Source organism: Petaurus breviceps, unplaced genomic scaffold, assembly GCF_028583685.1.
Source record: "Petaurus breviceps papuanus isolate PSGF00001 unplaced genomic scaffold, PetGlider_PUasm1.0 90451, whole genome shotgun sequence".
Classification (NCBI taxonomy): Eukaryota; Metazoa; Chordata; class Mammalia; order Diprotodontia; family Petauridae; genus Petaurus; species Petaurus breviceps.
The window spans coordinates 1-61,531 of record NW_027187258.1 but is presented as its reverse complement, the minus strand read 5'-3'; the positions used below and the strand labels follow the sequence as shown (position 1 = coordinate 61,531).

Sequence of the window (61,531 nt, the reverse complement as noted above, 5' to 3'; positions counted from 1 at the left end):
GCAGTCAAGGAAGAAGGGTCTTTGGTGACAGTGGAACAATACTATAACGATTGGAGACCCAGGGGAGAGTGAGCCATGGCTTGTGGGGCAGAGAGGTCAGTGCCCTCAGGATGTTGTAGGAAGCTTGGGGTAGGGACTGGGGGTACCGCTTACCAGATCAGTAGGAAAGAGGGAGAGTGGGAAAGGTGTGGGAAATGGCTGGATTGGGAGTGTGGGGTCTGGTTACAATGTGGAAAACCCAGGGCCATGTACCTGGGGCCATTGGACACCATCATCCTCAGACTATTGCAAGTATACTTGTCTCAATTCTTTTCCCTCACTCCCAAAGTCCTCTTCTCCTAGGTCAGATCTGACCATGTCGCTTCCCCAAGCGGCTCCAGGTTCAGAGTTCCAACGCTTGCTCCTACCTTTCCTATCCTTTTCCTTCCTTCCATGTAATCCAGGATCTAGCTACACTTGGCTCCTGTTTGTTCGTTGTTCAAGAACCTCCATCTCGACTCCGAACATTTTCACAGGCTCGCCCGCATGCCTGGGATGCTCTGCCTCCTGCTTCCCTGGCTTTCTTCCAGTCCCTGCTAAAATACCATTTTCTGAAAAAATCCCCTCCCAGACCCCCTCGGTGCTACTGCCTCCCTCCTGCCACGTTCTCCACTTCCACTGGCTGAGATCTTCATTCATCGTTGGGGCATGTTTTCTTCCCCCACTGTGTGTGATCTTCACCAGCCATTCTCATTATGTAAATTAAGCTTTCTTTCATTACACTAAGTGGCACAAGGGATAGAGAGCCCAGAACTTGGTATCCTGAAAACCTTGGTTCAGAGCCCTGTGTTTAACCCTTCCTAGGTGTGTGGCCCTGGGAATATCTCTGAAACTCTCTTTATCTGGAAAATGGTGATAATAGTAGCATGTACCACACTGGACCACTCTGGGGAGTATAAGATAATATATGCAAGGTACTCTGCAAACCCCAAATCACTGTGTGAATGTGTGTGTGTGTGTATCTCAGATAGTATTGGTGAATTAACTTTATTCCTTATCAAATTCTCTATTTTTTTTGGAAGGAGGAAGGCTGGGAAATTAGGGTTAAGTGACTTGCCCAAGGTCACACGGCTAGCTTTTGTGTTAAGTGTCTAAGATTGGAATTGAACTCAGGTCCTCCTGACTCCAGGGCCGGTGCTCTATTCACTGCGCCACCTAGCCACCCCTAAATTTTCTATTTTTAATGTTCACTTCAAACACTTAACATGGCTGGGGAAGGTTTCCAAATTGCTTTTTTGGAGGAGTAGGCATTCTTCCCAAAGAAGATGGTGCCTGACCCGGGCGGGGCGGGGGGGAAGCCTGAAATCAGTATGACTATGGGATTATAATGTGACATAAAACCCAAAGAAACCCTGAGACCAGAAACGCCATGTAAAACTGCTCTGGCCACTATGGCGCCCACCTTGGGAAGCCTCCTGCTTCCCCTGGGATTGCCGCTAGAACCCTGGGCACACAGTGGGATGTCTCCACTGTCCTATAAGGAAAGAGCTCACTTTGGGGAGCAGTTGAAACATACTCAAGTCCCAAATGGTGTAACTGCCACCTAAGTGGATTGTGGAATGCCTGATTGGTACTGCTTTGGGGTCTAAACAGGCTGAGTGAATGAAGTAATCCAAAGAGGTTTCTGGTGAGGCTATAAATGGGCTCTAGGGGCCATTCCCAAAGAGGGTTTAGGACTCTTCTGAGCAAGAGCAAGCCTTGAAAAGTGTATCTGGACCCCTGAGCTAAGTGTTTTCAAGGACAGCAAGCACTCCCCTCTGCCTCGGCTCCTGGCCTCCTTTGGCCTCATGGCCAATATTCTTTAACGCCCACATCTAAAGCCCTCTTGGAGGTAGTCTTCAGCACAGCCCAAGGTTTCTATGGTATTCATTTAAGTTTCTTTTCTCCCTGTTCTATACTATCTTCCTTAGTGGTTTGGGGGGAGAAGAGGAGGCAGCAGTTTATGTAAGAAGGCCCTCAAGGTCTCTGTAGCTTTGACTAAGATTAATTCCAACTCTGGGTTTCTGCCGGCCTTTTGTGCCCCTGGGGCCCTTGGGCAGCCTGCTGAATACGGCCATGGATAGCTCAGAATGAGGCTTTGCAATTATTTGATGTTATTCAGCTTATCGGACCTCTTTCCAGGGAAGCATGAGAGCTCGTTTCCATGGTTACAGGAGACAAGAGAGCCCCAGAGCTTGGGCTTGCGTCTACAAAGAGGTTCTATAAACAAGGAATGGATTTTTCTGGGAAGCAGGAGCCAGAATCCCAGGGAGTGAAGCTCCAGCTATCCCTTCTTCTCCTGCTGCCAATGGATATGAGGCCTGGAAGTGTGAGCCATGGAGGGAAGGCCCCATGACCAAACTGCAGAGAACTAGGGTCCAATGGGGAAGGTCTTCTGGAAAGATGCAGGGATATGGCTGTTTGAGGTTTTCACAACTTTAGGCCCATAATCCCTTTCCATTTTCCTCTAGACAATTTGATCTTAAAATTGAGTGATCGATTGGACAAAGCCAGAAGGAGTGTGTGTGTGTGTGTGTGTGTGTGTGTGTGTGTGTGTGTGTGTGTGGTGTGTGATGTGTGAGTGACATTACGGACAGTCCTATATCCTTCAATAAAGAGTTCCATTTAATTTTCAGGTTCACAAAGAAGAAAGTTGTTCAGGAGTAGAAATCTGTCCAGGGAACAACGTGGCCATTATTATCACGGCTGCTGACTCCACCCCACCCCACGGTTTCACACTGGATTCATATTTTCTCTTCTTTTAGATCATTTGAGAGCTGAGATTCCCCTGGTAGTAATCTGTGTTGAGAGCATGGCCCTCTTTCCAGTGATACTGTCTGCCATGTTGATCTGATCTAATTTTTACCTGGAAAATTATCCCAATTTTTAGAAGAGAAGTCAGTGATGACCACAATTCCCTTACTAGAGGTGATCTCGCCCTCAGACTCTCAGGCTGGCCTCCATCAGTGCAATCTGAAGACAGAGCTAATAGAAAGGATGGATGATGGGGCATCAGAACACCTGGGTTTTAGTGCCAGCTGTGCCCCATATTGGCTACATACTGCACTGGGCCCAAGTGTCCTATGGATATCTTGGGGTCACTGTGAGCATGAAGTGGGATACGAGATGGGAAGGCTCCTTGTAGAGTTAAGCCCTGTAGGAAGGCCAGGTGGTATCATCACCATCCTCATTAATGAGGAGCCTATGCCAGCAGCAGGCACACATTAGATGCCCAAGAAATCGCATGATGATGTTGATAGTGACAGGGCTGATCCTGTGTTCTCCTAAAGGTCGACTGCTGCTCTAGCTTCTCTTTAGCTCTTTAAAGAGACTCCATAGAAATCCCCTTTGTTCCTAGACCAAGAGGACAAGTCTGGTTGGAGCCAAAAACATGTTTCGTGATTTTATATTTTTTTCTGAATGAAATATTTGTCGGAATTGGAATTGGAGTGTAATCTGTGACTGGATTTGGCCCAATGGCAGTTCCCAAGTCTGGGGCCTTTTTAGCTGGTTGGGGATAGAGAGGGCTCTTTGTCACCAGCCATGTCCTTGTCTTTAAAGTTCAGCGTATCTTCAAAAGAGAGCTGCTGGTGGGTCAGTTGGTCAGTCAACAAACATCTCCAATAAATAGACCAGGTATTTTTTTTATTACCACTGTTCACATCTGTTTTCATTCCCCCCATCACGTCTGTAGTCACCCTGATCAATATCCCCGACGCCAGGAAACGTTTCAAGGGCTTGGAGAGAGTGGATGGACCAAAGCACAACCTTCTCATGCTCTAAATGTCCTCGAGTGACCATTTGGGAAATGTCACAATTGCCTTTTTGGTTTGCTTGGTTGTTTTTGGAGATGGAGAATTTAGTATTGCCATTATATATTCTGACTGTGAAATAAATGGTCCTCATTACCAGTTCTCCTCCAATCCCTCCCACCCAAATACCTGCATTCCCATAGACAATCACACATGTATGCAGGACATTATTTGCATGTTCTCTGCTTACTCCGTAGAATCTTGGAAAGGGCTTCTCATAGAATCACTTAGTTATAATAATAACAGCAACTGAACCTTTGTAGAATTCTGTTTCTCACTGGATTTCAAGGATGGAATTCTGCTGTTTTATCAGCAAGATCCCACCAAGCATTCCAAAATTCCTCCTTGCTCTCAGCCATGGGATAAAATGGGGCTCTTTCAGGACCCTTCCTTCTCGCAGCTGCTAAGTGTTTGTCTCTTTATTCTTATTTCTTTCTTGTCCATTTGCTGTTGGCAAAGATCCATTGATTTTCAGTGTTCACCCCTCTTTTATTCTTGGGGAATTCCTCCATTAACAACTACATGACTGAGTGGTAGCAATCTTCTCTGATCTACATGCAGAGAAAGGGCATCTCCCAACATGTAGCAGGACATGCATCTTTAGCTTCATCTCCCCACTCTTCTCCAAAGGACACTTTATTTTCTGGTAGGAAGGAAAGCAGGAAGTTGGAGTCAAGGGGCACCAGGCTGGAATTACACCTATCTGCTCCCCTAAATATTATTAGTCTAGGGAATAGGATTTTCAGGTTTAAACTAGCTTCTGATTGCTTTTTCTTTATTGGGGAAAACAAGGCAGAAACCCAAGTTTTACATCTAAAACTTAACTCCCTTCCCATTAACTACCAGTTCAACAATGAACACACATATCAGGTAGCAAAGAAACCCATTTATCCAAGTGTAGCAAAAGAGAAATCAGAGAAAGTACGCTTAGGAGAATGTATACCAGACAATACAGAGGAAGAGTTCTTGTATTGGGAGTGAGGTAACCACCCAAGAGATAGAGAGAGAGGAAGACAGAGACAGAGACAGAGACAGAGAGAGTGAGAGAGAGAAAGGGAGAGAGAGAGAGAGAGAGAGAGAGAGAGAGAGAGAGAGAGAGCGAGAGAGCGGGAGAGAGGGAGAGGGAGAGACATGGAGAGAGAGAAAGGAGAGAGTCAGAGAGGGAAGACAGAGGAGGGGGAGAGAGAGAGAGAGGAGACAGAGAGAGGGGGAGAGAAAGTCCTAGATCTTGCCCAAGGGGAAGTTCCCCTAAGTCTCTGGTGTAGCAGACTGGGGGTAGGGGCATGATGGACACTGCCAGCTGCTCTCATGGCAGCTTCTTCCCAGAGGTTTTTTCAGCAACCTGAACTGGTTAGTATTGTCCACGTTTTCTCTCAAGTACAGGAGCCCAAAGTGCCATGCACAGCAGTGCCCAGAGGGACAATGGAAGCTCTCTTCTCCTCCCTACCCCCAATGCAGGTGCAAGGTGCTGATCTCCACCAATGATGAGAGAGTCCCATAGCAATGGGCTTTGAGACTTTGCTTATGTATATCCTACTTTGGACTAAAGTATTTGTGGCAAAGAAACAGAAGTGCTTCTGGCTTTCTGGGATTGATTTTGGGGTTACCTCCCAGCCCAGCAGCTCCCCAGGCCTGGCAGTCGCCTCTTGGCTGTGGTATCATGGGTCCTAAGCACATGCCGTGCCATAGGGCTCGCCACAGTGGGCATTGGGAGGCAAAGCTTCCAAAGGAGACTGTGGGGCACTTTGGAAGAAGGGGTGCGGCACCATAGCCACTCTTGGAAACCTTTTCACCTGTCCTCAAACCTCCCATGGCTCCCCTGGTCTCCCCCACTCAGTTGAGAACCTTGGCTTATATTTTAGTGAAAAAACTTCCATCCCTAAAGCCCCCTTGGGGCTCGTCTTGTGCAGGGCCCACACATCTTTTGGGTCTTCTTTCACACTTTTATTAATTTTTCTGTATTAACCCATCTTCCTTTGTGGTTTGGGGGAGAAGGAGATGCTGCAGGCTGTGCAAGATGGCCCCTGAGGTCCTTCTAGCTCTAACAGTAATTCCCAGCAGGGCTCCCATATCTCTTTGAAGATGCACACCCCCCCCCCCCCCCCCCGCAGCCTATTGGAGAAGCCTACGGATTCTTTCTCCAAATAAGGTTTTTAAATGATTAGATTTCATTCAGCTAGTGGAACCTCTCCCCTCACCAAAGCCAGAGGGCTCGTTTCCATGGTTACAGGAGACAATGCAGGCACACAGCTTGGTCTTCCATGTACAAAGAGGTTCCATAAACAAGGGATGGATTTTGTTGGGAAGCAGGAGCCAGAATCCTAGGTAAAGAAGCTACAACTGTCCCTGCATTCCACTTCCAGAGGCTGATACAGGGCCCAGATGTGTGAGCCGTGGAAAGAGGGACCCCCCCCCCCCGCTCCCCCCTCACGCCCCCTCCCCCGGCCCTGGCTACACTGCCAGGAACCCAGGGGCCTGAACAAAAGGGCTTTTGGAAAGACACAGGGATGTGGCTGTATGAGGTTATCACTACTTTAGACCCACAATCCTATTCCAACTTCCTCTAGACACTTTGATCTTAAAATTGAATGATGGAAGAAATAAAACTACAGGATGTGTGTGTGTGTGTGTGTGTGTGTGTGTGTGAGACAGAGACAGAGACAGAGGAGACAGAGACAGAGACAGGGAGATATTATGGACAATCCAATATCCTTTAATGGAGAGTTCCATTGGTTTTAGGTTCACCAGGGGGAAAGTTTCATGAGAGCAGAAAGACCTCTGGGGTCCAAGGGCATTATTACAATGGATGCTGCCCCCCACTGTTTCATGCCACATTCATATTTTCTTTGCTTTGAGATCATTTTGCAGGCTGAGATCTCCTGCTGGTAATTGGTGTTGAGCACTTGATGAAGAATGCCCTCCATTCCAATGATGCCATCTGCCATGCCCAGCAAACCTCGTATTCACCTGGAAACCTGTCCCAACTTTTAGAAGAGAAGTCAGTGATGACCACAATTCCCTTACTAGGGGTGAACTTACCCAGAGACTCTCAGGCTGGCCTCTGTCAGTGCAATCTGAAGACAGAGCTAATAGAAAGGATGGATGATGGGGCATCAGAACACCTGGGTTCTAGTGCCAGCTGTGCCCCATATTGGCTACATACTGCACTGGGCCCAAGTGTCCTATGGATATCTTGGGGTCACTGTGAGCATGAAGTGGGATAAGAGATGGGAAGGCTCCTTGTAGAGTTAAGCCCTGTAGGAAGGCCAGGTGGTATCATCACCATCCTCATTAATGAGGAGCCTATGCCAGCAGCAGGCACACATTAGATGCTCAAGAAATCGCATGATGATGTTGATAGTGACAGGGCTGATCCTGTGTTCTCCTAAAGGTAGACTGCTGCTCTAGCTTCTCTTTAGCTCTTTAAAGAGACTCCATAGAAATCCCCTTTGTTCCTAGACCAAGAGGACAAGTCTGGTTGGAGCCAAAAACATGTTTCGTGATTTGAGAGCCTTTTCATAACGAAATGCACTTAAAGAAATTTGTAGACTCTTTTAAATGTGTGGATCTATTTGTATTCAAATGACATTACTTATACCTTGAGCCTCTTAAGGTGACTTGGTTGAAGAGGAGCCCCTGGAAGCACAGGGTGGACAAGGCCAGGCCTCAGGCTGAGCAGGATGACCAGAGCCTTCAATGCCAGACTCAGGAGACTGGCTCACCAGCCCATCAAGATGAAATAGACTGAAGGTATTTGAGCAGGAGAGAGGGGACTGGTCATAGAGGTGAGGAAGGAGGGTTATTATCTTGGCAACTATTGGTCAAGGCTGAGTTGGAGAGGGCAGGCCCTGTATCCTGAGAGACCAAGTCAGGAGGCTTTTGGGATGGCCCAGATGCCAGGTGGTCAGGGTCTGTATGAGAAGGGTGGCCATGAGTATGGATAGAGCGTGCTGCCCACATGCTATCTCACTTGGCCTCATGATCCTGACAGGTGTTTGTTGATCATTTTAGGGCAAGACCCTCCAGGAGACTCCCATGCGTCCTGTCTTTTTTCCACTTTGTGACTTTAGTCCCTGATGTTTTAAAGGAAGGAGGGTGTCTGGTGATGCTGTAAAGATGAGAGATCCAAGTCAGAGTTAGCCAAGTGTGGCGTAGAGGGGTGAGTGTCTTCAGGACATTGTACAGAGCTTGGGGATAGGGACTGGGGGTACTGCTTACCAGACTAGTGGAAAATAGAAGGAAAGGAATGGGAAATGACTGGATTGGAAGAATGCTGTCTTATTACAATATGAAAAGTTCTGGACTGTGTACTTTAGACCACTGGATGCCATCATGTTCAGACTATTGCAATAGCCTGCTGGCTCGTTTCTCTGCTTTAAGCTTCTGGACTCGCTTCCTCTCCATTCCTGGACATTCTTCACTCACCTACTCAAATACTCTTCCTAGAGAACAAGTCTGGCATGTCACTCCACTATTCATTAATCTGTAGTGGCTCCCTATCACCTCTAGCTTCAAATGGAAAGTCCTCTTTTCAGTGATCAAAGCCCTTTCTAACAGGGCCCTTTCCTATCTATCCTGTCTTCTTATGCTTTACTCCCCCTCTCCCACCTAAACATAATTGATGATCAGCTACATTGGGCCCCTAACTGTTCTCCATACAAGAAAGACCATCTCCAGCTCTGCATTCTCACTGCTTATTCCCAGGCCTGGACTGTTCTCCCTCCTCACCTCCACCAGCCTTCCCTGGCTTCCTTCATGTCCCAGACAAATTCCCGCCTTCTACAAGAAATCCTCCCCAGTCCCCTCCATGCTGCCACCTTCCTTCTGACATGATCTTGTTCCTATGATTTCTCCCCCATTCGATTTTAAGTTCCTTGAGGGCAGGAGCTGGTTTTGCCTTTCTTAGTGCCCTAGGGCTTAACTCAGTGCCTGGCACACAGTAGGTATGCAATAAATGTTTCTTGACTCGACTTGATCCATATTCTCTCCCTTTACAGGAAGCTTCATAACCTTTCACAAGTCACTTGATCTGTCTGGGCATCAGTTTCCTTCTTTGTAAAATGAAGGTATTAGATGGTCTCTGGTGTGTTTTCTCTGTCTTGGAGTTTTAAGTTCTAGTTTGACATGTATCTACCGAATTCTTCTTTACAAAGATTGCTTGTTCATTTCCACAGGACTGGTCTCAGTATCTCAAAATAGAAATTAAGCTTTTTCTCATCATGTTGTATGACACAGTGGATAGAGAGCCTTGAACTCAGAATCAGGAAAACCTTGGTTCAAAGCTCTCCCTCTGACACCTTCTAGCTGCGTGATCCTAGGAAAGCCTCTCAAAATTTCATTGAGACTGTTTCCTCATCTGGAAAATGGGGATACTAATTGGCATGTACCTCACCAGGGTTACTGAGAGGTGTCAAAAAGGTGAAATCGATAGGTCTTGTAAACAAATTCAATATGAAGGGTCAGAGAGAGTGAAGAGCAAAGGAGGGTTCAGATTCTGAGCTTGAGGGACTGGGAGGGTGGGGAGGGCGGAAGGAGAAATGCGGACTTTGGTTTTGGACACATTATGTGTCAGATGTCTACTGGCCATCCAGTTCAAGCTCTCTGAAGGGCAGTTGGAGAAGCAGGACTGGAGGTCAACAGAGAGATTAGGACATGAGATAATCTATGCAAATATGAAATCAGTACAGATGGATCAGCTATTATTTAAAGGAGTCTCTTTTTCCTGCTCACTTTTCACCCTTGGCTTGGAATACTGCATGGTAGGGGAGGCTTCCCATGTGCCTGGTGAAGAGTACACATTGTTCCCAGGGAAGATGGCGCCTGACCTTCTGGGGCGCCAGATCTGATGGAGAGGAGATGAGATCAGTATGAGGATGGGATTAGAAGGCAGCCTCCAAAACGACAAAATATGGAAAGCAGAAGTACCACATGGAGTTGCTCAGCTGAGGAAGCCTTCTCCTGCTTCTGGCATTGCTGTTAGAACCTCGGACACCCAATGGGACATCTCCACTGTCCTAAAAGGATGGCTTTTATTTTTGCAAAGAACTGAAAGACATTGAAGCCCCAGACTATGTGCCTGGCCCCAAGTTGATTGCTTATTGATTGATACATATTATTTGGGGTCCAAACAGTCTTGGAGAGTAAGGTGATCCAAAGAGGTTTCTGGTGTGGATATTGGCTCTAAAGACAATTCTCAAAGAGGGTTCTAGAACTCTTCTGAGTGAGAGCAAGCCTTGAAATATGTGTATGGCCACTCAAGGGGAATATCTGAAGGTCAGAAAGCACTCTTCTCTGTCCTGGTTCTGTCCTGTTTAGGACCTGGATCTCATGATCAGCAGCAGGGGACATGCATCCCCTTGTTACCGCTTCAGGTCCTCTTTCACATTGTTGCTTCTTTGAGTGTTTTTACCCATTGCCTTAATGGTTTGGAGGGTGCAGGGGAGGCAACAGGTTGTATAAGATGATCCTTAAGGTCTCTCTAGCACTCTAGGACTCAGTGATATGAAGGCAGGCGTTCCACACCTCTTTTGTGTGTCATGGCCCCCTTGAGCAACCTGGTGCAGAAGCCCATGGACCCCTTCTCAGAACAAGGCTTTTAAATTATTAGATTTCATTCCGATTACGAAACCTTTTTCCCTGGGAAGCCAGAGAGCTTGTTTCCATGGTTACAGGAAACAGGCCAGCCACACAGCTCATGCGTCAGTGTGCATAGAGGTTCGAAACAGGTGATGGATTTTGCTGGGAAGCAGGAGCCGGAATCCCAGGTTAGTTTGAGGCAGTCTTTTTTATCTATTTGATTTCAATTTATTGGGATATTGGGACAATATTGGTCTCATAAAAAGAGTCTGTTAGGGTAACTCACTTTCTCTGCCAGGAGTTTCAAGGTCCTATTCTACGTTGGGTAATATTTTAAAATAAGTTTTTATTGATATTTTCTGTTTCTTATATCATGCTAGTTATTCCATGCATCCTTCACCATTCCTTCTTCCAGAGAGCCAACCTTTATATGAAACAGTATGTTTTTTGAGAGGAAAAAAAGTCAGAATGACTGCTCACTCCATGGAAAATGTCCAAAAACCTGCTCAGTGGGTGCCACCTGTGGTCCTCCCACCCCCAAAGGGCTGACGTGGGGCTCTCTTCTCATATCATTTCATTCAGATCCCATTTGATCTTTATTGTTTTGCTGCATTCACTTTTGATTTTTTGATATGTCGTTTTTCTTTCCATTGATATGGTTGTAGTTACTATGTAGATTGTTTTCTTGGCTCTACTAGCTTTACTTTGCATCAGTTCATGGAGATCTTTCCGTGCTTCTTTGTATGCATCACATACATCATTTTTTATAGTACAATAATATACCATGACGTTCATGTACCACAATCTGTTTAGCCATTCCCAATTGAAGGGCATCTATTTTGTTTCCAATTCTCTGCTCTCACAAAAAAATGCTTCTAGAAATATTTTGGTGTATATGGGGACTTTTTTCTTCTTCTTGGCTTCCTTGGGGTATAAGCCCCATAACTGAGTCTCTGGTCAAAGGGTCAGACATCTTAGTAAATAATGTAAATGTTTTTTATGATACCCCCAAATTGTCTCTCAGTGCCTGTACTCTATGGGGCTTTTAGCACAGAAGACTGCTGCATTTTTTTTCCAGAGGCTTTTCTGCCTCTAATGAAATGATCATGTGGTTTGGATATTTAGGTTTTTACTATGATTAATTATGTTGGTTGTTTTCCTAATATTGAACCATACTGGCATCCCTGGTATAAATTCTGTTTGGTCATATTGAATGCTTTTTTTTTTTTGATAAATTGCTGCAGTCTGTCAATATTTTATTTCAGATTTTTTAGTCAATATGCATTAATGATATTGGTCTATGCTTTCTTTTGTGTTTTTAATTTCCCTGGTTTAGCTATTTAGGACTATATTTGTCTCATAAAGGATTCTGGTTGGGTTCGTTTCTTTTTCAGTTTTTGAGAATAATTTGTGAACTATGGATACTAATTGTTCTTTAAAAGTTTGCTAGTATTCTCTCATGAATCCATGAGGAGCAGGACATTTTTCCTTTGGCAGTTTCTTTCCAGCTAGATCTATTACCTTTCCCGAGATGAGGTTATTTAAGATCTTTGGTCTCCTGAGAGTTTGGGGATTTTCAATTTTTGAAGGTCTCCTCTATTTTGTGAGCACAGTTTTGTTAGCATGTAGCTGTGCATAGTATGTTCTCATTGTCCTTTTTATTTCTTCTGGTTTCGTTGTAATGTTGCCTCATTCATTTGCTATTTTGTTGATTTGATTTTCTGTCATCTTTTAAATCAGATTAGCTAAGGGTTTATCAATTTTATCAGTCATTTCAAAGAACCAGCTTTTAGTTTCAGTTATCATTTCTAATTTATTTTTCCTCTCATTTTTAGTATTTCCTCTTTTATGCTTATTTGAGGTTTGTTTATTTGTTGGCTTTTGAATTTTTAAATGTGAACTCAGCCCATCAATCCTCTCTTATTCTATTAGGTTAATGCATGTTTGTAGGGATGTGACTGTGTCAGTCTTAACATAAGATGTTTTGAAAGACCTGAGTGTTTGAAATCTTGTTGATCTAGTGCAGTGATTGCCAGCCTTGTGTCCATGGACTCAGTCCAGTCTCACTGGTCCATCTGCAAATATTTCATACCAAAAGGCATTTATTTCTTACAACCCCTAATCTGCCTCTTGGCTCCCAAGGGGGTTGGCACTTCAGCTCTAGGTTGGCAGGGGAACGGCCCCTAATCGGGATTTGCTTCTTTGGTGGGAAAAGGTCACCTGGTCACCTCTGTGCACACGTCCCTCCCCACAGTTCTGTTCCTTGCCTAGTGGAATCATCTGCTTCTTATAATTCTGCATATGTTTTAGATGAACCAAAAATTCAAGCGAAGTACAATATTGCTGGGTATTGCTTGGTTTTGTCTGTAAAAATACCAGTGAGCCGGGCCCTGGAGATTCGCTTATTCCCGATGCCATTCCTGATGGAGCCGGTTCTGGCCAGCTGAGGGAGGTGAAAAGCTCAGGTTTTGTCTGGAGAGATAATGCCTGATAGGTTTAGATTGATTCCTGGTCTGGCAGGATCAGACAAGAGTTTCCCAATGCTGCAGCATAGGCTACACGGAGAAGCCCAGTTAAATGAATGAGTTCCCAGAACCAGACCAGCTTTCTCACACGTGAAGGCAAAACATTTTAGAATGAGAAATAAACTCATTAATATTCGGGGGTGAAAATTTCTTGAAATGAAACACCAGAGGAATTATTTTTAAGACTTGAAATGCCAGCTATGAAAGCCTCACATGGAAGTGCTTTCTGGAATTGCTGTGAGCAAGAAACCATTTGGACAATGATGAAGGCAGTGACAGAATGAGATGCTGTCTGGCCCCGCCACACCTTGATGTCACATCTAGAACTCCGGGATAAGAAAGAATAAAGATCTCAGCAATTAGCTGCCATTTTTACACTTTGCGTCACAATCCTAATGTTTGCAGAGCCATTTTTGAAAACTTTCATGACCAACTAATAATCCCTAATACCAGCAATCAAATGAGAAAACAAGAATCAAAATCCCAAAGCATTAAGCTCCAAAATATTTATCTACCTTTTCATTTTAAAATAAACCTTTGGGCAAAAAGCACCCTATTGTGGCTATGTATCGCCTTCTGCTCTCTCCCCGACAAAGACCATAAGCAAATGATTTTTTAAAAAGAAGTTTATATTGATATTTTATGTTCCTTACATTATAGTTATTGCAAGCATCCCTCTCTCCCATCTGCAGTGTGTGCCACCTGTGGGCTGCCTGCCTAGCTCCAAGGAGGAGGAGGGGGCTGGGGGTGTCCTCTCATATCTCTCTATTTGACCTTATAATTTTGTGCCATTTACGATTTTCTGAAATGAGTTTTTAATTTAACACCTTCATAGTTATCCCGTGTGACCCCCCCACCAACTTATCCCCTCCCAAAAAGCTATCTCATATAACAAATAGTATTTTTTTAAGAGGAAAAAAAAATCAGCATTAGTGATCAGTATATAGGAAAAAAATCACTAATCAGTGTACAGGAAAGGTTCAAAATCATTTGCAATGTGTAACACCTGTGAACTTCCTGCCCATCTCCACGAATGGGTAGATTGATGGTGTCCTCTCATTGATTGTTGTCGGACACAAAAAATCTATGTGAACATGTGAGTCTTCTTATATCTTTTCATTGGAGTACTGTTTGAACTTTATAATTTTGTTACATTTACTTTTGATATTTTGATGTGTGGTTTTTTTCCCATTTACATTGTAGTTACCATATACATTGTTTTCTTGGCTCTATTGACTTGACTGCATCAGTTCATATAGATCTTTCCATGCTTCTCTGTATTCCTCACACACATCATATCTTACAGCACATTCCATTACATTCATATATCACAGTTTGTTTAGCCATTACCCAACTGATGGGCATCTACTTTGTTTTGAATTCTTAGCCAATCAGAAAAAGTGCTGCTATAAATAATTTTGTAGTATATGGGGACTTTCCTTGGGGTATAAACCCAATAATAATACCTCTGGTTCAAAGGTTGTGGACATTTTAGTCATTTTATTTGCTTAATTCCAAATGGCTTTCCAAAATGGGTATACCATTTCACAGCTCCATCAACAATGTAAGAGTGTGCTTATCATTCTACAATCCCTCTAATGTCAACTTTTGTCATTTTTTGTCTTTTTTGCCAATTTGCAGGGTGTGAGGTCAAATCTCAGGGTTGTTTTGATTTGTGTTTTTCTTATTTATTAGTGATTCGGAGCATTCTTTCATATGGTTGTGAATATTTTGCAATTCTTTTGTGAACTGTTTGTTTGTATCTTTAACCACTTATCTGCTGGGAACTGGCTCTTTGATCCTGTCTGAAAATGTGTGATTCACTTGGCAATTGATACCATTACCTCTCTTGTAGGAAGGTAGATGGTAAGCTTCATGGTTGATCCTCTGCCATAGACCTTAGTCATTACATTGATCAATGTCCTTAAGTCTCTCAAAACTGTAGGTACCCCACAATGTTGTTACCACTGTATAGATTTTTCTCCTGGCTCCACTCAACTCCCTCTGAATCAGTTCCCACAAGTCTTCCTGGTTTTCTCTGAAATCATGCCCCTCATCACTTGCCACAGTGCAACAACACTCCTTTACATTCATATAACATAATCCTTGGAGCCATTCACCAATTGATGAGCACCCTTTTAAGTCCTAGCTCTTTTTCATAACATTCTTGTGCACATATATTCCTTCCCACTCTATTTGATTTCTCTGGGAATTGGCTAGCTCAAAAGACATATTGTACAGTTTAGTGGCTTCTGAGTTATACCTCCAAATTGCTTTCCATAATGGGAAGGGGGAGGGGCAATAATTCACAGCTCTAGCAGCAGTACACCAATGTGCCTGTTCTCCCACAGCACTTCCTACAACTGTCACCTAGCTTCTCTAGCATTTTTTGCCAATCTGGTGGAGCGTGAGGTGCAATGTCAGAGCTACTCAATGGATGCACAATCCATTTTCAACTAATTTCTTCATTGTGTGATCTTTTATATATGACCTCATCCATACGTAGAGGCATTATGACATAATAGCTGGAGAGCCAGACTTGAATGCGTCAAGAGTTGGGTTTAAACAAACCTCATAACAGATGTATAATAACTGTGTTAAATCCTGACTTTGAGACTGGCAAGTCATTTAGCCACTAAGTGTTCTAGGTTACTATAAAACTATGAGTTCCAGAGAAAGTGCTGACTTGTATTGTTAGACTTCTCTCACCTAGATGTTTCCTAGGTGCAGTGTATTTGTAAAATTATCGTGGTCCATAGTATAAAGTGCTGGTACAATCCTATTTTTCGCTAAAATGGCTTCTAGAATTCCCAGAAGTTCCTATCTTCTCACTCATTTCTTTCTTTCAAAAAGTAAGTTTTTATTTATGTATTTTATTTCTTTACATCACCATAGTTTTCCCCAGTATCCCTCCCCATCTCAGAGAGCCATCTCATATAACAACTAGTATTTTTTAAGACAAAATAACACAGAAGTAGAAGAAATCAGCATAGCTGATCAACATATCAGAACAGTCTGAAAATATGTGCAATGTATACTGTATACTACATGTGGACCTCCCACCTCTGCAAAGGGGGGGATGGGAGGATGAGGGTGTCTTCTCATGTCTTGTCTTTCGGGCAGTGCTCATTCTTTATAATTCTGCAAGTTTCACTTTAGATGATTTTATCATTGCTTTTCCTATTTACATTATTGGAATCATTGTTTTTATTGTTTTCTTGGCTCTGCTTAGTTCACTCTGCATCAATACATAGAGACTTTTCCATGGTTTTCTGTGTTCATCACATTCATCATTTCCTATAGCACAGTAAGTAATATTCCATTACATTTATGTACTACAATTGGTTTAGCCACCCCCCAGTTGATGGGCATGTACTTTGTTTCCAATTCTTTACTCTCACAAAAAGTCTTCCTTATATTCTGATGTATTTGGGGACTTTCTTTTTATCAATGGCCTCCTTGGGTTATAAGCCTAATAATGGAATTGCTAGATCAAAGTGTTTGGACATTTTAGTGACTTTATTTTCGGGGTTCCAAATTCCTTTTCAAAGTGGTTATACCAAATCACAGTTCCACCCACAATGCACTAGTGTGCCAGTCATTCCACAAGCCCTTCAACATGGACTATTTCCATCTTTTGTCATCTTTGCTTTTTTCTGGGTACTAGGTCAAACTTTCAGATTGTTTTGATTTTCCTTTCTTTTGTTATTAGTGGTTTGAACCCTTTTTATGTGGTGGTTAATAGTTTTCAAATCTTTTGAAAGTTGTTTCTATCCTTTGAGTACTTATCTATCGGAGAATGACTTTTGTTCATATATGTATACAGGTGTGTATGAATATGTGTGTGTATGTATGCGTACACACTCTCTATATATCTTGTGTACTACACTGTCATCAGAGAAATTTGATACAAATATTTTTTGTTTTTCTTATTTTAAAATTTAATATACTCTTTTATTTTTATTTTTTACTTTAAAGTTCCAAGTTCTCTAGCCCTCCTCCCACTCAGTGAGTTGTGTTCATTGAGTTTGGAGTTGTGGTGAATTGATGTATTGATCAGAATAGCTAATCATTCACAGCTGATCATCACTGGTATATAATGTTTTCCTGGTTCTGCTCACTTCCCTTTGCATCAGTGCACATAAGCCTTCCCAGGTATTTCTTCATCATTTCTTACAGCATAAGAACTGTTTTTCTTCTTGTCATAGGTGCATTAATTTTGTTTGTGGAAAAGCTCTACAGTTTCACATACTCTGAGTTATCTATTTCATCTTTTGTGATTGCCTCTATCTCTTATTTGGTTAAGAATCCATCTCCTGCTCATAGATGTGAGAGGTCTATGGTCTGCTTCTCCGAATTTTTGTTACAGTAAAATCACGTACACATTTTGACTGTATCGTGGAACATAATGTCAGGTATTTGTCTGAGTCTCATTTCTGCCAGTCTGCTTTCCACTTTTCCCATGAGTTTTTATCAAAAATTAAGTTCTTTCCTAAGTAATTTATGTTTGTCTATTTATCAAACACTGGGTCATTGAGTTCTGTTGTTATTCTTCTATCTCTAGTCTGTTCCATTGATCTACTTCTCTATTCTTTAACCAATGTCAGATGGTTTTGATGCTTGCTGCTTTATATGTAGTTTTTATATAGTTTGATCTCTTGAAGCATTATTTCCCCCTTGCCCATCCCTCTATTCCTCATTTCTCTTGATATTCTGTATCTTTTGTTTTTCCAAATGAATGTTGTTATTTTCTCAAGTTTGATGAAGTATATTATTGAAGATTTGATTGTATAGCATTAAAAGCATAAACTACCTTTGGTGATATTGTCATTTTTATTATATTGTCACACACCCATTATGAGCATGGAATATTCCTCCAATGATTTAAGTCGTTCTTGATTTCTTTAAGAAGCGGTTCGTAATTAGATCTATGCTAGTCTTTTGTGTGAATTGGTAGATTGACCCCCAGATATTTTATGCATTTTGGGTTAGGGTTATTTGTTATTTTGAAGTGGGATTTCTCTTCCTATTATTGCTTCTTGGATTTGAAGAAATGTAATTGATTTTTGATTGTTCTTTAAAAGTCTGATAAAATTCTTCTGTGAATCCAGCTGGACCAAGAATTTTTCTTTTTGGTAGTTACTTTGCAGTTAGTTCTATTTTCTTCTCCGAGACTGGGTTACTTGTGATCTCTATGTGGTCTTCTGTTAGTCTGGGTATTTCATATTTTTGAAGGTATCCTTCTTTTTCTTTGTTATCATGTAACTACAGGGTGGATCTGATAGTTCTTTTTATTCTGGTTTTGTTGTGATTTCACCTTGTTGGTTTGCTATTTTGTTGATTTTAATTTCTGTCCTCCTTTTACTCATATTGATAAAGGTTTGTCAGTTTTTTAGTTTCTTCAAACAACTAAATTTTAGTTTTAGTTATCATTTCTATAGGTTTTTTTTTTGTTTTCAGGTTGTTTATATCTCCTCTAATTTTTAATATCTCCTTTCTTGTGTTTATTTTAGGCTTGTTTATTTATTGGCTTTCTAGTTTTTAAATGCATATTCAGTTCATTAATCCTCTCTTTTTCTATTTTGTTAATGTATGCTCATAGGGATATTATTTTTTCCTGAGGACTGCTTTATCTGAATGTCAGAAATTTTGATATCATTATGATTTTCTTTCACATAATTATATTGCTTTTATGGTTTATTCTTTGACTCACTCATTATTTAAGATTTTGTTGTTGAGTCCCCGTTTGTGTCTGTGTGTTTTGTTTATGGTCCCTGAACCAATTACTGTTTTTATTGTATTATGGTCTGTAAGGTATATATTTACAACTACTGCCTTTCTGCATTTGTTTCAGTATCTCTGTATCCTAGAACATGATCAGTTTTGTAAAAATTCCATATGTTACTGTAGCAGCAAGTACCCCAGCGTTCCCAGGGTAGCTGCCAACACAGGTTCTTAGATCTGCTTTTCTAAAGGAAAGCAACTCAAAATGGGTTAATGATCTTGCTTTAATCAATCAATCATATCATTTACCTAGTTCAGGGGAAAAGGGTCAGTACCCCAAACTTCAGAGTATATAGACAGAAACATTTCAAGTAGACAGGCCTCCAACTGTTCAACTATTACATCCATACCAAATCACAGTTACCAGACAGAGAAGCATCAACATCTGGGTTTTTCAAAGGTGGCGGGGGGAGGCTCTCAATGGCTGCCCAGAATCTCATCTGGTCAAATCACACAACACTGCTCAAAGTGAGCCCCAAAACAAAGTTTCACATCAGGGATTATATAGCCTTCTCCTGGCTCAGAGAATGTAACAACCCTCTCCAATCACAAAGCACCAAGGTATGGGTGTTCCTGAAAAACAAACCTCCTACCACAGGCTCCAGGTGCACTTAACCTAGGGGCAGGGAAGATCTTAAAAATTTACATTCCTATAACAATTACTGAGAAATACACATATCCTTTAGTGGTTCCATTTAGAAGATGCCATAAGTCTTTTAGATCTAATTTTCCCAATAATTTGTTCAGGTCTTTATTTTTATTATTGTTTATCTTTCTATTAGACTTATCTATAACCGAGAAAGGGATATTGAAATCTCTGTCACTATTGTGTTACTGTCTATGTCTTCTCGTAGTTCAGTTAATGTTTCCTTTATGAATTTCAGTGCTAAGTCATTTGGAGCATGGGCATTTAATTTTGATTTTCATTTGTTGTCTATGTTTTCTTTCTGCATAATGTAGTTTCTTTATCCCTTTTTATGTTGTAAATATTTCTGTTTTTTATGTTGTAAATATTTGTTTTTGTTTTGTCTGATAGCATGATTGTAACTCTTAGATTTTTTTAGTTTCATCCGATGCAGTCAATTTTTTTCTCCTGGCCTTCCGTTTTTGTTGTGTGTGTGTCTTTGCTTTTTAAAAGTACCTCCTGTAAACATTTTGTGGAACATTGTTTTCCTTTTTTATCTATCTTTTTTTTGGAGGGGGAAAGGCAGGGCAACTGGGGCTAAGTGACTTGCCCAGAGTCACACAGCTAGTAAGTGTTAAGTTTCTGAGGCAGTTGAGGATATGAACTCAGGTTCTCTTGATTCCAGGACTGGTGCTCGATTCACTGCATCACTTAGTTACCCCCAGGACATTGTTTTCTTACCCAATCTATTTTATTTTAATTTTATTGAATTGTTAATCTACTCACCAAATTGTCCGAGTTAGGTTTATCTCTAATATATATTTTTTTCCAGATTAAGATTTTTTCCCCCTTATTCTTTTGTAAGCACCTATAGGGAAGGTGTCATGTGGTTTGGTCCACAATGCTTCAGAACTATTTCTCCACCTTTTTTTCCTTTTCTTTTTTTTTTATTTTTTTTTTATTAATTCTTTAATTTATTAATTTGTTTGTTTCCTTTTAGTTTACAGGATTCAATTCCACAATTCCTTGAATTTCACATTTTGTCCCCCTCCCTCCCTTCCCCCCCATGGCGTCTTATAATCAAGTATAGGATCTGTAGATACTTTCACATTATACGATGGTCAGGTTATAAGGATGGATTGTACCCGCTGGGATGAAAAATGGTATAGAGGACATAAAATCAAATAAGAGAACGAAAAAGATCAGGTATTTTGCTTCCACCTGGATATAAATTTAGTTCTTTCTAGTTCTTTCTCTGGATGCACGTTTTTCTCTCCATCATGCGTCTTTTGGGATCCACCTTTTTTTTCTATTTGACTTCTGCCTTCACCTTTGTCTTGTGGTATGCAAGAAAGTCTCCTAATCATCTTTCTGTTATCTTGTTGTTGTTGTCCTTAGTTGCTGTATTTGTTCATCCTTCTTTTATTTCTATTGTCCGGAATGTTTGCACATCATTTCTTTTAGGAATGTTTCAAACAGCTCTTTTTTATTGAATGTCTTTCTTTTCATTAATGGTTAGGCTAAATTTGCAGGGTAGGTCTCTTTGGAGTATGTTATTCAATTTCCTCCTGCAGGTTCTTGTAGGTACAGAATAATCTTGTGTTATTTGAAGTTCCTTTGCTTTAGATTTGAAGGTCTTTCTCCTGGTCACTTGCAGAATCTGTTGTTTCTTAGTGGACGCTACCTCTCTCAGAGTTTGTAACCAAGGTTTTGCTTTTGGTTTGTAGCCAGGGTTTTGTTTTTTTCTGAAGGCAATCTATGGATTCTTTCCATTGGCACTTTGTTTTCTGTGTTCGGAAGTTCTGGACAGTTTTTTTTCTGGGAGACCTAGAATCCTTAAATTGTCTTTACACATCTTGTCTTTTATATCAATATGCTTTGTTTGTATGGAGATCATGCCTTCCTTTATTATTACTGCTTTTTGCATCTCTTCCTCCAGATTGTACTTGACTTTCATGTAGCCACATTCCCAATCACTTAGTCCCTCTTTGATTTCTTTGTTGAGACTTGCCACCAGGGATTTGAGTTTTTCCATTCTGCTTTCACAGTTTTGATTTCTCTTTCAAACTATTCAGGAATAACATGGTGTCTCTCTTCCAAATCTACAGGGTCCTCTGTCTCATCTGGTGTTGGATCATTTTCCTTTCTCATGCAGTATTTATTCGCGGATTCCTGAACTTTTTTGGTTGGTTTTTTGCTGGATCTGGAAGTCACATTTCTTGTGGGTTTATCTGCTTATGTTCAAAGTCTTTCATTTAGTTTTCTTTTCCCTTTCAGTTCTCTTAGAGTCTCTTGTAGTTTCTTATAGTCCTATATTCCCTGTCACTCACTTTCTGACTTCTTCCCTTCTGAGCTGGGTTTCCTTGGGGGATGGACTTCAAAGTCATTTCAGTTTCCTCTCAGACGGGCAATTCATGGTTTACCAGCCTTGGTCTCTGCCTCAAGTGACTTCTGGGGGTGACAGAATTAGTTACTTGCCTTGGAGTCGGCAAGACCTAAATTCAAATCCTCCCTCAGACACTTATTAACTGAGTGACCCTGGACAAGTAACTTAATCTCTCTCAGCCTTAGTTTCTGTATTTCCTGTAAAACAAGAGGGCAAAATTCACTCAGTGTCCCCTAATATCCTTTCGGCTCTAAATCTATACTATGATCTTTTTATATTTATTTATATATTTTTTTCAGTGTGCTAGAATATGTTCTATTTTTTTTGGTAAAGATCCTATGTTATGTGATTCTCATGAATCTTCTTGTTCTTTAATATTTCAATTCAAAAGATGCCATAAGTCTTTTAGTTTATTTCTCTGATAGCTTGTTCACTTCTGTAGTTTGTTTTTTGTTTATCTTTGTTAGACTTATTCAGCTCTGAGACAAGAATATTAAAGTCTGCTTACAAATATCATGTTACCATCAATGTCTCTTTGCAATTTAGTTTACTTTTCCTTAATGGAATTATTTCAGGGGTGGGGAACCTGTGGGCTTGAGGCCACATGTGGTCCTCTAGGTCCTCAAGTACAGCCCTTTGACTGAGTCCAAACTTCACAGAACAAATGCCCTTAAGTATTTGTTCTGTAGAACTTGGACTCAGTCAAAAGGCCACACCCAAGGACCTAGAAGGCCTTCTGGCCTTGAGGCTGTAGTTTTCCCACCCCTGATTTAGATCCTTTGCCATTTGGTGCATGAATGTTTATGTTTAATGCTGATATTGTTTTATTGTCTAACTCTATGATATATTTAAGCATGTCATTTCCCTATTTCTTTTGACATTGCAAATTTTTATTTTTGCTTTTTTTGTTTGGTAGTATGATTACAACTTCTGCTTTTTGAAAATCAACTGGTGTAAGAACTATAACTCCCATGGTCTTGGTGAGGGCTGCTGCATATAGCCAATGTTCTTTTCACTTCTAATTTTCATTCTAAATCTATCTGTTTTTTAGATGTATTTCTTCTATTCAATAAATTACTTGGCTGTGTTCTGTTAGACATTTTGCCATTCTTTTGTTTTTGATTTTGTATTCTTTAATCCATTCTCAATTAAAGTTACAATTATTGGACCTGCATTTTCTTCTATTTACTTATTTTGCATTGGATTTTATCCCCTTTGTTCTTTTTTTTAGATTTTTATTACTTGATTTTATTTTACACCAGGTGGTAGATGCAAAGCATTCCTTTTTAATAAAGTATATATAGACAATTAGCTTCACTCAGAATACACTTTTAATGCACATTTAAAAAAAAGGATTCATCTTATAAATTGTTTTGCAATCCAAATATACAATAGTCTTGGAAAACAAATAGTTTAGAAAACAAAAGCCAATGTAAAAAGACTGATTAAAACAACCAAAACAGTACAGGTTTCATATGGCTCTGACTTTACAGTTTTCTTACCGCATCATCAATATCAGAAATCTGTTCCTTCAGTTGGCTCCATTGTTCTGGATTTAATGAAATACCTTTTCTACCAGGTTTCATTTCACCTTCCTGACCCATCCAGTATTCTCTAATATCAATTAGGACTTTTCCTTCAAAGTCTCGAACACTGGCATATCTCATTTTTCCAATCTGAAACATATGATCATCTGGGCTGCTGCTTTGCTTGGATGAAGCTGGTGCTTTAGGACTTTCTCCTGTCTTTTGCTTCTTTATCGGTTTTTCTGGAAGGGCTTGTTTTTTCCTCTTTGCCTTTTTGTTGATTTCACTGTCAGAATCACTCCCAGATGAGCTTGAAGAAACAAGTTCCTTTGATTTGGGCATCGCTCAGCTCTGTTCCTGCAGCCGCACCCTCTGGTTACCTCAGGAGTGACCCCCTTTGTTCTTTAAGTCAATTCTTTGTCATTGATTTTGCTTGCACAATTTATAGCTCATCTGTACCCACACTCCTCTCCTCTCACTCTCATTTGCATCCCAAGTTCTCTGACTTTACTTAAATTGTAAATGTCTTTACTTTCTTTTTTTTTTTCCTTTTTGGAGGGCAATTAGGGTTAAGTAACTTGCCCCAGGTTACATGGCTAGTTTTTTTGTGTGGGTGTTAAGTGTCTGAGGCCCAAACCGATCTGGGGTCCTCCCAACTCAGTCTGGTGCTTTACTCACTGCGCCACCTAGCCACCCATGTCTTTACTTTCTTTTTCCTTTTTCCTTTAGCTGTGGAAAAGGTGGAAATCTTTTTTGAATCTTTTCTTCCCCAACCCAACTATTCTCTGCCCATCTGTTCTATGGGACCAAGAAGTTTAGCAGTGAAAAAGAGGAATAAGATGGATGGGCTAAAAGCAGGGGTGTAATGGAAAGTGCTCTCTCCCAAAAGATGTACTAGCACACTTTTCAGTTTAATCTGCATCATTAACATTTTCCTCCCTGTTTTCTTGGGTCTAGAGTGACAATCAGGAAAACAATCAAGCCCCCAGTTTGTAGCCTTTGCTCAGATTCACACTGAAAAGTTTTCAGTTGACTCTCTTGGGTAGGTTTGGGCTGGCCCTAGCATGTCACTGCCCAGAAGGACCAAATGAAACCTTTTTGCATGGATATAATGTTAAAAGTTGCTTTCTCTATAATACTTTAAGGTTTGAAAAATGCATCACATTCATTATTTCATTTGGTTTTCACTATAACCTTAGGAGATAGGCATTTATTGACAAGGAAACTGAGGCCTAGAGTGGTTGCATGGCCGTCAGTATCAATGGGGGGATTTCACCCTGCATCTCTCTGCTTGGCAATCCTGATGCTTTCTCCACTACAACACACCACAGAGAAGAGCCCCATGGTGTAGCAGCAAGCACCCCAAGCACATCCTCAGGGTTTGCTGCCCATACAGGTTCTTGGATCTGCTTTGTTAAAGGAAAGCAACTCAAAAAGGGTTAACAAGCTTACTCCAATCAGTCAGACATATATCGTTTACCCTGTTCAGGGGAAAAGGTCAGCACCCCGAACTTCAGAATATATAGGCAGAATTATCAAGACAGAAACAGATCAAGTAGACAGATTTCCAAACTGTCCAACCATTACATCCATACCCAGTCAACATCTGGGTTTTTCAAAGGGGGGGGCGGGGGGGTGCCTCTGGACATACAGATCAAATCACAGAACACTTCTCAAAGTGAGCCCCCAAAACAAAGCCTCACATCAGGGCTTATATAGCCTTCTCCTGGCTCAGAGAATGTAACAACCTTATTGACCCACTGGCCAATCAAAAAGTATTTACTGAAAAACAAGCCTCCCACCCCAGGCTTCAGGTGCACTTTAGCCTAGGGGCAGGGAAGATCTTCCAAATTTGCATTCCCATTACACATGGCAAGGGAGGGGCTGAAGATGTTCCTGGAGAAGGGGAGGGAATAGGAGTAAGGGAGCAGTTGCAGAGTCCTTTTTTTCTGGGAGGAGAGACTGAAAATGCTGAGGAGGATTGAGGAATGGAGGAGGGGGCCTGGGGCAGCTCCCAACTGACCACTTCAATCTTCCCTGTGGGCTCTTCTTGCTCAGAGAGTGAAGTGAATGAATTGAATACAGAGGTTTGCTTTCTGGACCTTTTCTTCATCTGACCCACCTAGTTTTCGAAAGGAAAAATACAATTGGTTTTTTACATGCAACTGGGAAATAAGATATACAGGCACCAGGGTATAGAAATCCATCTTGCCCTACTAGAAAGTTAGGGGGTGATGGGGGGAGGATACAAGAGAGAGCAGATTGTGGGAAAGGGTATTCAGTGGGCTTGCTATTTTGGGGTGGGGGTAGGGGAAAGATGGGGAGAAAAAATTGTAACTCAAAATCTTATGGAAATGAATGTTGAAAACTAAAAATAAATTTAAAAAATGAAAAAAAAAGAAAAAATACATAAGGAGGCAGCTTTTCACTACACTGATTTTTATTTATTTGCCATTCTTGTTGTCATTAACTAAAAATCTTGGGGGAGGGATGGATAGGAGAGATGAAAATACAAAAGAACATGGCTTCCCCCTTCACTGTGTGGATGAAGGACTGCAGTGAAGATCAAGTCTCCTGGAAATCAGGACTTCTAAAGGGAAATGGTGAGAGTGCCTCTACTTCTGTGAGATATCTGGTAACTATGGCTCTAAAGACAACTTAAGAGAGAAGGTCAATTAAAAATACCTAGTGATTCCATTTCATTCAATTCAAATTCATGTTAGTTGTTTCATACAAAGAAATAACATCATGTTGCATTCACACACTACAGCTAGTCTGGCCATTCCCCCAAGTGATGGGCATCTACCCTGTTTCCAATTTTGTGCTACCACAAAAGATGTTACTATAAATATTTTGATGTGTTCAGGACATTTTCCTCAGTCTTTGACCTTGTCGTAAATGCCTGGCAAAATCATATCACTCTGTCAAAAGATCTAAACAATTAGATATCTTTATAGCAAAGTTCCAAGTTGTTTTCCTGAACAACTGGCCCAAGTTGTAGCTCTACTAATAGCGTATTTTGGGGCTTTTCTGCCCTAATAGCCCCTCCAACATTAAATATTTCCATCTTTCATCATCTTTGACAGTCTTCTGGGTATGATATAAAATGGCAGAGTTGTTTTGATTTGTGCCACTCTTATTATTGGTAATATGGAACAGTTTTTCATATAGTCATTGATCATTTACATTTCATCTTCTGAAAGCTTTGTTCTTATTCTTTGCCTACTTATCTATCAGGGAATGGTTCTTGGTCTCAGATATTTGTAACAATTCTATATAAATCTAAGCTATCAGACTTTTATCAGAGATATATGCTATGAAGATTTATTTTCCCCAATCAGTAGTTTCTCTTTTTAATGTGCTTATGTTGATTTTTGTTAGTGCAAAAGCTCTTAAGTTTCATATAATCCACAAAAATCTATTTTGTCTATTGTGGTCTCCTCTATGCCTGTCTTAGTTATGAATTCTCCCCAAAACTATAGATTCAAATGGTACTACCTTCCATTCTCTGCTGATATATTTTTCTATGGTGTGGCCACATATCCACTCCCTATTGACTCTTCTGCAGTTGGAGCCCCATGGCACCTGGAAGCCAAATGCTGTTTACAGCAGGCTTTCCTGTCACAGAGTGCAATGCTAATAGACTTAAGCTAGAAGGTGCGTTCTTAGCCTTTGGGTGGGGAGAAGGTGAGTTCAAGTGTAACTCATGGCTTGAATGAGATGACTCAAATGTGGTCAGTGGCTTTGCTTGTATAGCTTGTCCCACTCCAGTCACTCTTAGCCTTGGCCCAGTCTGACCATGCATGGCCCAAGCTAGGACAGAGTTGACCTCTAGAAACGTTAGCACTTCCTACAGGGAGTGTGGGAGCTTGAAAGACAATGCTCCATGGTCAAGGACATGTTGCTCAGTATATAGATGTTTGCCTTAGCTTTCAGGAAAATGACTGGGGCAGGTGGCTGAGCTCCCTGGAGGGCTTGCCCACTCCAACTTCCTAAAAGTCTCGGGCTCCTGCTTCAGAGAGTATTTTATGCCTTCGCTGCAGTGCTTGCTGCCTGGCCTCGGCCTGGCAGATGTGGGTAAGGCAGAAGCATAAAGTTTCTCCTTGCTATTGCCCTCACAGGCCCCAGGGATAACGCTTGCTCAGGAGCCGTTGGAAGACCTGCTTGTCAGAGCTCTCCTTCCTAAAGTCATCTTCAAAGATCTTGAGCTACAGAGGAAACAAAGGAGTGAATGGAAGGGGTGGACATGGGCTAGAATGGTAGTCAGGCCTGAGACCCTACAGAGCACTGGCACAGAAACTGATGCCTGGACACGTGAAATGACTTGCCTAAAGTCACATAGCTAGCCATATCTGATTTCCCACTATGAATACCCCTACCAAAAAGCCTTTGCTAAGAGCTAGTTTTGCATTTAGAATCAGGGCACCTGACTCCCCTCCCCCTAATCTCTCTCTCCCTCCCCCTCTCTCTCCCCCTCTGTCTCCCCCCCTCATCTCTTTCTCTCTCTCCCTCTCCATCCCTCCCTCTCTCTCTCTCTCTCTGTCTCTCTCTCTCACTGTCTCTCTCCCTCTCATTTAGTGCCTAGACAGAGAGGAAACCTTTTTCTATTTGTGAATTGTAGAAAGTGATTCTTACCCCTCACCCCTCACTCTCAATTGAATTTGATTCGGTCCAATAAAGGGTTCTTAAGAGGCGCCATTGCTAGGAAGTAGAAAGGGCAATAGGAAGATGTACACAAAGCCAGTGCCTCACAGCGCCCTATCTAACTGGATCCTGGGGATGGCCTCTGAGGACCGTCTTGACTAAGGAAGGGGAGGTGGTGGGAATGCCCAGTCTGGCTGCTAGCTCCTCTTTTGCTCAGTGTCCAGGCTATTGAGATGGACTTGCCCTGGATTTCTGGGCAGGGGACCCTCCCTGCTAATAGTCAGAATGACTCTGGGGTCTCAGTTTCTTGGGGGAGGCTCAGCAGGGAATCCTCGCAATGTGGGGCCTGTTCTTGCCAAAGCGCCATTTCCTGCCTCATCTGCCCTTCCTTCTTGCGTAGGTTTTCATTTTCTGCTTTCATGTGCTCTGTTAGGGTATCAGCTTCAAACATTTCAGTGTTTTGGAAAACAGAAGCAGAGAGGTCACACAGGAAGGCTGGGAAAGGAGGCCCTAAAAGTAGGGACCCCCATTCCTCAAAGTGCCCAAGCAGTGCCCAGCAACCAGGCCAGCTGGAGAGAGAATTTGCCAGTGGGTAGGGCCTGCCAGAGCAGCTGGAAAGGGTGGGGCATGGGATTGGAGTCCCTCCGACTGGGTGAGAAGTGTCTGAAGCAGAATACACTGCATCAGCTTCCCCCTCCCCCCCCCAGGCTTGAAACCTTGGAATCTCCTGCCACTCCAGAGTCTTCCTCCTCTCCACCACCCAATCAGTTGCTCAGTCCTATTGACTCTGCCGGTGCACTGGCTCTCAAATCCAGCCCCTCCTCTGGACTCTAGATGACAGCACTCTAGGCTGGGTCTTGGTTACTTGCACCTGAACTAGTGCAATGGCCCCCTACTAGACTTCTCCCTTTCACCACATCCTACACACAAAATAGCAACCAGAATGACTAGCAACAGGCAGGGCTCATTACTCTCCATGGCTCCCTGTTACCTCTCAGAGAAAGTCCAAAAGGATTGTACAGCATGTGACAGTCCTTGGAAAGAATGATGGATTTGGAGTCTGAGGACCTGGCTTGGAATTCCAGCTGTGTGAGCCTGAGTGAGTGATGACCTTTGTGATCTGCTCCAGCTGACTTTCTAATTAGAAATCTCCAATCAGAGCTCTGGCTCCTAAGCTTGTGGGCAGTCTGGGGAATAAGCCTCTGGACTCCTCCAAATTGTGCACATCAAATAAAATATATGGGATTGTGAAGGAAATTGGCTATATTGAAAAACAGCGATCAAAATACCAAATTTGAAAACCAAATAAGTCTGTGGGCCCTGAGTTAAGATCTCCCAGACTATGGGGGAAGCAAAAATCTAGAGAAAATGCTCTGAGCATCTCAGCAGGCACAAGGCTCAGCTCAGGAAGCTAGAAGTGGGCTTTTCTTAGACGCCACCTGCTTTGGGATCTTCACCTGGGATGAGAGGAACAGGACAGGGAGGAGTGAAGAACTTAGAAGAAAAATAATCTTGCTGTTGGAACATGTGAAGTTAGTCCCAAGATGAAGTGTGAGACAGTCAAGCATTTCCCGGGGCACGCCCTGGCTCTGGCAGGCTCTTGAATGGACAAGGATTCCTTTTTCATGAAGGAAGCCCTCAGGGATCACAGTACCTGGCATTTCAAGGCCTCTAACTCATCCTATCAGGTCAATCAGCTCCTTCTCTGAGTTGGGGATGTGCAGTCAGTGCTTCTGGCCCCTGGTGTTGCCTTGCCCATGCCTGCACTGAGCACTGTCCTTTAAGCTCCTGTTCAGCAGGATTGGAGAGCTACCATAGCGTTCCAAGAAATTCTAAGAAAGCCAGAGGGATTTCAGCTTAGCCATCAAAGGCTGTGAAGTAACCGCGGGGTCAGTTCCTGCCCCTGTGACCCTGGGACTTCACATATGCCATCAAATAAAGAGAGACCTGTTTTATCCTCGTGAAAGATCCATACTAACCAACATGCTGTGCTGTGGTTACTGGGCTGACGCCTTCCCCCTCTCAGCAGCAATCGTCAAGACAGGGGTGGCTTTAGAACTATTGAATCCCGCAGTTGGAAGGGACACCTTGGGGCTGTCTAGTTCAACACCACATGAGCAGAAACGCTTTTTACAAGATCCTTGCCAGATACTTGTCTGACCTCTACTTCCAATTCTGCAATCAGAGGCAGAATTATAGAGTGCAGTTAGGAAGGCATGGGTACGAATCCCACCTTGGATACTTACTAGCCATATGACCCCAGGCAAGTCACTTAACCTCTTCGGGTCTCAGTTGCTAACATAGGTAAAAGGCTTTGCAGAGACTCTGAGCTTCCCTGCTCTTTTCAACCTCTGGCCCCCTCGCACATTGACAGGCAAGCCGGTTGATCACTCACCACCAGGGTCCACCTCTCATTCTTCTGCCGCGCTTTACTCTCCACGTACCTCGTGTATTCCTGGAGTTGCTGGCTCTTTTTAAACTCCTGGACAAAGGCTTGCTCATGGTACTCCTTCTTGTTCTGAAGAAGGATGCCCAACAGGCTGGGGTCCCTTTGAAGCACCCCTCTCGGTGCCTCCTGTTCCTTTTGGGTCCCCCTGGCCCTTGGGCCACATTCCTGAGAACCCTGAAATCCCAAGGTTGGCCTTTGGGAAATGCCACACATACTGTGGACTGTGTTCGAGCTTTACAGTCAGGGGCTCCATCCACTGCCTGAGGCTGGCCACCTCCATTTGCAGGGTGCCTATTTTTTGCTGCATTTGCAAGGTAGTCATGGTAGATGTGGTCCCACTCCTGATTCAACTTCATAAGCTATAAGGAAAAGATCAAAGTGATGCTGGGGGATGGGGGATCCTCCAGGCCATGGAATACAGCAGGACCATCCCCCAGAGGCTACCTGGGAAATACTGATAGTAATAGTAACTGTGATTTGGAACCCTGCTTGTCATTATTTAAACCATACCCCTCTCAACCCAACCCAACCCTGCCCCCTTCCCTAAGTCCCACTCTGAGGCTACCCACACCTTCCATGAACTTCTCCTTTCCCACTCCTTCCATCTTTTAGCTCTCTCCTGATGACTTAGCCTCCCTGACCTCCCTTTCTAGCACTGGCTACACTTTCACTCATTCCATTCCTTGTTCCCCATCACTACTTCCAGACTATCCCCCTACCACCATCACTCAGGAACCTCTCCTCCCTTGAGCTTCAATCAATACATATCTACCACCCAATCAGGAGAAATGTCATAGCAAATCCAAAAGTGGACTGGGGTGAGTTCTTCCTTCTTTGGAGGCCCTCAACAATTTCAGCCTGAGACTGAACTTTGACTTTGGTATTTTTTTTCCCCACAGGTCACACTGGGGTCACAGGGCTTTTTTTGGGGGGGGTGGGCAGAGGCAGCAGTTAAAGCCTTATCTTTATTTTTAATTAATTAATTAGTGTATTTACATATTGCCACTTAATAGTATTTTGGTTTTTCCAATTACATGTAAAGATACATTCACTTTTATAAGATTTTGAGTTCCAAATTTTTTCTCTCTGCCTCCCTCTTCTCCCCTCTCCCCAAGACAGTAAGTAATCTGATATAGGTTATATATACACAATCATATTAAACATATTTCCACATTAGTCATGTTGTAAAAGAAGAAACAGAACACAAGGGAAAAACCATGAGAAAGAAAAACTAAGTGAAAATGGTCTGCTTCGATCTGCATTCAGACTCCATAGTTCTCTCTCTGGATGTGGACAGCATTTTCCATCATGAGTCTTTTGGAATTGTCTTAGATCATTTTATTGCTGAGAAGAGCTAAGTGTGTCAAAGTGGATCATAGCACAATGTTGCTGTTACTGTGTACAATGTTCTCCTGGTTCTGCTCACTTCATTCAGCATCAGTTCATGAAAGTCTTTCTAGGATTTTCTTAAATCTGCCTGTTCATCATTCTTTATAAAACAATTATATTCCATCACATTCATATACCACAAATTGTTCAGCCATTCCCTAATGGATGGCTATCCCCTCGATTTCCAATTCTTTGCCATCACAAAGAGAGCTGCTAGAAATATTTTTGTACATGTGGGGCCTTTTACATTTTTTATGATCTCTCTGGAAGCCCTATCTTTGAAATATGTGTATGAAGTCCAACTTTGGTGACATCCTCATTTTCAAGATTATCACTGAGAAATTCCGTGGTACCTCTTATATAATGAGTAAAGCTGCTTTCATTGCTATTGATTAATATTGCTTTTTATGCAATATATCCATCTTTTGAAAGATTGGGGGTTTTTGCTTTTTGGACAGGAGAAGGCAGGGCAATTGGGGTTAAGTGACTTGCCCAAGGTCACACAGCTAGTAAATGTTAAGTGTCTGAGGTTGGATTTGAACTCAGGTATTCCTGACTCCAGGGCTAGTGCTCTATTCACTGTGCCCTTGAAAGATGGTTTTTTTTAACTTATTTTTTTTAATGAAGAGTACTCTGGAGCATTTATTGTAAAATGATTGTGATGCAAACTTCTCCCACCCTTGCAAATGTAGTGACAACACACACACACACACACACAAATGATAGGCAGTGTAAATCCATCATAAAGAGTGTAACAAACTAGAAAATACCAGTCTCATGCTGAAATATTGGCATATATTCCTTTAAATCAGTAATAGAAAGGGCTCTGTAGACAGCTACAGGCTGGACTAGAGGCCTAGGGGTTGCCTGTGCTTCTGCAGTTGGCATGCACACACTGGCATATCCTCAAGCCCTTCCTTCAGCCTCTTTTCATGTCTTGCATTCCCCTCACCCCCCCAGTATCACAGGGGCCCTTGGGACTCCTCAGCTGCTTGGTGAACCTCCAGAGCTCTGTAATCTTGTTCAACAGAAAAACCTCCTCATCGGCTGAAGTTGCCACGTTCTCAGGGACATAAGTGATCCCCTCCTCTGAGTCATTCTTCTCTGAACCTCTGGGCTCAGGACAGGCATGGAGTTTGTTCTCCCTAGAATGGAAAAAGAGGGGGCGTGGAAATCAAGTTGGGGAAATGCCTCCAAATTAGGGTTTGATGAGCAAGATGTTACAGGACAGGTGCTGGACAGAAAAGAGCATAAGCAAGTAATTCCACATCCAGACGGAGGTGTGGATCCAGGGTGTGAGCTTTCTGGGCCCAAAATAAGCCTCCAGTTGGTAGAATGTGGAAGGGGAGATATTTTTAAGCCAAGATTCCTTGTCAATTTAAGTCTACCTACACACACACACATGCGCACACGTGCACAGACATGCACACATGCATGTAAACACATGCATACACACACATACCACCACCACCAAAAATATGGCATAGTAAAAATAATTTTGGATTTGGTGTCATGGCTTTGAATCTTAGCTTTGCTCCTTCCTAGTTGTGTGACCCTGGGTGGTCATGTCTCTCTGGGCCTTAGTCTCCTCATCTGTAAAGTGAAGGGTTTGAACTAGAGAATCTCTAAGGCATTTTCCAGCTCCTGATTCTATGATGGTAATTCTCAAGCCGAGGGGGAAGAGAGCTGCTATTTGTTGACTTGCTGTTGTCACTAGGGAGGTCTGCTATCTTTCTAGGATGTAGACTCCCATGACTTGTCAAACCAGATGACTTCAGTGGAAAGAGCGCTGGAGTTAGAGGGTCTGAGTTCAAATTTTACCCTGTGTGGCCTTGGACAAGTCCTTTAACCTCCCTCGATTTCCTCATCTGTAAAAGGAGGTAGTTAGACTAGGGGTGGGGAGGAAGGGAGAGAATTTGGAACTCAATTTTTAAAATAAATGTTGAAAATTGTTTTTATACATAATTGGGGAAAAATAAAATATTAAAATATTAAATTAATAATAAAAAAAGAAATGTAAGGGTTAGTCATTTGGTACATGTTACCCACAGCCTTGTGATATCACCTGTGTCTCCTTGTGTTTGGGTGGGGGTAAGGTTCTTGTCTTCCCATCTAGCCTGGAAGCCCCTTCTGGGCAGGGCAATATCTTTTCTTGGCCCCACAGAGCTAGGCAGTAAGTCAGCCACTAAGCATTTATTAGGTGCCCTGTATGTGTCAGACATTGTGTTAAGGGCTGGGGATACAGAGAAAGGCAGCCCTGTTCTCAAGGAGCTTAGATCCTGAGGTGTCAACTACTCTGTATAAATAAGCCATACACAGGAGAGACTGAGGGTAAGCACCAGAGGGGAGATGCTGGAACAGAGGGGGATCGAACTGAAAAGGCTTCCTGTAGTGGCTGGGATTTTAGCTGGGAGGTGGAGAGGAGGAGGGAGAGCATTCCAGGCACAGGGGACAGCCAGGTGTAATACCAGCTGGCTCCCGATATAGATGCCAGACGAAGATGCTTCCTACCCCCTCATCCCCCATCCCCCTCACACCCCACCTGAGGACAGAGTTTGTTTCATTCTTGTCTCTCTATCCTTGTTAACCAGCACACAGTAGGTGCGTAATGAATGCTTGATGAATGAATGAATCAGTGAGTGCAGGAGGCTTGGAGGAAGCAGCCATGCTTAGTAACCATGGTAAGTAAATGTGAACTTTGGTATGTAAAATAATCCTTTTGATTCCATTCAAGTGGAACATTCAGCTCCAGGTAAAATGAGGTAAGTAAATGAAGACTGAATTCCTGGGCAACCAAGGGCATCTTTTTGAGGCTTTCCCAAAGCCAAAGCTGGCACTTTCAGCACATGACCCCCACAGAGCAGTTGGCCCTGGAAAAGCCTCAAAGAAAGAAAGGGTTGGGAATTATCCTTCAGTAAGAATGTCTGACTCATCACCAGTTCCAAAGGGGTCGCTTCTAAAGGCTCCCCAACACCCCCAGAGACAGGGAAGAGGAACTTCCATGGAATTACTTTGAGGCACACAGAGGTTACTAGGAAGTAGAGGAAAGCTGTGGCAATGAAAGAGGAACCTGGCATGGGTGATGCCAACCATGGCATATGCCAGGAGAGGTGCTCTCCTCAGAGAGAGGCTGGCTGGCTGCCTTTGATTCCCTCAAAACCACTATGTGAAGTAGTTCGTTCATGTAGTATTATAACCCTTTTACAGAAGACACTGAGGCCATACAGGGAGTAAATGTTCACATCCCACTTCGTACCTGTGAGACTGTGGGCAAGTCACAACATCTGAGAGCTCTGTTTGCTCCTCTCTAAAATGGGGGAGTAATTCCTATACCATATATCTCAGAGGTTGGGGGTTTCTTTTCCCGCTGCCCATGTCTTCCTGAGGGCAAGGATTATGGGATTATGGGAGCCTTTTGAATGACACATGTTCCATCAGAGCTTCTTACATTGAATTCTGATCAAGGTAACAGACTTTACTTAACACATACTGAGCAAGGCCCTGCCCACAAATCTACAGGCACACACAGGATATATGGTTTAGGCCAAGGGGAGAGCCAGATCAGGTACTCTAGGGTAGACTCGTACAACATATAGCCCAAGAGGCCTGCAGGCAGTGGGTCCTCTACATCCCCTCCCCACCCCCCACCCCCAAATCCTTGGCTGCATCATGTGCAGCCACTGGCCAGAGAGGAGAGTGTTCTTTTGTGTCAGTCAGGGGGACCTGGAAAGGCCTCTTGGACAATGTGGCCCCTGAGCTGGGCCTTTATAAGAGTTTTACAGATGAGAGAGCCCAGAGAGGGGAAGAAATGAGGACTTTTGTCACCACGTAGAGATGAGCATGGAGGCCATTCCAGGCAGGGTCAGTTTTGTGACTGAAGAAGAAAGAGATTGATTGCAGGCTGAGATTGTGTGTACAGCTACCTATGCAGTTTAGCTGTTACACAGAGGATGTGAAATGAGCCGGACAGTGGAAGGCCTTCAATGACAAGCTGAGGAGCTGATGTGGAGCCATTAATGGGGCCTGTGTCTCAGGAAGGGTACAGAGGCTGGAGGCAGGGAGGCCAGTTAGGAGGCTATTACAGCTAGGCAAGAAGTGATAGGGGCCTGAACTAGGATGGCGGTAGAGGGAAGGGGATGGAAGTAAAAGCTGTTATGGAGGGAGGCCTCAACCACATGTGGGATATCCATGTTGAGAGAGCAGAGCAGACTGACCTCAGCCTTGAATGAGCAGGCCTCCACCTCTCCCGGTGCCTAGGGGACTGCTTTGCCAAGTGTGTTGATTGTGGCTCTTCTTGGCTCTTGCCATTTGAAGGTTCCCCTAGTCATGGCATTACATCCTTCCCCCAAGCCCCCTAGGGACCCACCTTGTCAGAGGCTATGAAAGCAGACAGGCTGGGAGCTGAGCTCTCTTTCCTCAAAAGTTGCCCAAGAGGTTGGTAGTCAACAAACCCTTTTAGGCTCTGCCTGAGACCAGCCAAAAGAAGCGACTGGCCCAAAAGGAGGAGCTCTGTCTTCAGAGAGCTGTGTGCCAAGGCTAGTGATGGTGCCAGGGTCCAAGTAAGAATGGAGTAAGCAGCCCTTTGTGCCTTTGGGATAAGCAGGCAGGCTGGGGCAGAGCTTGGTGATTTGGGAGCTCAGCCTTGCTGGGAAGAGCAAACAGTGGATGGCCAGGCTACAAAAACCAGGTCTGGGTGGTGTTTGCAGGAGCCCACTGAGTGAGAGTCATGCCCCGCAGGATTTGAGAGCCGAGGGTAAGTGTGAGCCCCCTAAGAGGTCAAGCAGCTGCCCTGAGTTTGGGGAGGGGCATGAGAGGGAGACTAGAATGAGCTAAAGAGTGGAAAGTGGGTGTATACATATATATATATACCGGGACAGAGCAAGAGTTAGTGCCAGACGTTGGAGAATTGATGCCCTGCTCTACAGCTGCTCTTATCTCTCTTAAGACGCCCAGACCCCCTCCCTTCGATTCTCCATTACCGCTCTACCCACCTGGAGAGAGGACAAGAGTGCAGAGGCACAGGGCGGCTTTTCTGGGTTTGGACCAGGCTAGCTCCATCTGCAAACCTTTCTTGACCTGTCCAGAAGCCTGAGCTGTCCTGCTGAGGGGCAGGCAGGAAAATAGAGGAACTGTTCATGCTTCTCCACAGGAACAGGAGAGTCCCCAAAGCCCCAGGTTTTGGTGAGGTGGCAGGTAAGTTCAGCAGTTAGAGTGACCAAAGGGCTGAGGTTATGGTACAAGGCAAGATGCCCTCCTTTTCCTCTAGTCCAAGTGCAGCGAAGCTATAAGTCAGTTCTGTTCTGTCTTTCTCCTATCAGAGGAGCAGAATGGAGATGTTCCTGTGTCAGTAGTGGTGACAAGTTTCAGAGACAAGGAGGGAGAGTGAATGAGCATGTGCCTGTGTCAAATGAAGAGCCCCTCATGTCTAGGACTTCACCTGGTCCTTAAGGCTATGCCCCTCCTCCTATGAGGAATCCGTGGAATGTTTCAGCACTTAAGACCCTCTTTCCACACCCCCACCACCATCACTGCTCTATCCATCCCCAGGCATTCTCAACCAAAACATCTGTTGAACCATCTTGGTTTGGGGTCAAGTTTAGAGAGAAAAGGGTCCTTGGTAGTTTGTTAAGGACATGCCTTCTTCCAAGGACAGATTTCCTAACCACTCCAAGAAAAGAGACAACGTGGTATGGGAGGGACTAGGTGCTGAGAAACTTCATCTCTTGTCTCAGTTCTACCACTAGCTGTGTGACCTTGGGTTGCTCATGTCCTCCCTGACTCAGTTTCCTCATTGGTAATTCCCTAAGGTCCCTTCTAAAACTTCTGAAATTCTGTTATTATTTTGAGCCATCCTGGAGAGTGGTTTTAGGTTGGAGGACAATGAGCCAAAAATTTAAGAAAATCATGTAGCTCCTTTGTGGGTTTCTCTGTAAAAGTTTCACCTTCAAAATCAACTCTAGACTCTTGAAGGTGCTTTCTTTGGCTTCTGTCCATGTTCATTGGGCTCCAGGTATAGAAATAGTTACCAGAAAGTGAAAGGCTCGGCCACCTACTCCTTGTGTGACCTTAGGCAGATCACTCAACCTCTTTGAACTCAGTTTCCCCATCTGAGGTGGTTGGGCTAAATGACTTTTGAGGTCCCTTCCAGCTCTCAAGCTATGAAAGACCTGGGTTACTTCTGGTGGGGTAGGTATCACATTTCTCTTGGATTGGAATCCCACCCAGAACTTTGAGGAGAATCTCTCAACTGAAAGCTGGTACCAGTTCCCTATTTCCAAACTCACACTGTTAGACTGAGCTGGGGCCTTCCAGGAAAGATGGGAAGTCTAAGGCTCCTCAAGGGTACCTCCAGCCATTAGGTGAGCTTTGCTTTCAGGAGGTATTTGGTGATGGACCTTCTCCAACACCTCTTTACTCCATGGCACCTCACCAAGGCCTTTCCATTTCCTGATTGGATTTCTTCTTAGGGATATTATACACAATCACTTCCTAAGATCCTCCCACCTAGACCCTGGATTCATATAGAAATCCCCAGGCAACCAGGGTCATTTTTCTCCAAACCTTTCCAAATACTGACCTGAGCCAAGCTCTGTGCCCCAAGGAGTTGGTCTGTGTGCTGATCTGCTCAGGTCACATATACTACAGCCTTCACTGAAGTTCCCAAGCTCCCACTGCTTATGCTAACATGGCCTCAATGGAGTCTTTATATTCCCTCTTCTGAGGATGGCCATAATTAGGACGCCTCTCCCTGTGCTCACTTGTTCTTTCTGTTAGTCAGGAACAATATGTCCATGTCATTATGTTTGTGTCCCGGAGACTGCACGGTATATGCTGATAACCATGTTGCCATGGCTTGGACAAGTCCCAATGGTGGATATTTTGTTGTACCTCATGTTGGGGGAGGGAGGGTCATAGATCAAGAGCTAGATGGGAAAGGAACTGAAAGGCCCACTGGTCCAAGCCCTTCATTTTACAGAAAAGGAAGCCAAGACCAAGGGGGTAAGTTGGCAAGCCCAGAGTTATGGAAATAACGATTATCTGAGGTGGAATTTGAAGTTGGGATCCTCTGGTTCCATAGTCCATGCCCCTTCCATTGGACTACACTCCCATTACTCAGATCAGCTATTTTCTAGCTAAGTGGTCCTGACTGAGTGAGGCTCAGCTTCAGTTTCCTTATCTACAAAATGAAAGTGAAGGAAAAAAAAGAAAAGAAAATGGGAGTGATTATCCATGTACCCCCTACCTCACAGTGGATAGAGCACTGGGCCCAGAGTCAGGAAGACCAGAGTTCAAATCCAGTCTCAGACACCTACTAGGTATGTGACCCTGGGCAAGTCAATTCACTTGTTTGCCTCAGTTTCCTCAACTGTAAAATGGGGATCACAATAGCACCCACCTCTCAGGGTCCTTGGGAGGATCAAATGAAATATTTGTAAAGCACTCGGCAGTGTCTGGCACAAAGTAGGCATCTCTCTCAGGTTTGTTGTAAGCCTTAAAGCCCTCTCAAAGTAGGAGTTACTGCTCTAAGTAAGCTCCTGAAGATACTATAAAGAGGGCCCTTGCTTCCCACTCTCCAGGGAGGGCTAGGGGTGGGAGGGTATATGGGTAATACAGAGGACTCCAATATTGGAAAGGAAGAGGAAGAAAGCCAATGGTTCGATAACACCGTGAGCCAGGTAGGTAGCACCAGTGCTGCTAGCCCCATTTTAGAGGGGAAGAAACTGAGGTTTAGGGAGGTCAGGATCCCACAGCTAGACAGTGGCAAACTTGGCCCTTTCTGGTCAGTCTCCAAGCACAGTGTTTTCTGGAGGTCTCGGAGCAGAGGCTAGCTGAGAAGTTCCCCAGAAGAGGTACAGGTTGCACTAGATGCTCTCTGGGCTTCTTCCTTAATGCCCTGTTTTCTATGCACAAAATTACCTCCCCCTCACCTCCCTGGGCTCTCTGCTGCTGTTCCTAGCTGGAGGTCCACTGAGGCTCCCCACCCCACCCCCATCCTTGAGGACTCTCCAGATCTCCCAAGTCTAGCAAAGGACCGCCTCCCCGCCTCCCCTGTCCCTCCCATTGTCTTCTGACCTCCACCAGGGAGAGGGTTCTCCGAAGGAGCTCTAACACCAGTGGGGGGAGGAAGGCCATCGGAGAGCTCAGCCTACGGTAAGTAATGTGTGACCATTAATGTCCTGGGAGATAAGGCTGAAAGGGACCTTCAAATCAGAGTATGAAGAACCTTGAAAGCCTGACTTGGAATCTGGGAGTTTTTACTGTAAGCCTGGGGAGTTAAGAAAGCTTTCGGAAAAGGGGAATGAGACGATCCAAGACCTTTCGGAAGATGAAGCAGTTTTGTCGCCTCATACCTTTGGTCTCAGACCAAGTCAGTTGACATTGATTGTTGTGAGCAGATTACAGGAGCAGTGCTGGCCTGGGAGAAGGGATGAGGGGTGTTGTGGTAGGTGGGGAGCTAGGAACATTAGCGTGGCCCGGACTTGGTGGCCTCCAGTATAAAATGGGAGATAATAAGACCTATAGTGTCTACTCCAGCACTGAAGAAATGCCTGCTGTTGCTGTTGGCTTCCTGGTTCTGATTCCTCCACCCTCTGTGTCACTAACCCTGTTACAGAAAGGTCCCTTTTCATTCCTACACATTGTCTTCTTTTTAACATTAAAAAAATGAGCTGTATTTTAGGAGGCTTTTTCTGCATCTATGGAAGTTGTGGTTGTTCTGTTAAAAATGTGATTTATTGTGCTAGTTGTTTTCTGATAACGGACCTACCCTTGGGTTCCCAGCATAAATTGGACTTGGTTGTAATGAAAAGATGTGTTGCACATGTTACGAGCATCTCTTTGCCAGGGTTTTATTGAATAGTTTGCATTGGCAACATAGGTGATGGTGTTCGATGGGGTCTTTTCTCTGCTTCATCATTCTTTGGGAATCAGGGCTACAGAGGTCTCAGAAAGGGACTTTAGGAGAGGGCCTTCTCCCTTCTGGTTGGAAAATCCAGCAGTAACATAATGGGTATTTGTTCTTTCTATGCTTGTTACAATTCATTTGCAAATCTGTCTGCACACAAAATGTTTGCCTTTCCAAATGCCTTGGACTCCTCCTTTGCTACTTGGTCCTTTTCTCTTTCTGAGATCAGGCTGAAGTCCCAAGGACCTGAACCAGGCTTCATGCCCCTGGGCAAGTCTCCACCTCTGAATGCTTCAGTTCCCCCTATGTAAAAGGGGAGGAGAATACACGTTGGGATGTTTAAATGAGCTAGTGCAGGTGCTTTTTTCCAAGCCTTAAAGGGCTCTCTCAGTGGGAGCTACTATCATTTTTATGGCTGTTATTTTGTTAATTTCCATATTTTCGATTTCTATAGACATTCACCCATTTTGTTTAGGTATTTAGTTTTGTCGCCATACAATTTAGGACAGTTTCTTTCCAATATGTTTCTTTAATTCTTTTCCACTTGTTGAGAATTCCCCTTTTCACTTCTGATTCTGCTATCTTTTAAAAAGGATCCTGTTAGCATGTAGTTGACCGATGCTGAAGGCTTTCCAAAACAGGTTCTGTTTTTGTTAGTTTAATTTAAAAAAAAATTATTCCTGCTTTGATTTTCAAAATCTCTTGTGCGCTGTTTTTCTATTAATTTCCTTCTTTGACAAAACTGCACACTAAATTCATCAGTCCTTTTCCAGTTGCACCCCATATCTTTGGACATGTCTTATTACTAGGATTCACCTTAATAGACTTTTAAAATTGTTTCGAATGATTTGGTTTTTGTCCCCTTCATTATTGTTCATCTTTGTTTTATGATTTTTTATTTTACATCATTATCACCTCCAAATACTTTCTTCCTTGTCTCGCTCCCTCTTTAGGAAGCCTTCCCTTATAATAACGATAAAAAAGACAACAGAGAAAACTCTCGCAGAGGTTTGATAAGAATTCTAGGTGAAACTCCCACAATCCCACAAAAAAGAGAAGAACAATTCAGCCCAACTCCATTAGATGTGGCCCATGTTGGACATGGGCCCCCTCCTCTCCACTGAAAGAAGGAAAGTGCATGTCTCCTCTCTTTTGGGGTGAGCTGAGCTCCACTTTATTGTTCTTTCAGTCTGTATTTTGGGAATCACTATGCAGACTTTTTTAGTTCGATTTCCACCATCCTGCAGCAATGCATATGTGTCTTCTCAGGTTCCCCTGAATTCCCCATTCTTTGTTCATTCCATCGTCATACTGATGAAGGATGGCTCCCTTTAGGTTCAGCAGGAATTCTGATCTCACCTAAGACCAGAAAACCTGCAATAGCGTCTGGAAAGAATTCAAGGTCTCAGGCTTAATTGGAGTGAGAGTTGTAGAAGTTTATTGTTAGGCTTCTATAAGAAGCGGGCAAGAGTCCTTTAGGGGACCTGCAAGTGAGAGGGGTACATGCTTTTACTTTTAAAGGGTAGGGCTGCCATTGTCAGGGCTGACCGGACAGAAGGGACCTCAGTGCATAGATAAAGGTTAGAGCTGACCATGTTATGATCCCTTTTTGTTATTTGTACACTGAAATATAGAGAGGAACTTGTGACTTTAGTGCATAGGTAGTTTAGATGAGACTTGGGCCAGACCGGAGGAGACATGAGGCAAGGACAAAGGAGTGTTTTGGGCCAGGCTGGAGGAGACATGAAGAGATTAAGTAAGAACAAAGGAGTCACAAGGTGTTGCCTAGGCCCAGTTCTGATAGGGGGAAGGGGCAGAGCCCGATGTTGGGAAAGGGATTTCACAGATTACAATTTTACAATACAAATTGCAGTTATAACTGTACAGACTGGTTTTGCAAATTGGTCCCACAAATTGACCTAGACCCCAGGTACCCCATCATTTCCCCCTTAAACAGATGGGGCCCAAATTCATTTGGGGCAGGGGCGATGGTCTCATCTTCTTGAGCTGTTTCCAGCTGGGAAGGGATGTAGAGCTGTCCCTGCCTCTCAGGGTCCCATCTTCAAGGGGTGGGGTTGGTGGCCAATGTCTGGAATTTGGCTGATGCCAGATCCAAGGGGTGAGGGGTAGCAACTTCGGGTAACAGTTGATATCCAGCCTGTGCAATCAACTGCAAATGGAAAGCACTGAGTCTAGAAGAGACAAACTTAGCAAGGAGGTTAAGCAGACAAGGACTATGATTAGGAGTGGGACCAGGAAAGGGGCCAGTATAGGGAAAAGCCAGGACCACCATGAGGAAGAGGGGGAACCTGGTGCTCTAAGGGCTTCATGAATTTCTTCCATCCAGTTGGCATTTTCCAGTATATTTTTGGTGTGGAGTTCTACCTGTCGAGAATTGATATACATGCAGCAGGAGGTGTTAGTTAGGGCACAAACACCCCCACTAGAGGCCAGCAGATGATCTAAGGCTATGCGATTGTCCAGGACCACACTGGCCAGGGAATCCAGAGACTGCTGGATTTCCCGAAGGCTAAATGCAGTCTTGGTTGCCAAGGCATGAGATATTTTGATCCCTTTTGAAGATACCAAAGAACATTGTCCCCAGAACCCTGTTTAACTCGTTTTAAAGGAGAAGTGCTGGGCTTAGTGATGTTATAAATAGTCAGAGAGGGTGCGAGAAATCCCAGGGAGCACATACCTCATCCCCAGAATTCACACCCTCTGACCCACCCATCCCACAAAGAAAGGAATATCCTTGGGGAGCACAAATGGGGCCCGTTCATAGTAGGCCTTGAACATAGAGGCTCCATGAGTTAGTTAGATCGCATGACAATGTTCCTGGCAGACTAGTCACCTGCCAGTGAAGGGTGCTGAGCCTAAAAGACTCAAATCTAGCAAAAAGATTAAACAAACAAGGGCCAAAAAGGAGTAAGAGAAAATCAACCAGAAGTGGGGTGAGTTTGGGCTAGTATAACCCATTACTCAGACTATTTCACTGTCCTTTATATTTTCCCATAGACAAGATATAATAGACCTTTTAAAATCCCACTAGAGATTTAAAATTTCTTCTAAAATTATTTTCCTTTCTTTTAAAACAGTTCAAGATTAAAATGATCTTAATCAGTTTGTATAACTTTCAGCACATGTTCTAATTCTAGATTTTCCAGTAAGCTAAGATGAAAGAGCTCACATCTTTTACTGACTCTTTGCTCTGATCATAGAAACCTGCTATAGAAGGAAAAAAGCAGGGACCTGTGACATTCCAAATATGACAGGATAAAACATTGATTCTGTTTAAATTCAGGTTAGTTACAGATATGCAGCCATGCAGTATCCATTCCACCTCAAAGCTAGACTCAGGAATAGGTGGGGAACATTCCTTTTCAAAGGAACCCCACAGGTAAACTGAACCAGGAGGGGGAAGGGGCAGAGCCTGAGGTTGGGAAAGGGATTTCATAGATCACAATTTTACAATACAAATTGCAGTTACAACTGTACAGACTGGTTTTACAAATTGGTTCCACAAATTGACCTAGGCCCCAGGTACCCCATCAATACCACAGTTTGTTTGGCCACTCCCCAATGGATGGGCACCCACTTTGTTCTTTGCTATTACCGAAGTGTTGCTTTGAATATTTTGGTATATGTGGAAAATTTCCCTCTCTTTTTTACCTCCTTGGAGTATATGCACGGTAGTAAGATCTTTGAGACAAAGTATATGGCATTTTAGTTGTTTCTTTCACATAATCCCAACCTGGTTTTCAGAAGAGTCGGGCCAGTATGCAGCTCTACCAAATCTGTCAGTGGATGCTTGCTGTCTTACCACGTTGACTTTTTCCAGCTTTCATTTTGGGGTATGGGAGTGACTTTGGCCAAATCCTTTGACAGCACTTTGTTCTTCTCTAAAATGAAGGGGATTGGACTGGATTGTGGGTGGGAAACTACTTTAGAACTGGAAGAGATCAGAGTTCATCCAGTCCAGGAGTGGGGAATCTGTGGCCTTGAGGTCACATGCGGCCCTCTACGTCCTCAAGTACAGCCCTTTGACTGAGTCCAAGTTTCACAGAACCAACCTTTTTATTCCGGGGATCTCCTTGTTCTCAGGCCAGTCATGCTTATTCACTGGGACTTCCCCTGCAGGATTGCCTGAGCCCAAGCCCAAGTCTGGGGTTCAAGTGCTTCTGGCTTTATCTTGTAGACCCAGTATTCTGGGAGTTTGTGTGGCTGGGGAATGTGGCAAGGACTCTTTGTTACCTGTGTACCCTTGGGGTATGAGGTACTGTTATTGGGGGGAACAGAATGTGCAGTCATGGGTTGGGCATTTTTTATGGGACCTCTCTTATAACAGACCCTTTGTTATGAGATTTCAGAGTCACAGATTGAGTATATAACATTTGTTAGTTCTTTCTTGTTCAGCTGGACTCAAATGATTTGAACTTGGAATTGATTAAACGGAATTAAATAGAATTTTACTGCTGTTTCCATACAACCAGATTTTCTCCTTTCCACAAAAGCTTCTGCTCTTTGTCCTTATTAGAAAGTAAACCCGACTGGAACGAGGTTGGACAATGCCCATGAGCTTCCTAAGATGTGGGTCTGCAAGTCCTCCTAATACAATTTATGTCTGAGCTATGTGCTGCTGTCATTTTGCATGCACACAGACAAACAGACATTGCTTAGTAGGGTTTCCTGGCTCCTAACCTTTTTAGTGCTTCACTGAGTTGTTTGTTTATCTAGGGCATGAATCATAATTCACTGATATAGCTAGTTCTCCTACCCCATGGGATTTCTGTCTCCCTTCCAACTTCTGCTGACCCAAAAGGATGACACACATTGTAGATTATGGTATATTTGCTGGATGAAATTGAAAAGAAAAGATACAGCATTAATATTCCCAAGTGGTGAAGCCCAGCCATTCCTAGAGAGGTCTGAAGACCTAAATTCCTGTTAAGATCTGCATTCTCAGCTTCACTTTTGGCCAAGGAACAGTCACACAATAGCTTTCTGCAGAGAAGAGTAATTCTATATGAAAATCACCAAGTGACAGAGGACCATCCTATGCCATGGCCAGTGGCTCCCCTAAGAACAGGACTTGCTTCCTGGCTGATTGCCAGCTGCAGCCTGAGGTCGATGAGGTCCTTGGAGGTTTTGTGGGCAAGAGCCACCTTCCCCTAGGGGCCAATCTGCCCATAACCTTGGCTGCCTTCATTTGGCATGTTTCTCGTTTTACCCTGTTTTCTATAAGTCACGTGCCTGTGTTTAAGTCTCCTGCTATGGCACTATATTTTGAAAAAAAGCACCAACTTTGACAGGAAGTCCTAGGCCTTTCAACTTCCTGCTCCCTGCCAGGAAAAAAGCTGCTGCAACCATGGGTAATGCTGAAGTAATTAACAAGTTCATACTAATAGTAATAGCAGATAGCTATAATCAAGACAAGGGAATCTGCAGTCTGTTTGATTTCCACTGCTACACACACGTATATATGGACTACACGTATATATATATATGTATATATGGACTATATATAGTTTGTGAACTTCCCATGGTCACATGTTATAGGAAGTGTTAGAGGTAGATTTCAAAGGCAGCTATCCTTAGACACCTGCAGCTACGTGGGGCTAGAGTGCCAGGCCTGGAGTCAGGAAGAGCTGAGTTCAAATTTGCACTCAGATACTAGCTGTTTGACCCTGGGCTTTGGGAATAGGAATTTGACTGTTGTATGGACCTACTTGAATTGAAACTAGATGAAATGACTGAAGTCCTAAGGGGCTCCACACCCAGCACTTTATTGCACCCCCTAAGTGAGAGGACTCTACTGATCTAAATGACTATCTGAACTGTGTGCCAGAGGCTTGACATGGACTGAGAGAGAACTGAACTGAACCAAACTGAGCCGAACCAAAAGAAAACCATTGGACTGAATTCAGTGAATTGGACTGATCTGAACTAACTGTAAGGAGTGCATGGGCTTCCCCACTTCCAGGAGCATCCTGGGATGACCTTTTGGCAGGGATGTCAGGCAGGATGCATGCTAGGAACAGCATCGGAGGGCACTGAGGAGGGCCCATGCTGGGGGGAGGGGCCCAGCTAAGTGCTTGGTTACAATTTTAGGATGGGGGGGGGCCCTGTGGGGGATCTGACCCTACCATGACCTCAAGCCCTGAGGTAGGCCGCCCTCATTGGACATTGCCAGTCTAATACCCGTGTTTCCCCGATAATAAGACACTGTCTTATTAATTTTTTGGACAGAAAAACACCAGTGGGCTTATTTTCAGGGGAGGGCTTATTTTAATGAACATTGACAGCCATTTTAATAAACAGGTAAACGTGAACAAAAAAATGTACCTTTATTCAATAAGCAAATCACTGGGGAAGAACAGGATGACCGCACTCACTGCTGCAGCTCTGATTGGATACAGCTCGGAGCGCGGCCTGCGTTTCACGGGGCGGGGGGGAGGGGGGGCGGTGCATACAGAGGGTACCGTAATGTAGCGTGTAGCGCAGAGGATCACCTTCACTACAGTAGCAATCTCAATAGGCCTTATTTTCGGGGGAGGGCTTATTATTGGGGAAACACGGTACTAACCGTCATCACGCGCACATGCGTGCGCGCACCCTCAGTCGAGCAGGGGCCTCGGAAGGGAGCAGATGGCAACCAAGCAGCCCCAGCGAGGGTCGGCCCGAGGCGGCGGTGGTCCTCAGAGCCAAAGAGAGGAGATGGAGGCTATGATGGATGCCTGGCACAGACTGGGCACTCTCACTGATCTGCAAGACAATTCTGGTGGCCGGCAGCAGCGGGGCCGCTCCCGCTGGCCCCGCTGGGGCCCCGAAGGAGCGCCACCGCACTTCGCGGCCTCCGGCTCCAGGCTGGGTGCAGGCGCTGCTCAAGAGGAGGGCCCCTCCTGGGACGAGGGCTCCAGGTACTTACGGCTCTCGGCATGGGGGGTGAGGGGGGTACCGAGGGGGCTCCGGGCGCGCACGGCCCCCACCTCACGTGTTTGGGGGGCTGCCGACACGTGAGGCCTGCGTCGCGCAGGCGCCCCCTTCCCCTCCCCCCAAGCCTGGCTGGGGGCTTCCGGTGGGCGAAGTGGCGCACGCGCCGTGTCTCCCTTCTCCTCCGCAGTCCCTGCCCAGACGTGTGGGGAGGTCAGCAGCAGAGGGAGAGCGGGCAGAGCCAGGGCCGCCAGGTGAGCGAGGGCAGTCAGCGGCGCAGGGAGCGCAGGCCCGCCGGCCCGCCCCAGCCCCTGTTCCCCCAGCCGGCGCGAGCCATGAGCGGGAATCCCAACTTGGCGCTCGGGGCCCGCCCCCGGCAGCCCATGGGCGGGCGGGGCCGGGGCCGCCCGCGCGGGCGGGGCCAGAGCCGGGGGGAGCCGCGAGACGCGGCCGAGGAGGCGGGGGCGGGCGGGGCCGGCGGCCGTTGGCGGGCCGTGAGCCCCTCCCCGCCCCCCACGAGCGGCCCGCTGCGCTACTCGCTGCGCTCCCGGGCGCGCGCGGCCCAGGCGGCCCGGGCAGCAGCGGCGGCGGCGGCTGAGGCGGCGGCGGCGGCTGAGGCGGCCGGAGCGGCCGGCGGCGTGGGCGAGGGAGACAGCGAGGGCGAGGGCGGCGGCCCGGATGACGGCCCTTCTACCTTGGCCTTTGGGGCGTCTGGAGCCACGTAAGGATGGAGGGGGCTCTGCGGGGGGGGGGGGGGGGCAGCCTCTGGAAGAGGGAGAGGCGGGGCGCTCAGGGTGAGAAGGCCGGGAGGGGCGGCTTACGGGCTGAAGGGGCGGGGCTTAGCCCGGGAAGGTTTGGCTGCCGGCGGCCCAGTCGGGGGAGGTAAGCCCTCGGAAGCCGGCGGTGTTGGCCCCCCCCCCTCCCCCCCCCGTGGTTTCTGGAAGAGGGAGGGGGAGGACGGCTGCCCCCTCCGCCGGCGCCGGGGCCCAAGGAACAGCCTAAGTCTAATGTGGGGGCGTCAAAGAGACCGGGGTGGGGGGTGGGGGGAGTGCTGGGGGCGAGCGGCTGGTGCGGCTCATTTACCCAATGGGGGGAAGGTAGTGGGAGTGCTTGGGGAACGGGCTTAGTGAGACACCTAGTGGTCCAGTGTGGCTACTGAGTAAGTCTTAAAAAGGAGGGGGACAGTGTGTGTGAAGCATCTTTCTAACAAGATGACCAGGCTGGGTTCCATAGTGCTTTTCAGGATCATGATGCAGCTGTGGGAAACCAATCACCAAGAAAGAAGAGAGGCCCTCACAGAAAGACACTGCAGGCTCCTCTAGAGGTGGGTCTCCTCCTACCCCCTACCCTTTTGTCTTGGCACTCAAGGTCCCTGCATAACCCTCAGGAAGGGAGGAGAGCCCTCTTCCTTGTTACTCTAAGGTTTTTTTTTTCCCAGAGCATCTTCTGTCAGAGGATTCCTTCTTTGTACCTTAGAACCTATTCTTGGAGGTTCCCCCTTCCCCCCAGGGATTGCATTTTGAATAATTTTGGGTCCTTCCTTCAATCATTAGTCTTTCCTTTCACCAACACCTCCAGCTGGGAAGTGAGACTCAGTGGCTCCTGATGCCCCTTAGGCAAGGACAACTTCCTGGATTTAGAGATGCGGGCCTCTTAGAGGAAGCCAAAGTCAGGTACCTCCTGCAGTACGGAAGCTTATTTCTTCTCTCTCTTCTTGCTACTGCAGGTAGAGAAGTCTAACAGTGATGAAGAAAGAGATGAGACCAGCAGGCCAACCTGCCCTGAGGAGGAAGAGGATGAAGAGGAGGAGGGTGCTGAGGCAGGTCTGGGGAGCCTACAGCAGAGGACTCAGTCCAGGATTGAAAAGAAGGTCAGCTTTCCCTTTTCTTCCATTTCAACTTATCTGTCATCCTGCCATCTTTAACACTGTCATTGCTTTTTGTGCTTTGTCATCTCTGTTCCCTTCACCTTCTGATAGTCACCGCCTTCTGTCTCTCCTGAGATGTAACCTGATATCCTCTCCCCAGGTCTGTGAGGTAGTCCAGTACCTGCTAGTGAAGGATCAGACAAAAGTGCCCATCAAACGAACTGGTGAGTGATCTGTTCCCTCTCAACTCAAGCCCCAGGAGCCTGCCTTTACCAGCTGTGCCTTGGGTGGGCTTCCTTCCTGTCCCTGAGAGGAAATGACCCTTAGCTTGTCAGACTTCAGACCTATATTTGTGTCTAGGGGCTTACATTTTTCTCATTAGCTTATCTGAGTAAGTCTCAGAAGCTGGACATAGCCTTTGATCTAAGGGGCACCTTGCATGAAGACCCAGTAAAGGAGGTTGAAGAGGCAGACAGGCTGTAGGACGACTAGGAAAGAACAGTTTGATGAAAACCCAGACGGCAACAAGTAACTGATCTGTGTCCAGTGCTGGGGAAAGGCCACAAGTGAGAGCCTACAGGAGGGGCCTTTAGGCAGGTCTTGGTTTTGGTGGGGAGGAAGTTGGAGCTGTATCTGTTCCTTGTTCACTGTAGACATTGTGAATACTGTAATTAAAGAGTACAAGGAAATGACCACAGAGATCATCAGCCGAGCTGGTCAGATGTTGGAGCAGGTCAGTGGATCCTCCCAAATCATCCAATATTCGCTGGAGAATATCTATCATGATCACCCTCCCTCATTTTGTGGGTGCAAACTAGAGCCCTAGACTCATCCTCATGGGATACTCAAGCCCTTCGTCCATTAGCATTTCAAGCCAATGCCCAAATTCCTCAGGGCATCTGGATGTTAAGTCTAGGGCTGTGTCCTCTCTCCTGCTGTCACCCTGACCCTGAATTTCACCCACTTGTGTTTTGCCTGGAATCTTTTCTACTTCCCAACTCCATCCCGGCCTCTCACCAGCCTTCAAAGCCCAGCTCTATTCTCCCTTCGTGTTAGTTCCTCTAGTCCTGAGAGTTGGACATCCTTTGACCTCTTACCCTTAAATATACCTCATCTTGTCTCCTCTGATATTGGGGTTTGGTTGAATTCTGGTTGATGGCATTTTCCCATGATCCTCAGTTTCCAATCACTTAGAATATTCCCCATCTTCCCCTTATTCAACCCCTCTTCTCTCCCTTGACAGGTGTTTGGAATAGAGTTGAAGGAGATCGATGACAGGGCTCCTGCTTATGTGCTCCTTAACAAATTGGAGCCCCTGGAAGATGACTGCATGAGACCGTAAGAAGGGAGAGTCTGAGCCCTTTCCCCCTTCCTCACATACCCACTCCTAAAGTCCTGGAACCTCCCCTTTCTTCAAGTTCCTGACAGCAAACTGGGGGAAAACTGTCCTGAGCAGGGAACAGATGAGAGGACTTGGTGTGAGGTCCCTGGCCTAGCCTTTGTACCTGAGAGGGGTCCTCAGGAGTGAGTCCCAAGAAGGGAAGATACTCTGGGTCAGTTGAGGATGAGGAAGAGAACTCAAACCAAATCTACAAAAGGCATTTTAGAGCTGGAAGGGACACAGAGGAGGAAACGGAGGCCCACAAGTGACTGAGGCTCCCCAGTGAATTGGCGTAGCTGGTGCTTAGGAGACACAAGAGATCTTGGAGAGACAGGAGAGTGGGGGGGATGGGGACGGTATTTGGTTTGCTGGGCCTTGGGGCTTCCCTTGAAAATCAGCATCTGATTAAGGTGATAGCCTTTTCCATTTGTCTTCCAGAAAACATGATACAGCAAAGATGGGACTTCTGATGGTGATCCTGAGCCTGATTTTCATGAAGGGGAATTCTGCCAAGGAGAGTAAGTTTCCCCAATCCTCCCCTATGGGAGGGAGGTAGGCTGGGAGTCTAAAGGAACCAACCTATACCCATTCACTCCCTTTCTCCTTATTCTCTCTCTCTCTTTCTTCAACAGCTGTGGTTTGGGACATGCTCAGGAGGATGCGACTTAACCCAGAGTACGGTGTAGTGATTGAATACTTTGCCTTCTCTTTTCTCTCTCATTGTCCACCCATGGATGGGATTTGTCAGTGTCTTGCACTCCCACCTCCCCCCACCAGACTGACAGGCAGAATGACTATTTTTTTTCTTTTTTTCTTTTTGGAGGGGCAGTTGGGGTTAAGTGACTTGTGCAAGGTCACATAGCTAGTAAGTGTTAAGTGTCTGAGGCCAGATTTGAACTCAGGTCCTCCTGACTCTAAGGCCAGTGTTTTATTCACTGCACCACCTAGCCACCCCTAGACTCACTGTTTCTGATGGTGCTAGGAGTTGATATGGAAACCCATGAGACTGGGTATTCTCCCCCAGCCCTTTGGATCCTTGTAGCTGTGCTGAGAAGGCCAGGCCAAGGATAAGAATGAAATCCAGCTCTGGCTTCTTCATTGAATTCTAGGACCAGAAGGCCCATTGGAACTCACCCATGTTTTATAGATGAAGAAAGTGAGCTTCAGAGAAGGCTCTGCATTAAAAAAAACATCCATCTTCATTTTCTTAGAGAATAATGTACATTTCCTCCCCACATCCTGGTTTCTTCAGCAGTTCCCTGGGTTTTGTTATCTGCCAATAGACACTTTGGTCTATACCAGATTTTCCCTCAGTCTCTGACCTCATCTTCTGGCCTCCTATGTCCAAAACTGGAAGAGGCTTTAAGAACCAGTCTGCTAAGAGATCCTTTAGGAGCTGGTCAGACTAGTTGCCCTCAGTGGAATCTTGGCTTGTTCCAAGATGGAGAAGCAATGAGAAGTCAAAGAGGCTCTTCCCGCCAGGGTTGGGCATCACTTGGGCTAAGGGGCCTTCCAGCTCCACATCCTCTGTCTTCACAACTGAATAGCATAAATTGTAACTATTACAAAGGCTTTTCGAGGTTGTTCAGGCCATCCTCGCTCCCAGGTTGAGGAATGTGTTCTGAAGCCATCTCTGCTCAGAGACCTCCTGTCCCCTGAATGAGTCCATTTGATTGTGGGACATCGGTTATTCCTGGCAGGGCTTTTCTCATGATAATTTGCTATCTGTCTCCCTATACTTCTCACTTACTGCTCCTGACCCTGCTCTGGGCATCCTAGCAGAACAAACCTGAATTTTTCTTTCCTGTAACAGCCCTTTATGGCAGCTAGAGAGCACTGCAGGGGCTAGAGCACTGCGCTGGGAGTCAGGGAGACCTGAGAGTTCAAATCCTGCCTCAGACAGTATCTGGGCGACCCTGGACAAATCACTTAGCCTGTTTGCTTCAGTTTCCTCATCTGTCAAATGAACTGGAGAAGGAAACGCAAACCCCTCCAGTATCCCTGCCAAAAAAACCCTGAATGTGTTCCTGAGGAGTTGGACACCATTAAAACAATTGAATAACAACAATGGCCCTTTAGAGAGCCTCCGCCTGAGGCTTCGCTTTCTCAGGGTAAATGTGGCCTAGTTCTCTCAAGGGCTTATTTCCTTGAGAACTGTCTCTGTCTCTGACTTTGTTGCCTAGGTGATTCCTTTGCATAAGTTAAATGGTTTTTCCTTCTGTCTTCAGCAAAAAGCATCCCCTCTTCGGGGATGTGAAGAAGCTGGTCACTGATGAATTTGTCTGCCAGAGGTGAGTTGGTACGGCCTGAGCAGGCGTCCCCAGAGCCCTAGCACTGCTTCACTTTGGGCATAGGGAGGTTGATTTGGGTTGGATCCTCTTTTCCTACCAGTTCATTGTGCTAGGTTTCCTTGTGCAGGTCTCTCCCTCTCTCAGCCATCAAATGTTGATAACAATGCTTACTCTAGCTCCTTTACATAGTAATTGTAGGTAAAGTGCTTTGGCAGTCTTGGGGCATGAATCATTGTCAGCCCTTTGGTTTCCATGGTCATCTGTTGCGCTTTCTCTGTCACAAGCAGCCTCGTACTGGCATAGAGATCCCCCTCGGCCCTTGGCTGGCAAGAACGGTGTGATCAGAGCAGTCGGCAGAGAGCGTGGCCAGGCTGTTTACCACACACCGCACAGTAAACCCCATGAGGTCCTTCAATCACAGGGGGGCAGAAGTGCTTGCCCCACTGTCTCTCAGTTGACCATACACATCCAGTCCTCACAGCTTCGTAGCTCACAAGAGCATAAGATCATGGGAAGCATTGGGCCTGGGCTTGACCTTGGTTGTGCCTCTGTCCCTGGGAATCTGGGTGGAGGGAAAAGACCAAGCTTGGAGATGAGGGCTTTGTTTTCCCTCGTCCCCAAGGTATTTGGAGTACAACCGGATTCCTTACACTGACCCTGAGGAATACGAGTTCCTCTGGGGACCCAGAGCTTTCCTAGAGACCAGCAAGATGCAGGTCCTTCGCTTTGTGGCTAAGGTAGGGAGCAGCATGAGCGGGGTGAGGTGGGGCAGATCAGGGGTCCTTTCTCTGCAGAGCCCCTTGGCTTCTAACAGCTGACTATCTCTATCTCTCATAGATCCAAAGGAGGGACCCTCAGAGCTGGGCGGTCCAATACAATGAAGCCCTTAGGGAGGAGGCTGCTACTGCAGCCTCGGCCTCTGCCTCCTCCTCGGCTTCTGCTGCTGCCTCCTCCTCCACCGCTATCGCTGCCTCAGCCTTGGCTTTGGCTGAGGCCGAGGCAGAGCCCGAAGATGAGGATGAGGATGAGGATGAGGATGAGGATGAGGATGAAGCCGAAGCCTGTGCCTCTGCCTCTGCCAGTTTCCTGGAGTAGGAGAGTGCCCCGTGGAGGTGGCTTTTCCAAAGCACAAGAAGCATCGTTTTCCACGAGCTATGTGCACAGTAGTTGAGTTAGGACCTATCCCTTCTGTAGTCCAGGTCCAATAAAATTGCAAGTTGATCTCTGTGGTTTCTTTGTGCACCTCTGGGCCTGCCCCTGTGGGCTTTGAGGATGACATCCCCCAGACATTCCCTGGCCTTGAGGAGCTGGGCTCCTTGGAGGGGTGGCAGGTGGAAGGGAGTGCTTGCTTGGTCTTGGAGCCACAGATACGACAGTCTACCTCCCACTCCCCTTGGTCCCGCCTGTATGGATAGGGGCAAACTCAGCCCCAATGCCTTGCAGTTCCTTGGGGGTGCCTGGTGTGGAGTAGGAGCTTAATCAATGCTTTTCCTCTTCCCAACCAAATAAATGACATTCTTGGGCTCCCTAAGATTTTGCTGAAATAGCTTCCAGACTCTGGTTGTGCTGGAAGACTCAGCTGGCCTCAGTGTCACATTAGTGTGGAGCCATTTCATTTGTGTCTGACTCTCCATGACCCTCTTTTGGGGTTTTCTTGGTAAAGAGGCTAGAGTGGTTTGGCCATTTCCTTCCCCAGCTCCTTTTACAGATGAGAAAGTTGAGGCAAAGGGTGAAGTGACTTGGCCAGGGTCACATGGCTAGAGTGGGTCTAAGACCAGATTTGAATTTGAGAAGGTGAGTCTTTCTGACTCCAGGCCCAGCGCTCTGTCTGCCGTGCCCTCTAGTTGCCCCATAACATCATGACCTTTCTCAAATGAGAGGCTACCTCTTCTGTCCTGGGGCCTTGGGAGTTGGTTAGCTTGAGCAGCCTCAACCGGGAGGCAGGAGGGAGCCAGCAGACACTTCCCACTCCAGTCAGGCACAGGTAGAGATGGGGGCTGGCCCTGGGATACTGTGCCCTACGACTTGGCGTCAGAGAGTTGCCTAGGACACTAATGGAAGGCCACAGACAGGCATGGGGGTGAGGCTAGGCCCAGGTCTTGCTGGCCCTAAGGCCCATTTGCTTCTCCATAGAGATTTAGCCACACATTGCAAGCCCAAGATGCAGCATCAAGTTGTGTGTTTGGGTTTTGAGGCAGGAGAATTCACAGGACTCTTCTCTTCAGAGCCAGCTGCTTCCTGAGGGGTTGTCTAATCCGACCTCTTCAACTGTTTTAGAGAAGGCAGAGATTGATTGGGGATAAACCAGTCCAACTCTCTGCAGGGCTGTGATGGTGCTGGTGTCCCCCAGGGAGTTGTGGTGGCCCAAGAGTGTCATGAGAGCACACTGATGGCCTCCCCCTCATGGAGGCCCCAGTTTCTGTTGGGATTGGCTGGCAAGTGACCCATGGGAAGTGCTCCAAAATGCCAGTGGGTTGGATTGAGCAGGCTGACCATTTCCGATGATCTCACACAGAGAACTTAATGATTTTATTGTGCTGAAGGGTAAGTACATAGAGGGCTGGATCAACTGCTTTGGTTTCAGCATGCAAACTGGGGGTGCCTTGAGACACTTCATCTGTGCAAGGCCTGGTGGCCTTGGGGTCAGCCCTCAGTTGTGCCCCTGGAAATCCAGGCTAGCTTTCTTCCCTATCCTTTTGTGTCATTGGCTTCTCTCCTTTTTCCCCAGCCCCCCACCCCCTTTGCCTATCTGCCTGGCTTTGGTCTCTGTTCAGCTGTGGGGTTGGACAGCTGGATGGGGGACGCAGGTATGAGAAGAGAAGGTGGCGCTGTGGCCAGCCCCAGGATGCTCAATAGTGAGCTGGCACCGTGTCCAGTGCTTCTTCAGGTTCACGCGTGACGTCCACATTCTGTAACAATAGGATGGCAATGTGGGACAGATTCCGGACTGGAAACCCAGGAGCCCTGGGGCCTGGCCTCACTCTTGCTATCTTACTGTGGGCCCTTGGGCAAGGGCTTTCCCTTCTGCTTTCTTAGCCTCAGTCCCATCCCTCCCGTCCGCCGCCCCCCCCCCCCCCAAGCAAGTCAGGGACCTTTTTAGTCCTGACATTCTGTGACTCCAGCTCATTCAGGCTTCAGAGCTCTGGACAGAATGCTCTGGCCTTCGGAGCCATTTTCAGCCCTCTCTGGTCTGCTTGCTCCCCTCTTCCTCAGGGGCACCTTCCACTCCTCCAGCACTGGGTTTTCCACACAGTGAGGATGGCAGTGGCAGGACAAAACACTGCTTATTAGTAGTGCTGACTAGGGGCAGCTGGGTGGTACAGTGGTTAGAGCCTTGGACTTAGAGTCAGGGAGAACTGAGTTCAAAGCTGGCCCCAGACACTTACTAGCTGTGTGACCCTGGGCAAGTCATGTCATTGCTGCCTGTCTCAGTTTCCTCATCTGTAAAATGGGGACAATAATAGCACCTACCTGCTAGGGGTGTGAGGTTCCAATGAAATTGTAAAGTGCTTAGCCTAATGCCAGGCACCTAGCGCATGCTTGCCATGCGTCTGCCTTGAGGCTGAGTGGGGAGGAGAGGCTCCGGCCTGGCCAGGAGCTCTGTGCCAGGGCTACTGTCTCCTGACCCCCTCTTCCCTGCTCCTCGCCTGCATTGCTAGGACCATCACCGGTCCTCAGAAGATTCTTGGTTGAACTATTGAAGCCAGCCAGCAGGTTGTAGCCAGTCAGGCAGGAAGAAATCAGTGGAGTGGAGCCCCCCAAGAGCCTCCCTGGGCCGAGGGAGAAGGGAGGTTTACCTGAGCGTTCAGGGAAGGGAGGGCTTCACTCAGGTCTTCGAAGTAGGGCTGTTTGGTTGGTGGGGGGCTGGCCAGAGGAACAGGATGGAAGTTCCTGTGTGTGGGAGCATGGCTAGCTGAGCAAATGGAGGGGGGTGGGGCAGGAGAGGGACGGCCAAAATACAGGTGACATTCCCTGTTTCCAGCCCAACTCCTAGGCCAGCCCTTTGTGAACCCTTCCTGGATTACTCCAGCTCATGGAAAGGGAGACACAAGAAGAGGGGGAGGCTGGACATGAGAACAGTTCGGGGCCAGTTCTGTTTTGGGGCACTTCCAACCAAGCACCACTTAACAGCCATAGACTCTTGGAGCCAAAAGGAACTTAGTGACTGGCTCCAATTAACACAGATGAGGAAACTGAGGCCCAACAGAGAGAGGAGGGTACCTTCTGGTCTCTTGACTCCCCCTGGCCTCTCCCCTAGAAACATGACAGACACAGGTGGTGTCTTGGCTGTGAGATCTCCCTTTTGAGATCACTCTGCCCAGCTAGCTGCCCGCTTTCCAGACAAAGAAACTTAGGATCCAGTAGGAGGATAGGAAGAACTGTAGTATTACCCCCAGCCATCTCCCACCCCTAATGAGAACACAGTGGAAGCAACATGTCCCTTAGCTACAAGATCCTGCCTTGAATTAGGAAGTCCAAGTCATGGCCCCACAGTTGCCTGTCTGAGTTGCCTGGTGATGGGCAGCCCTCTCATCCATACCCCCTCGTCTGGCCTGACCCTGAAGCGTAACAGGGTGGCTGACTGGCAGTCAGGCTATGCCCACAGTGAAGGATCTGCCAAAACCCCTTCTGTTGGCTGATCTAGTCTTGCCTCAGGGCACTGCCTTCCCATGCTAACAGGGGTCAGGGCCTGCCTAGCCCCACTGAGGCAGCAGCTCTGGGGCCACATTCTGCCTGCCCACCTACCTCAGGCTTCTCCCGGTGGGTGTTCACTGCCTCCACATTCAGGTAAATGGACTCGACTTTGCAACCTGAGAATGGGGTAAGGGGGAGAACATCCTGTCAGTTCCGCCACACTAACAAATGGAAAGGGTCTTGAATGGTCGCCAAGCTCAACCCTGCATTGACAGAGACAGACAGAAAGGAAGGGGGAGAAAGAAGGGAGGAGGAGACAGAGGAGGGGAAGGGAGAAAGGAAGAGAGAGGAAAGGGACAGAAAAAGAAAAGGGAGGGGGAAGGAGAAAGAGGGGAGGGGGAGAGAGAAAGAAGAGGGGGGAAAGGAAGAGGAAGAGAAAGAAGAGAGGAGGGATAGAAATGGGAAGAAAGTAGGGAGGAGGAAACTAGAGAAAAGGAGGGAGCTCAGGTCCGAGGGGCTGATGGGGCAGCAGAGGGGCCTGAGAAACAGCAGGCAGGACCCAGGGGGAGACATGAGCCATGTACCCGAGGCAGCAGAGAGGTCAAGGATGAGGAGTGAGAGCAGGTCCTTGAGTTTCCCTATCACAAGATGAGCACAGAACCTTTGGTTCTGGTGCAAGGTTGAGGTTGGAAGCCAGACTGTCAAGGATTAGGAAGAGAAAGAGCAGTGGAGGCAGCAGGTGTCTGGCTCCTTTTAAGAAGTTGGGGTGGGGGGGCTAGCTGGCTCAGTGAGTAGAGCACCGGCCCTGGAGTCAGGAGGACCTGAGTTCAAATCCAGCCTCAGACACTTAACACAAAACTAGCCATGTGACCTTGGGCAAGTCACTTAACCCCAATAGCCATGCCTTCCCCCCTCCAAAAAGCAAAAGAAAAAAAAAAGTTGAGCTGGGAAAGGGCCAAGAAGGAGGATGTGAACTGAAGTACTTGTGTATCTTCACACTAGGAGTGTGAAGGCTTTGCTGTGAGCATCGTACTCTGCTCCTGACTTGCTAGATGGCAGATCTCTTGGCCCTAGTCTTTCTGTCTGGAAAATGGGTATGCATTTGGCTGGAAGGGGAAGAGGAGGAGCATTGGATGACTCCATGAATCCCATCCGAGTGTGATCTGTGCTGTCTGGTGTTGGGTACATTGTGGCACTCACCGTAAGCCACTGGGGTGAGTTTGAGGACCGTGTGCAGGGGACATTTGAGATAAGGCAGCTCCTCTGGAAGGGAAGGAAGAAAGGATCGGCCAGAGGAAAGACCACCTGTCCATCTGTCCACTGTGGGGATTTCCGCCCGTTCATTCCCCCAGCCCCTCTCCATATCTATCTGTACCCACTGCCCAAAGCACAAGCCAGTATATCATTCTGGGACGGGGAGGATGGTGCAGGTGACAACCCCACCCGTGTTCCTGAAGGTCTCTACCAATGGAAGGCATGGCCAGTAGACTGGCTCCCAGGTGATAACCTCTTTGGCCATGGCAACCCACAGAACAAAGATCTGCAAAGTGTGACCACAAGTGACCATGTCCTTAAGGGAGCCTACAGCATGGCATGGCATGGCCAGCTCATATGGTATCAAAACTGGAGGGGGACCTGATTGGCCCTGGAGGATTGGGAAGAGGAGCGGGTCCATAGACACGGGATCCATGGGCCTGGCCGAGGGAGCTCCCTAGTGAGGAGACTCCTTGTGCTGATGCAGACTGACATCTGCTTGCTTTGCAATATAGTCTTACAGAGTGGCTGGGGCCCTGAGAACTGCAGTGACATAGCCAGAGTCACTCAACCACTTGATCAGAAGACTGAAACCCGAAGAATACCTCCCATTTCTCAACTATTTGCAAGCCTGTAAGGTGGTTATTGTGGAGGGAAGCAGAAGCTAAGGGGTTAGGGATGTATCCAGGGTCACTCCCTAGCTGAGGAGTTTCTGAGTTGTGTACGTTGTACCCCCCTGCTCTGGGATGCAACCCGAGTTAGGCTGAGCCTCCCCACCAGATGCCCTGATGGACACTGCCCTTCCAGAGGAAGTGCTCCCCTGGCACCTCCAAGTCACGGCACTTTTGGGGGCAATAATGCTTCTGTTAATCTACCCTATGTAGCACTAGGCACCCGCTCCGTGTCTGAAGCTTTCCTGGTAGGTAGCATCTTTTTTGCAAATGGCATTTAGTAATAATGCTAGTCTATCTCTTACTAAAGAGGTCTGTTCATCTTTTTTTCCTTTTAATTAAATATTGATATATCTTGTCCTAAGCAAATCACGTAGGACCACACAGAGCGATCAAGGCCTTCTCCCACTGGCTGTATCTGCTTTGGATTTAAGGGTGTTCACTAAGGACTTTACCAACACCTGGTGAGTGCCCCCTTCCTTCCCCTACATGCTCACCCCCACCGGGGTGGGCCAGTCTTTGCCTGGGATCTGGCAAGATGTTTGGAGTTACCTGCACTCTTATCCAGAAAGTAGGCCAGGAGACAACGCATCACAGCCTGGTGGCAGATCACCAGCACATTCTCCTGACGCTCCAGTTCCATGATCACGGGCTCCAGACGCTGTACCAAATCCTCATAGGACTAGAAAGGAGAGACAGACCCTGGTGTGAGCAAGGGAGGGGAGCACAGACCACAGGTGCGCCAGGGCATCCTGGGAGTGTCCCTGGAGGCATCCTTGGGGGTGTCTCTGGGGGGCATGTGGGGGTGGGGGAGATAGACTTCTTGCACATAGCTTTGTCCTTGAGCTCTGTAGCTAGCTCTGGGAAAGCCCTTCCCACCCACCCCCCAAACCTATTGCTGGCACCCCTGGTACTCAGATTCTTTTGCAGTACAATGAGCCTGATGCCCCTTGTCTGCAGGGCATGAGGTCAGGGGTAGGAAAGCTCTAAAGGCCATCGGCATGTCCCTCACTCCATTGGCCAAGAGTGCATCTCAGCTTCCCAGGAAGTCAGAATCAAAATGGCTTAGCGATGAGGGAGTAAGGGAGTGAGATGTAACTTGTTTCTCCCCCCCATGAGCCAGGTCATTTTGCACCAAGGTGCTGATCGTGGGTGCTCCCTCCTGGGCCACTGCAGCCCAGATAGGGGCATACTGTGGATGGAGTCTCGCCAGTAGGGAGTGAGTGGAAGGCATCCGGGGGGAGGGGCGGGGGGGCGGGGGCCTCCCTCACCTCTCCCTTGGGGTAGCGGTAGCGATATTTGTCTTGGTCTCGAAGTGCAAATTCCTCTGGGTAGTGTTCTTGGATTTCCTCGTAAGTCATCTCTTCACAGACACCCTGAAATGCAGCATCAATAAAGGGGGCAGGAAAGTGATCTGGGATGTGGGCACACGCAGGCGCACATGCTCGGATCTGCTTTCACTCTGTGTCTGGCTTCAGTGCACATTGGGGGAATATGCATGTATGCTTCTGGAGTGTGTGTGTGTGCATGTGTGTGTGTGCGTGCGTGCATGCGTGTGCCTCTGGCACAGGTGTGAGTCTGTGGGGTGGGTGTCAGTGGGTGTGTCTGATAGTATTTGTGAGAGGATCTGTATCTGTGTACAGCTATAACTGTGTGTGTGTGTGGTGTGTGTGTGTGGTGTGTGTGTGGTGTGTGTGTGTGTGTGTGTGTGTGTGTGTGTGGTTGGGTGTCTGTAGTATCTGTGTGTATTTTTACTGCTTGTGTTTGGCTCTAGTTGTGCGTGTGTGTGTGTCTCTGGCATGTCTCTAGCTATGTGCCCTGTTCAGTATGTCTGTGGAGTGTGCATGGATGGGTTTTTTT

At 45.9% G+C, this 61,531-nt stretch overlaps 2 protein-coding genes and 1 pseudogene across 3 annotated transcripts; 1 reads left to right on the top strand and 2 right to left on the bottom strand.

The window, feature by feature from the left end:
• The first annotated feature begins 10,506 nt into the window (after positions 1–10,506).
• On the top strand, positions 10,507–54,332 carry LOC138141648 (trophinin-like). The gene is made up of 13 exons (XM_069062376.1): positions 10,507–10,594; positions 47,261–47,559; positions 47,763–48,293; positions 48,806–48,896; positions 49,299–49,442; positions 49,600–49,663; positions 50,093–50,172; positions 50,683–50,777; positions 51,259–51,338; positions 51,453–51,495; positions 53,049–53,111; positions 53,734–53,848; positions 53,949–54,332. Exons 1-13 carry the CDS (start codon positions 10,559–10,561, stop codon positions 54,204–54,206), a joined length of 1,899 nt encoding a protein of 632 aa, XP_068918477.1. The 5' UTR covers positions 10,507–10,558; the 3' UTR covers positions 54,207–54,332.
• On the bottom strand, positions 22,941–23,619 carry LOC138177805 (activated RNA polymerase II transcriptional coactivator p15 pseudogene; annotated as a pseudogene).
• Positions 54,333–55,612: 1,280 nt separating the features above from the next.
• LOC138177804 (6-phosphofructo-2-kinase/fructose-2,6-bisphosphatase 1) lies at positions 55,613–61,159 on the bottom strand. Of its 2 annotated transcripts, XM_069109004.1 has the most exons (5): positions 60,943–61,106; positions 60,224–60,353; positions 58,947–59,009; positions 57,858–57,922; positions 55,613–56,020 (listed from the first exon to the last, which is right to left on the bottom strand). In XM_069109004.1, the coding sequence occupies exons 1-5, from the start codon at positions 61,030–61,032 to the stop codon at positions 55,961–55,963; spliced, it is 408 nt and encodes a 135-aa protein (XP_068965105.1). In that variant the 5' UTR covers positions 61,033–61,106; the 3' UTR covers positions 55,613–55,960. The 2 variants fall into 2 exon arrangements, with proteins under 2 accessions (XP_068965105.1, XP_068965106.1); XM_069109005.1 differs by lacking the exon at positions 58,947–59,009 and having other exon boundaries at positions 60,943–61,159.
• Between the last annotated feature and the right edge of the window lie 372 nt (positions 61,160–61,531).

Bases quoted from the DNA above. Each gene is read 5' to 3' on its own strand.
- LOC138177804 (XM_069109004.1), bottom strand. From the start codon at position 61,032: ATGACTTACGAGGAAATCCAAGAACACTACCCAGAGGAATTTGCACTT. The intron at 60,354-60,942 runs GTGAGGGAGGCC...TCTCCTTTCTAG, and splicing joins ACCGCTACCCCAAGGGAGAG to TCCTATGAGGATTTGGTACA. The intron at 59,010-60,223 runs GTAACTCCAAAC...CTTCCCTTCCAG, and splicing joins CTTTCTGGATAAGAGTGCAG to AGGAGCTGCCTTATCTCAAA.
- LOC138141648 (XM_069062376.1), top strand. From the start codon at position 10,559: ATGGATTTTGCTGGGAAGCAGGAGCCGGAATCCCAG. The intron at 10,595-47,260 runs GTTAGTTTGAGG...GCGCACCCTCAG, and splicing joins AGCAGGAGCCGGAATCCCAG to TCGAGCAGGGGCCTCGGAAG. The intron at 53,112-53,733 runs GTGAGTTGGTAC...CTCGTCCCCAAG, and splicing joins GATGAATTTGTCTGCCAGAG to GTATTTGGAGTACAACCGGA.